This window comes from Anser cygnoides, unplaced genomic scaffold, assembly GCF_040182565.1.
Source record: "Anser cygnoides isolate HZ-2024a breed goose unplaced genomic scaffold, Taihu_goose_T2T_genome scaffold_62_1, whole genome shotgun sequence".
NCBI lineage: Eukaryota > Metazoa > Chordata > Aves > Anseriformes > Anatidae > Anser > Anser cygnoides.
In genome coordinates, this window is record NW_027103079.1 from 169,471 (window position 1) to 230,418 (window position 60,948).

At 55.9% G+C, this 60,948-nt stretch overlaps 1 long non-coding RNA gene across 1 annotated transcript; it reads left to right on the forward strand.

Moving 5' to 3' along the window:
• The first annotated feature begins 14,570 nt into the window (after nt 1–14,570).
• Nucleotides 14,571–51,341, forward strand: LOC136789564 (uncharacterized). Its single transcript, XR_010828252.1, has 2 exons — nt 14,571–18,004; nt 48,908–51,341. It is a non-coding gene; the product is annotated as an uncharacterized lncRNA (long non-coding RNA).
• Nucleotides 51,342–60,948: the final 9,607 nt, after the last annotated feature.

Genomic DNA, 60,948 nt, shown 5'->3' on the forward strand with positions numbered 1-60,948 from the left:
GTGCAATCTCTGTACTCACTGTATTGCATCCCCAGTGGTGCCAGTGCACTCTCTGGACTAACTGCAGTGCATCCCCTGTGGTGCCAGTGCACTCTCTGGACTCAATATACTGCATCACCAGTGGTGCCAGTGCACTCTCTGGACTCACTGCACTGCATCCCCAATGCTGCCAGTGCATTCACTAGACTCACTGGACTTCATCTCCAGTGGTGCCAGTGCACTCTCTGGACTCACTGAACTGCATCCCCAGTGGTGCCAGTGCACTCACTGGATTCACTGCACTGCATCCCTAGTGGTGCCAGTGCACTCTGTGGACTCACTGCAGTGCATCCCCAGTGGTTCCAGTGCACTCTGTGGACTCACTGCACTGCATCCCCAGTGGTGCCAGTGCACTCTCTGCACTCACTGCACTGCATCCCCAGTGGTGCCAGTGCAGTCTCTGGAGTAAATGCAGTGCATCCCCAGTGGTGCCAGTGCACTCTCTGGACTCACTGCACTGCATCCCCAGTGGTGCCAGTGCACTCACTGGATTCACTGCACTGCATCCCCAGTGGTGCCAGTGCACTCTGTGGACTCACTGTACTACATCCCCAGTGGTGACATTGCACTCTCTGGACTCACTGCAGGGCATCCTCTGTGGTTCCAGTTCACTCACTGGACTCACTGCACTGCATCCCCAGTGGTGCCAGTGCACTCTCTGGACTCACTAAACTGCATCACCAGTAGTGCCAGTGCACTCTCTGTACTCACTGCACTGCATCCCCAGTGGTGCCAGTGCACTCTCTGGACTCACTGCACTGCATCCCCAGTGGTGCCAGAGCACTCACTGGACTCACTGCACTGCATCCCCAGTGGTGCCAGTGCACTCTCTGGACTCACTGAACTGCATCCCCAGTGGTGCCAGTGCACTCTCTGGACTCACTGTACTGCATCCCCAGTGTTGCCAGTGCACTCTCTGGACTCACTGCAGTGCATCCCCAGTGTTGCCAGTGCACTCTCTGGACTCACTGCACTGCATCCCCAGTGTTGCCAGTGCACTCTCTGGACTCACTGCACTGCTCCAGCCGCGGCAGTCGCTCCAGCCGCGGTAGCCCTCCAGCCTCGGCAGCCGCGGCAGCCGCGGCAGCCGCTCCAGCCGCGGCAGCTCTCCGTCCGCGGCATACGCGGCAGACTCTCCGACCGCGGCAGCCGCTACAGCCGCTCCAGCCGCGGCAGACGCGGTAGCCGCTCCAAACGCGGCAGGCGCTCCAACCGCGGCAACCACTCTTGCCGTGGCAGCAGCTCCACTCGGTAGCGGCTGGAGCGGCTGCCGCGGCTGGAGCGGCTGGAGCGGCTGCCACGGCTAGAGCGCCTGCCGCGTTTGGAGCGGCTGCCGCGGCTGGAGCGGCTGGAGCGGCTGGAGCGGCTGCCGCGGCTGGAGCGGCTGCCGCGGCTGGTGGGGCTAACGCGGCTGGAGAGGCTGACGCGGTTGGAGCGTCTAGAGCGTCTGCCGCGGCTGGAGGGGCGACCGCGGCTGGAGCGGTTGACGCGGCTGGAGCGGATGCCGAGGCTGGAGCGGCACTCTCTGGACTCACTGCACTGCATCACCAGTGGTGCCAGTGCACTCTCTGGACTCACTGCAGTGCATCCCCAGTGGTGCCAGTGCACTCTCTGGACTCACTGCAGTGCATCCCCAGTGGTGCCAGTGCACTCTCTGGACTCACTGCACTGCATCCCCAGTGGTGCTAGTGCACTCTCTGGACTCACTGCAGTGCATCCCCAGTGGTTCCAGTGCACTCTCTGGACTCACTGCACTGCATCACCAGTGGTGCCAGTGCACTCTCTGGACTCACTGCAGTGCATCCTCAGTTGTGCCAGTGCACTCTCTGGACTCACTGCACTGCATCCCCAGTGGTGCCAGTGCACTCTCTGGACTCACTGTACTGCATCCCCAGTGGTGCCAGTGCACTCTCTGGACTCACCGCACTGCACCCTGAGTGGTGCCAGTGCACTCTCTGGACTCACTGCACCGCATCCCCAGTGGTGTCAGTGCACTCTCTGAAGTCACTGCGCTGCATCCCCAGTGGTGCCAGTGCACTCCCTGGACTCACTGCACTGCTCCAGCCGCGGCAGCCGCTCCAGCCGCGGTATCCCTCCGGCGGTGGCAGCCGCTCCACTCGGTAGCGGCTGGAGCGGCTGCCGCGGCTGGAGCGGCTGCCGCGGCTGGAGCGGCTGCCGCGGCTGGAGCGGCTGGAGCGGCTGCCGCGGATGGAGCGGCTGCCGCGGCTGGAGCGGCTGGCGCGCCTGGAGGGGCTGGAGCGGCTGCCGCGGCTGGAGCGGCTGGAGCGGCTGCCGCGGCTGGAGCGTCTGCCGCGGCTGGAGGGGCTACCGCGGATGCAGCGGTTGACTGGGCTGGAGCGGATGCCGAGGCTGGAGCGGCACTCTCTGGACTCACTGCACTGCATCACCAGTGGTGCTAGTGCACTCTCTGGACTCACTGCACTGCATCCCCAGTGGTGCTAGTGCACTCTCTGGACTCACTGCAGGGCATCCCCAGTGGTGCTAGTGCACTCTGGACTCACTGCAGTGCATCCCCAGTGGTGCCAATGCACTCTCTGGACTCACTGCACCGCATTCCCACTGGTGTCAGTGCACTCTCTGGACTCACTGCGCTGCATCCCCAGTGCTGCCTGTGCACTGTCTGGACTCACTGCACTGCATCCCCTGTGGTGCCAGTGCACTCTCTGGAGTAACTGCAGTGCATCCCCAGTGGTGCGAAATTACTCTATGCACTCCAGGCACCGCATCCCCAGTGGTGCCAGTGCACTCTCTGGACTCAGTGCACCGCATCGCCAGTGGGGCCAGTGCACTCTCTGGACTAACTGCAGTGCATCCCCAATGGTGCCAGTGCACTCTCTGGAGTCACTGCAGTGCATCCACAGTGGTGCCAAAGCACTCTCTGGACTCCTGGCACCACATCCCCAGTGGTGCCAGTGCACTCTCTGGACTCGCGGCACTGCATCCGCAGTGTTGTCAGTACACTCTCTGCAGTCACTGTAGTGCATTCCCAGTGTGGCCGGGGCACTCTCTGGACTCACGGCACTGCATCCCCAGTGGTGCCAGTGCACTCTCTGGACTCACTGCACTGCATCACCAGTGGTGCCAGTGCACTCTCTGGACTCACTGCACTTAATCCCCAAGGTGCCAGTGCACTCTCTGGACTCACTGCACTGCTCCAGCCGCGGCAGCCGCTCCAGCCCCTCCAGGCGCGCCAGCCGCTCCAGCCGCGGCAGCCGCTCCATCCGCGGCAGCCGCTCCAGCCGCTCCAGCCGCGGCAGCCGCTCCAGCCGCGGCAGCCGCTCCAGCCGCGGCAGCCGCTCCAGCCGCTACCGAGTGGAGCGGCTGCCACGGCTGGAGGGTACCGCGGCTGGAGCGGTGCAGTGAGTCCAGGGAGTGCAAAGGCACCAGTGGGGATGGAGTGCAGTGAGTCCAAAGACTTCACTGTCACCACTGGGAATGCAGTGCGGTGAGTCCAGAGAGTGCACTGGCACCACTGGGGATGCGGCGCAGTGAGTCCAGAGAGTGCACTGGCACCACTCAGGGTGCAGTGCGGTGAGTCCAGAGAGTGCACTGGCACCACTGGGGATGCAGTACAGTGAGTCCAGAGAGTGCACTGGCACCACTGGGGATGCAGTGCAGTGAGTCCAGAGAGTGCACTGGCACCACTGGGGATGCGGTGCAGTGAGTCCAGAGAGTGCACTGGCACCACTGGGGATGCACTACACTGAGTCCAGGGATAGCACTGGCACCACTGGGGATGCAGTGCAGTGAGTCCAGAGAGTGCACTGGCACCACTGGGGATGCCCTGCAGTGAGTCCAGAGAGTGCACTGGCACCACTGGGGATGCAGTGCAGTGAGTCCAGACAGTGCACTGGCACCACTGGGGATGCCCTACAGTGAGTCCAGAGAGTGCACTGGCACCACTGGGGATGCACTACACTGAGTCCAGGGATAGCACTGGCACCACTGGGGATGCACTGCAGTGAGTCCAGAGAGTGCACTGGCACCATTGGGGATGCCCTGCAGTGAGTCCAGAGAGTGCACTGGCCCCACTGGGGATGCAGTGCAGTGAGTCCAGAGAGTGCACTGGCACCACTGGGGATGCACTGCAGTGAGTCCAGAGAGTGCACTGGCACCACTGGGGATGCACTTCAGTGAGTCCAGAGAGTGCACTGGCACCACTGGGGATGCAGTGCAGTGAGTCCAGAGAGTGCACTGGCTCCACTGGGGATGCAGTGCAGTGAGTCCAGAGAGTGCACTGGCACCACTGGGGGTGCACTGCAGTGAGTCCAGAGAGTGCACTGGCACCACTGGGGATGTGTCCAGTCAGTCCAGAGAGTGCACTGGCACCACTGGGGATGCGGTGCAGTGAGTCCAGAGAGTGCACTGGCACCACTCAGGGTGCAGTGCGGTGAGTCCAGAGAATGTAATGGCACCAATGGGGATGCAGTGCAGTGAGTCCAGAGAGTGCACTGGCACCACTGGGGATGCAGTGCAGTGAGTCCAGAGATTGCACTGGCACCACTGGGGATGCAGTGCAGTGAGTCCAAAGACTTCACTGTCACCACTGGGAATGCAGAGCAGTGAGTCCAGAGAGTGCACTGGCACCACTGGGGATGCAGTGAAGTGAGTCCAGAGAGTGCACTGGCACCACTGAGGATGCACTTCAGTGAGTCCAGAGAGTGCACTGGCACCACTGGGGATGCACTGCAGTGAGTCCAGAGAGTGCACTAGCACCACTGGGGATGCAGTGCAGTGAATCCAGTGAGTGCACTGGCACCACTGGTGATGCAGTGCAGTGAGTCCAGAGAGTGCTCTGGCACCACTGGAGATGCAGTACAGTGAGTCCAGTGAATGCACTGGAACCACTGGGGATGCAGTGCACTGAGTCCAGAGAGTGCACTGGCACCACTGGTGATGCAGTACAGTGAGTCCAGTGAGTGTACTGGCACCACTGGGGATGCAGTGCAGTGAGTCCACAGAGTGCACTGGCACCACTGGGGATGCAGTACAGTGAGTCCAGTGAGTGCACTGGCACCACTGGGGATGTAGTGCAGTGACTCGAGAGAGTGCACTGGCACCACTGGGGATGCAGTGCCGCGAGTCCAGAGAGTGCACTGGCACCACAGGGGATGCGGTGCCGGAGGTCCAGAGAGTGCATTGGCACCACTGGGGATGCACTGCAGTGACTCCAGAGAGTGCACTGGCACCAATGGGGATGCACTGCAGTGAGCCCAGAGAGTGCACTGGCACCACTGGGGATGCGGTGCCGGGAGTCCAGAGAGTGCTTTGGCACCACTGGGGATGCACTGCAGTTACTCCAGAGAGTGCACAGGCACCACTGGGGATGCAGTGCAGTGAGTCCAGAGAGTGCACTGCCACCACTGGAGATGACACGCAGTGATTCCAGAGAGTGCAATGGCACCACTGGGGATGCGGTGCAGTGAGTCCAGAGAGTGCACTGGCACCACTCAGGGTGCAGTGCGGTGAGTCCAGAGAATGCACTGGCACCAATGGGGATGCAGTGCAGTGAGTCCAGAGATTGCACTGGCACCACTTGGGATGCAGTGCACTGAGTCCAGAGAGTGCACTGGCACCACCTGTGATGCAGTACAGTGAGTCCAGAGAGTGCACTGGCACCAGTGGGGATGCAGTACAGTGAGTCCAGAGAGTGCACTGGCACCACTGGGGATGCAGTGCAGTGAGTCCACAGAGTGCACTGGCACCACTGGGGATGCAGTACAGTGAGTCCAGAGAGTGCACTGGCACCACTGGGGATGCGGTGCCGGGAGTCCAGAGAGTACTTTGGCACCACTGGGGATGCACTGCAGTTACTCCAGAGAGTGCACTGGAACCACTGGGGATGCAGTGCAGTGAGTCCAGAGAGTGCACTGGCACCACTGGGGATGCACTGCAGTGAGTCCAGAGAGTGCTCTGGCACCACTGGGGATGCAGTGCAGTGAGTCCAGAGAGTGCACTGGCACCACTGGGGATGCAGTGCAGTTACTCCAGAGAGTGCACTGGCAACACTGGGGATGCGGTGCAGTGAGTCCAGAGAATGCACTGGCACCACTGGGGATGCAGTGCAGTCAGTCCAGTGAGTGTACTGGCACCACTGGGGATGCAGTGCAGTGAGTCCAGAGAGTGCACTGGCACCACTGGGGATGCAGTGCAGTGAGTCCAGAGAGTGCACCAGCACCACTGGGGATGCACTGCAGTGAGTCCACAGAGTGCACTAGCACCACTGGGGATGCAAGTGCAGTGAGTCCAGAGAGTGCACTGTCAGCACTGGGGATGCAGTGCAGTGAGTCCAGAGAGTGCACTGGCACCACTGGGGATGCAGTGCAGTGAGTCCAGAGAGTGCTCTGGCACCACTGGGGATGCAGTGCAGTGAGTCCAGAGAGTGCACTGGCACCACTGGGGATGCAGTGCAGTGATTCCAGAGAGTGCACTGGCAACACTGGGGATGCACTGCAGTGAGTCAAGAGAGTGCACTGGCACCACTGGGGATGCAGTGCAGTGAGTCCAGAGTGTGCACTGGCACCACTGCGAATGCAGTGCAGTGAGTTCAGAGATTGCACTGGCACCACGGGGGATGCACTTCAGTTAGTCCAGAGAGTGCACAGGCACCACTGGGGATGCACTGCAGTGAGTCCAGAGAGTGCACTGGCACCACTGGGGATGCATTGCACTGAGTCCAGAGATTGCACTGGCACCACTGGGGATGCAGTGCAGTGAGTCCAGAGAGTGCACTGGCACCAGAGGGAATGCACTGCAGTGAGTCTAGTGAGTGCACTGGCACCACTGGGGATGCAGTGCAGTGAGTCCAGAGAGTGCACTGGCACCACTGGGGATGCGGTGCCGGGAGTCCAGAGAGTACTTTGGCACCACTGGGGATGCACTGCAGTTACTCCAGAGAGTGCACTGGAACCACTGGGGATGCAGTGCAGTGAGTCCAGAGAGTGCACTGGCACCAGAGGGAATGCACTGCAGTGAGTCTAGTGAGTGCACTGGCACCACTGGGGATGCAGTACAGTGAGTCCAGAGAGTGCACTGGCACCACTGGGGATGCGGTGCCGGGAGTCCAGAGAGTACTTTGGCACCACTGGGGATGCACTGCAGTTACTCCAGAGAGTGCACTGGAACCACTGGGGATGCAGTGCAGTGAGTCCAGAGAGTGCACTGGCACCACTGGGGATGCACTGCAGTGAGTCCAGAGAGTGCTCTGGCACCACTGGGGATGCAGTGCAGTGAGTCCAGAGAGTGCACTGGCACCACTGGGGATGCAGTGCAGTTACTCCAGAGAGTGCACTGGCAACACTGGGGATGCGGTGCAGTGAGTCCAGAGAATGCACTGGCACCACTGGGGATGCAGTGCAGTCAGTCCAGTGAGTGTACTGGCACCACTGGGGATGCAGTGCAGTGAGTCCAGAGAGTGCACTGGCACCACTGGGGATGCAGTGCAGTGAGTCCAGAGAGTGCACCAGCACCACTGGGGATGCACTGCAGTGAGTCCACAGAGTGCACTAGCACCACTGGGGATGCAAGTGCAGTGAGTCCAGAGAGTGCACTGGCACCACTGGGGATGCAGTGCAGTGAGTCCAGAGAGTGCACTGGCACCACTGGGGATGCAGTGCAGTGAGTCCAGAGAGTGCTCTGGCACCACTGGGGATGCAGTGCAGTGAGTCCAGAGAGTGCACTGGCACCACTGGGGATGCAGTGCAGTGATTCCAGAGAGTGCACTGGCAACACTGGGGATGCACTGCAGTGAGTCAAGAGAGTGCACTGGCACCACTGGGGATGCAGTGCAGTGAGTCCAGAGTGTGCACTGGCACCACTGCGAATGCAGTGCAGTGAGTTCAGAGATTGCACTGGCACCACGGGGGATGCACTTCAGTTAGTCCAGAGAGTGCACAGGCACCACTGGGGATGCACTGCAGTGAGTCCAGAGAGTGCACTGGCACCACTGGGGATGCAGTGCAGTGAGTCCAGAGAGTGCTCTGGCACTTCTGGGAATGCAGTGCAGTGAGTCCAGAAAGTGCACTGGCACCACGGGGGATGCACTTCAGTGAGTCCAGAGAGTGCACTGGCACCACTGGTGATGCACTGCAGTGAGTCCAGAGAGTGCACTGGCACCACTGGGGATGCAGTGCAGTGAGTCCAGAGAGTGCACTGGCACCACTGGGGATGCACTGCAGTGAGTCCAGAGAGTGCACTGGCACCAGAGGGAATGCACTGCAGTGAGTCCAGTGAGTGCACTGGCACCACTGGGTATGCAGTGCAGTGAGTGCAGAGAGAGCACTGGCACCACTGGGGATGCAGTGCAGTGAGTCCAGATAGTGCAGTGGCACCACTGGGATGCAGTGCAGTGAGTCCAGAGAGTGCACAGGCAGCACTGGGGATGCACTGCAGTGAGTCCAGAGAGTGCACTGGCACCACTGGGGATGCACTGCAGTGAGTCCAGAGAGTGCACTGGCACCACTGGTGATGCAGTGAAGTGAGTGCAGAGAGTGCACTGGCACTACTGGGGATGCACTGCAGTGAGTCCAGAGAGTGCACTGGCACCACTGGGGATGCAGTGCAGTGAGTCCAGAGAGTGCACTGGCACCACTGGGGATGCAGTGCAGTGAGTCCAGTGAGTGTACTGGCACCACTGGGGATGCACTGCAGTGAGTCCAGAGAGTGCACTGGCAACAGAGGGATTGCACTGCAGTGAGTCCAGAGAGTGCACTGGCACCACTGGGGATGCACTGCAGTGAGTCCAGAGAGTGCACTGGCACCACTGGGGATGCAGTGCAGTGACTCCAGAGTGTGCACTGGCACTTCTGGGAATGCAGTGCAGTGAGTCCAGAAAGTGCACTGGCACCACGGGGGATGCACTTCAGTGAGTCCAGAGAGTGCACTGGCACCACTGGTGATGCACTGCAGTGAGTCCAGAGAGTGCACTGGCACCACTGGGGATGCAGTGCAGTGAGTCCAGAGAGTGCACTGGCACCACTGGGGATGCACTGCAGTGAGTCCAGAGAGTGCACTGGCACCAGAGGGAATGCACTGCAGTGAGTCCAGTGAGTGCACTGGCACCACTGGGTATGCAGTGCAGTGAGTGCAGAGAGAGCACTGGCACCACTGGGGATGCAGTGCAGTGAGTCCAGATAGTGCAGTGGCACCACTGGGATGCAGTGCAGTGAGTCCAGAGAGTGCACAGGCAGCACTGGGGATGCACTGCAGTGAGTCCAGAGAGTGCACTGGCACCACTGGGGATGCACTGCAGTGAGTCCAGAGAGTGCACTGGCACCACTGGTGATGCAGTGAAGTGAGTGCAGAGAGTGCACTGGCACTACTGGGGATGCACTGCAGTGAGTCCAGAGAGTGCACTGGCACCACTGGGGATGCAGTGCAGTGAGTCCAGAGAGTGCACTGGCACCACTGGGGATGCCCTGCAGTGAGTCCAGAGAGTGCACTGGCACCACTGGGGATGCACTACAGTGAGTCCAGGGATAGCACTGGCACCACTGGGGATGCAGTGCAGTGAGTCCAGAGAGTGCACTGGCACCACTGGGGATGCCCTGCAGTGAGTCCAGAGAGTGCACTGGCACCACTGGGGATGCAGTGCAGTGAGTCCAGAGAGTGCACTGGCACCACTGTGGATGCAGTGCAGTGAGTGCAGAGAGTGCACTGGCACCACTGAGAATGCACTTCAGTGAGTCCAGAGAGTGAACTGGCACCACTGGGGATGCAGTACAGTGAGTCCAGAGAGTGCACTGGCACCACTGGAGATGCAGTACAGTGAGTCCAGTGAATGCACTGGAACCACTGGGGATGCAGTGCTGTGACTCCGGAGAGCGCACTGGCACCACTGGGGATGCAGTGCAGTCAGTCCAGTGAGTACACTGGCACCACTGGGGATGCAGTGCAGTGAGTCCAGAGAGTGCACTGGCACCACTGGGGATGCCCTGCAGTGAGTCCAGAGAGTGCACTGGCACCACTGGGGATGTGTCCAGTGAGTCCAGTGAGTGCACTGGCACCACTGGGGATGCAGTGCAGTCAGTCCAGTGAGTGCACTGGCACCACTGGGGGTGCAGTACAGTGAGTCCAGAGAGTGCACTGGCACCACTGGGGATGCAGTGCAGGGAGTGCAGAGTGTGCACTGGCACCCCTGGGAATGCAGTGCAGTAAGTCCAGAGATTGCACTGGCACCACTGGGGATGCACTTCAGTGAGTCCAGAGAGTGCACTGGCACCACAGGTGATGCACAGCAGTGAGTCCAGAGAGTGCACTGGCACCACTGGGGATGCAGTGCAGTGAGTCCAGAGAGTGCACTGGCACCACTGGGGATGCACTGCAGTGAGTCCAGAGAGTGCACTGGCACCAGAGGGAATGCACTGCAGTGAGTCCAGTGAGTGCACTGGCACCACTGGGGATGCCCTGCAGTGAGTCCAGAGAGTGCACTGGCACCACTGGGGATGCACTACAGTGAGTCCAGGGATAGCACTGGCACCACTGGGGATGCAGTGCAGTGAGTCCAGAGAGTGCACTGGCACCACTGGGGATGCAGTGCAGTGAGTCCAGAGAGTGCACAGGCAGCACTGGGGATGCAGTGCAGTGAGTCCAGAGAGTGCACTGGCACCACTGGGGATGCAGTACAGTGAGTCCAGTGAATACACTGGCACCACTGGGGATGCAGTGAAGTGAGTGCAGAGAGTGCACTGGCACCACTGGGGATACACTGCAGTTACTCCAGAGAGTGCACTGGCACCACTGGGGATGCAGTGCAGTGAGTCCAGAGAGTGCACTGGCACCACTGGGGATGCAGTGCAGTGACTCCAGAGAGTGCACTGGCACCACTGGGGATGCACTACAGTGAGTGCAGGGATAGCACTGGCACCACTGGTGATGCAGTGCAGTGAGTCCAGAGAGTGCACTGGCACCACTGGGGATGCCCTGTAGTCAGTCCAGAGAGTGCACTGGCACCACGGGGGATGCAGTGCAGTGAGTCCAGAGAGTGCACTGGCACCACTGGGGATGCACTGCAGTGAGTCCAGAGAGTGCACTGGCACCACTGGGGATGCACTTCAGTGAGTCCAGAGAGTGCACTGGCACCACTGGGGATGCACTGCAGTGAGTCCAGAGAGTGCACTGGCACCACTGGTGATGCAGTACAGTGAGTCCAGTGAGTGCACTGGCACCACTGGGGATGCAGTGCAGTGAGTCCAGAGAGTGCACTGGCACCACTCAGGGTGCAGTGCGGTGAGTCCAGAGAATGCACTGGCACCACTGGGGATGCAGTGCAGTGAGTCCAGAGAGTGCACTGGCACCACTGATGATGCAGTACAGTGAGTCCAGTGAGTGCACTGGCACCACTGGGGATGCAGTGCAGTGAGTCCAGAGAGTGCTCTGGCACCACTGGGGATGCAGTGCACTGAGTCCAGAGAGTGCACTGGCGCCACTGGGGATGCCCTGCAGTGAGTCCAGAGAGTGCACTGGCACCACTGGGAATGCAGTGCAGTGAGTCCAGAGAGTGCACTGGCACCACTGGGGATGCACTGCAGTGAGTCCAGAGAGTGCACTGGCACCACTGGAGATGCACTGCAGTGAGTCCAGAGAGTGCACGGGCTCCACTGGGGATGCAGTGCAGTGAGTACAGAGAGTGCACTGGCACCACTGGGGATGCACTGCAGTGAGCCCAGAGAGTGCACTGGCACCACTGGAGATGCAGTACAGTGAGTCCAGTGAATGCACTGGCAGCACTGGGGATGCAGTGCAGTGAGTCCAGAGAGTGCACTGGCACCACTGGTGATGCAGTATAGTGAGTCCAGAGAGTGCACTGGCACCACTGGGGATGCAGTGCAGTGAGTCCAGAGAGTGCACTGGCACCACTGGGGATGCACTGCAGTGAGTCCAGAGAGTGCACTGGCACCTCTGATGATGCAGTACAGTAAGTCCAGTGAGTGCACTGGCACCACTGGGGATGCAGTACAGTGAGTCCAGAGAGTGCACTGGCACCACTGGGGATGCACTGCAGTGAGTCCAGAGAGTGCACTGGCACCACTGGGGATGCAGTGCAGTGAGTCCAGAGGGTGCACTGGCACCACTGGGGATGCAGTGCAGTGAGTCCAGAGAGTGCACTGGCAGCACTGGGGATGCAGTGCAGTGAGTCCAGAGAGTGCACTGGCAGCACTGGGGATGCAGTGCAGTGAGTCCAGAGAGTGCACTGGCACCACTGGGGATGCAGTGCAGTGAGTCCAGAGAGCGCACTGGCACCACTGGGGATGCACTGCAGTGAGTCCACAGAGTGCACTGGCAGCACTGGTTATGCAGTGCAGTGAGTACAGAGAGTGCACTGGCACCACTGGGGATGCACTTCAGTGACTCCAGAGAGTGCACTGGCACCACTGGGGATGCAGTGCAGTGAGTCCAAAGACTTCACTGGCACCACTGGGGATGCGGTGTCGGGAGTCCAGTGAGTGCTTTGGCACCACTGGGGATGCACTGCAGTTACTCCAGAGAGTGCACTGGCAACACTGGTGATGCACTGCAGTGAGTCCAGAGAGTGCACTGGCACCACTGGGGATGCACTGCAGTGAGTCCAGAGAGTGCACTGGCACCACTGGGGATGCAGTGCAGTGAGTCCAGAGAGTGCACTGGCACCACTGGTGATGCACTGCAGTTACTCCAGAGAGTGCACTGTCACCACTCAGGGTGCAGTGTGGTGAGTCCAGAGAATGCACTGGCACCAATGGGGATGCAGTGCAGTGAGTCCAGAGAGTGCACTTGCACCACTGGGGATGCAGTGCAGTCAGCCCAGTGAGTGTACTGGCACCACTGGGGATGCACTGCAGTGAGTCCAGAGAGTGCACTGGCACCACTGCGAATGCCCTTCAGTGAGTCCAGAGAGTGCACTGGCACCACTGGGGATGCAGTGCAGTGAGTCCACAGAGTGCACTAGCACCACTGTGGATGCAGTGCAGTGAGTCCAGTGAATGCACTGGAACCACTGGGGATGCAGTGCAGTGAGTCCAGAGAGTGCACTGGCACCACTGGGGATGCACTGCAGTGAGTCCAGAGAGTGCACTGGCACCACTGGGGATGCACTGCAGTTAGTCCAGAGAGTGCACTGGCACCACCTGTGATGCAGTACAGTGAGTCCAGTGAGTGCACTGGCACCACTGGGGATGCAGTGCTCTGACTCCGGAGAGCGCACTGGCTCCACTGGGGATGCAGTGCAGTCAGTCCAGTGAGTGCACTGGCACCACTGGGGATGCCCTGCAGTGAGTCCAGGGATTGCACTGGCACCACTGGGGATGCAGTGCAGTGAGTCAAGAGAGTGCACTGGCACCACTGAGAATGCACTTCAGTGTGTCCAGAGAGTGCACTGGCACCACTGGGGATGCAGCGCAGTGACTCCAGAGAGTGCACTAGCACCACTGGGGATGCAGTGCAGTGAATCCAGTGAGTGCACTGGCACCGCTGGGGATGCAGTGCAGTGAGTCCAGAGAGTGCACTGGCACCACTGGGGATGCACTGCAGTGAGCCCAGAGAGTGCACTGGCACCACTGGAGATGCAGTACTGTGAGTCCAGTGAATGCACTGGAACCACTGAGGATGCAGTGCAGTGAGTCCAGGGAGTGCACTGGCACCACTGCGAATGCCCTTCAGTGAGTCCAGAGAGTGCACTGGCACCACTGGGGATGCAGTGCAGTGAGTCCACAGAGTGCACTAGCACCACTGTGGATGCAGTGCAGTGAGTCCAGTGAATGCACTGGAACCACTGGGGATGCAGTGCAGTGAGTCCAGAGAGTGCACTGGCACCACTGGGGATGCACTGCAGTGAGTCCAGAGAGTGCACTGGCACCACTGGGGATGCACTGCAGTTAGTCCAGAGAGTGCACTGGCACCACCTGTGATGCAGTACAGTGAGTCCAGTGAGTGCACTGGCACCACTGGGGATGCAGTGCTCTGACTCCGGAGAGCGCACTGGCTCCACTGGGGATGCAGTGCAGTCAGTCCAGTGAGTGCACTGGCACCACTGGGGATGCCCTGCAGTGAGTCCAGGGATTGCACTGGCACCACTGGGGATGCAGTGCAGTGAGTCAAGAGAGTGCACTGGCACCACTGAGAATGCACTTCAGTGTGTCCAGAGAGTGCACTGGCACCACTGGGGATGCAGCGCAGTGACTCCAGAGAGTGCACTAGCACCACTGGGGATGCAGTGCAGTGAATCCAGTGAGTGCACTGGCACCGCTGGGGATGCAGTGCAGTGAGTCCAGAGAGTGCACTGGCACCACTGGGGATGCACTGCAGTGAGCCCAGAGAGTGCACTGGCACCACTGGAGATGCAGTACTGTGAGTCCAGTGAATGCACTGGAACCACTGAGGATGCAGTGCAGTGAGTCCAGGGAGTGCACTGGCACCACTGGGGATGCAGTGCAGTGAGTCCAGAGAGTGCACTGGCACCACTGGGGATGCAGTGCAGTGAGTCCAGAGAGTGCACTGGCACCACTGGGGATGCACTTCAGTGAGTCCAGAGACTTCCTAACCCAAGCAGCTGCTTCCGCCCTGGTCCTATTCTCTAGCATAACCAATGCCTGAGTCACCGGCCAATGAGACATCACACTAATAAACCACCCAACCTCCTGTCTACTACTGACAGCAGCAATCGCTATTAAACTGGGCCTAGTGCCATTTCACTTCTGATTCCCAGAAGTACTACAAGGATCGCCACTAATAACAGCCCTGCTACTCTCGACCCTCATAAAATTCCCCCCACTAACCCTGCTCCTACTAACATCCAAATCCCTCGACCCAGCTCTACTCACCGCCATGGCCCTAGCCTCAACAGCACTAGGAGGCTGAATAGGACTGAACCAAACACAAACACGCAAAATCCTAGCCTTCTCGTCCATCTCCCACTTAGGCTGAATCGCCATCATCCTAGTTTACAGCCCCAAATTGGCCTTACTTACCTTCTACCTATACACAATCATAACATCAGCCGTATTCCTAGCCCTTAACAAAATCAAAGCCCTTAACCTATCCATGATCACAACCTCATGAACAAAAACCCCAGTGCTAAACGCCACCCTAATACTAGTACTTTTATCCCTAGCAGGCCTCCCCCCATTAACAGGCTTTATACCAAAGTGACTTATCATCCAAGAACTAACTAAACAGGAAATAACACCAGCAGCCATGGCAATTGCCATGCTATCACTGCTCAGCCTCTTCTTCTACCTACGCCTCGCATACCACTCAACAATTACCCTTCCCCCCAACTCCTCTAACCACATAAAACAATGATACACTAGCAAAGCCCCAAGCACACCTACTGCGGTCCTTGCCTCACTATCAATCCTCTTACTTCCCCTGTCCCCAATAATACATGCCATTGTCTAGAAACTTAGGATAACACCCCAAACCGAAGGCCTTCAAAGCCTTAAATAAGAGTTAAACCCTCTTAGTTTCTGCACATTAAGACTTACAGAATATTAACCTGTATCTTCTGAATGCAAGTCAGACGCTTTAATTAAGCTAAAGCCTCCCTAGACAGATGGGCTTCGATCCCACAAAACTCTAGTTAACAGCTAAATGCCTAAACCAATTGGCTTCTGCCTACAAAGACCCTGACGCACCCTAGTGCGCATCGATGAGCTTGCAACTCAACATGAATTTCACTACAGAGCCGATAAGAAGAGGAATTAAACCTCTGTAAAAAGGACTACAGCCTAACGCTTCAACACTCAGCCATCTTACCCGTCACCTTCATCAACCGATGACTATTTTCCACTAACCATAAGGATATTGGCACCCTGTACCTCATCTTCGGGGCATGAGCAGGAATAGTCGGCACCGCACTCAGCCTATTAATCCGCGCAGAACTAGGACAACCAGGGACTCTCCTAGGCGACGACCAAATTTACAATGTAATCGTTACCGCTCACGCCTTTGTAATAATCTTCTTTATAGTCATACCCATCATGATCGGAGGATTCGGCAACTGATTAGTCCCCCTCATAATCGGTGCCCCCGACATAGCATTCCCGCGAATAAACAACATAAGCTTTTGACTCCTCCCCCCATCATTCCTCCTACTACTAGCCTCATCCACTGTAGAAGCTGGCGCCGGCACAGGCTGAACTGTCTACCCTCCCCTAGCAGGTAACCTTGCCCGCGCCGGAGCTTCAGTAGACCTGGCTATCTTCTCACTCCACTTAGCCGGTATCTCCTCCATCCTTGGGGCCATCAACTTTATCACCACAGCCATCAACATAAAACCCCCCGCACTCTCACAATACCAAACCCCACTATTTGTCTGATCCGTACTAATTACCGCCATCCTACTCCTTCTATCACTCCCCGTACTCGCCGCCGGTATTACAATATTACTAACTGATCGAAACCTAAACACCACATTCTTCGACCCCGCTGGAGGAGGAGACCCAATCCTGTACCAACACCTATTCTGATTCTTCGGACACCCAGAAGTCTATATTCTGATCCTACCGGGGTTCGGAATCATCTCACACGTAGTCACGTACTACTCAGGCAAAAAGGAGCCCTTCGGCTACATGGGAATAGTCTGAGCCATACTATCCATCGGCTTCCTAGGATTCATCGTCTGAGCTCACCACATGTTTACAGTAGGAATAGACGTTGATACCCGAGCCTACTTTACATCAGCCACTATAATCATTGCCATCCCTACCGGAATCAAAGTATTTAGCTGACTAGCCACCCTGCACGGAGGAACAATCAAATGAGACCCCCCAATACTATGAGCTCTAGGATTTATCTTCCTATTTACCATCGGAGGATTAACAGGAATCGTTCTTGCAAACTCTTCCCTAGACATCGCCCTGCACGACACGTACTACGTAGTTGCCCACTTCCACTACGTCCTATCCATAGGCGCCGTCTTTGCCATTCTAGCAGGATTTACTCACTGATTCCCACTACTCACTGGGTTTACCCTACACCAAACATGAGCAAAAGCCCACTTCGGGGTAATATTTACAGGAGTAAACCTAACGTTCTTCCCCCAGCACTTCCTAGGCCTAGCAGGAATACCCCGACGATACTCGGACTATCCCGACGCCTACACACTATGAAACACCATTTCCTCCATCGGCTCCCTAATCTCAATAGTAGCCGTAATCATACTAATATTCATCATCTGAGAAGCCTTTTCGGCCAAACGAAAAGTCCTACAACCAGAACTAACTACCACAAACGTTGAATGAATCCACGGCTGCCCTCCCCCATACCATACTTTCGAGGAACCGGCCTTCGTCCAAGTACAAGAAAGGAAGGAATCGAACCCTCACATGCTGGTTTCAAGCCAACTGCATTAACCGCTCATGCTTCTTTCTTATGAGACGTTAGTAAACCAATTACATAGCCTTGTCAAGACTAAATCACAGGTAAAAATCCTGTACATCTCATGTGGCCAACCACTCCCAACTAGGATTCCAAGACGCCTCATCACCCATCATAGAAGAACTCGTTGAATTCCACGACCACGCCCTAATCGTTGCCCTAGCTATCTGCAGCCTAGTTCTCTACCTTTTAGCCCACATACTAACAGAAAAACTCTCGTCCAATGCTGTAGACGCCCAAGAAGTAGAGCTGATCTGGACAATCCTACCTGCTATCGTCCTGGTACTCCTCGCCCTCCCATCCCTACAAATCCTCTACATAATGGACGAAATCGATGAACCAGACCTCACCCTAAAAGCCATCGGCCACCAATGATACTGAAGCTACGAATACACAGACTTCAAAGACCTATCATTCGACTCCTACATAGTGCCCACCCCAGACTTACCCAACGGCCACTTCCGACTGCTAGAAGTTGACCACCGCGTAGTTATCCCAATAGAATCCCCCATCCGCGTAATCATTACTGCAGGAGACGTACTCCACTCCTGAGCAGTCCCAACGCTCGGAGTTAAAACAGACGCAATCCCAGGCCGACTAAACCAAACTTCATTCATTACCACCCGGCCTGGGATTTTTTACGGACAATGCTCAGAAATTTGCGGGGCTAATCACAGCTACATACCCATTGTAGTAGAATCAACCCCACTCCCACATTTCGAGGCCTGATCGTCCCTTCTATCATCATCCTAATCATTAAGAAGCTATGCAACAGCACTAGCCTTTTAAGCTAGCCAAAGAGGGACTTCCCCCTCCTTAATGATATGCCACAGCTTAACCCCGCACCATGATTTTCAATCATAATTATAACCTGATTAACCCTAGCACTCCTCATCCAACCAAAACTACTAGCCTTCACCACAACCAACCCCCCATCAAATAAGACCTCCCTCACTACCAAACCCACACCATGATCCTGACCATGAACCTAAGCTTCTTTGACCAATTTTCCAGCCCCAATCTATTCGGCATCCCCTTAATCCTACTATCCCTACTCTTCCCAGCCCTACTATTCCCGTCCCCAAACAACCGATGAATCAACAACCGCCTTTCTACTATCCAAACATGACTCCTTCACCTAATCACAAAACAACTAATAGTCCCACTCAACAAAAATGGCCACAAATGAGCCATAATATTTACATCCCTAATAATCATACTTCTTACAATCAACCTTCTAGGCCTCCTTCCATATACATTCACCCCAACCACCCAACTATCTATGAACATAGCCCTAGCCTTCCCACTATGGCTCGCCACACTACTAACAGGCCTACGAAACCAACCATCAGCCTCTTTAGCCCACCTATTACCCGAAGGTACCCCTACACCCCTAATCCCCGCACTAATCCTGATCGAAACAACCAGCCTACTAATCCGCCCCCTAGCCCTCGGAGTCCGCCTTACAGCCAACCTTACAGCAGGACACTTACTCATCCAACTCATCTCTACAGCCTCCATTGCATTAATACCCACCCTTCCTGCAGTATCCATCCTAACAATAATCATCCTACTACTCCTAACCATCCTAGAAGTAGCAGTAGCCATAATCCAGGCCTACGTCTTCGTGCTCCTTCTAAGCCTATACTTACAAGAAAACATCTAATGGCACACCAAGCACACTCATACCACATAGTTGACCCAAGCCCTTGACCAATCTTCGGGGCAGCCGCCGCCCTACTCACAACCTCAGGATTAATCATGTGATTCCACTACAACTCATCCATACTACTAACCCTAGGCCTCATCTCAATACTCCTAGTAATACTCCAATGATGACGAGACATTGTACGAGAAAGCACCTTCCAAGGCCATCACACTCCCACAGTCCAAAAAGGCCTACGATACGGCATAATCCTTTTCATCACATCCGAAGCATTCTTCTTCTTAGGGTTCTTCTGAGCGTTCTTCCACTCGAGCCTGGCCCCAACCCCAGAACTAGGAGGCCAATGACCCCCAACAGGAATTAAACCACTCAACCCGATAGAAGTCCCCCTACTAAACACAGCCATCCTACTAGCCTCAGGCGTTACCGTAACGTGAGCCCATCACAGCATCACAGAAGGAAACCGAAAACACGCCATCCACGCCCTAACCCTAACGATCCTCCTGGGATTCTACTTCACAGCCCTACAAGCAATAGAATACCACGAAGCCCCATTCTCAATCGCCGATAGCGTCTACGGATCTACCTTCTTCGTTGCCACTGGATTCCACGGACTCCACGTAATCATCGGATCCTCCTTCCTGACCGTCTGCCTCTTCCGACTGATCAAGTTCCACTTTACATCAGACCACCACTTCGGATTCGAGGCAGCAGCCTGATACTGACACTTCGTAGACGTCATCTGACTATTCCTCTACATAACCATCTACTGATGAGGATCTTGCTCTTCTAGTATATTAATTACAATTGACTTCCAATCTCTAGAATCTGGTATAAACCCAGAGGAGAGCAATGAACGCACTCATGTTCATATTCGCCCTATCATCAATCCTAAGCGCCGCCCTAACCGCATTAAACTTCTGACTCGCCCAAATAAACCCCGACTCAGAGAAACTCTCACCGTACGAATGTGGGTTCGACCCACTTGGATCTGCTCGATTACCATTCTCAGTCCGATTCTTCCTCAGTAGCCATCCTGTTCGTCCTATTCGACCTAGAAATCGCCCTCCTACTCCCCCTGCCATGAGCCGTCCAACTCCAATCCCCCCTAATGACCCTCACCTGAACTGTAGTGATCCTCCTTCTCCTAACACTCGGACTGGCCTACGAGTGAATTCAAGGGGGCCTAGAATGAGCAGAATAACAGAAAGTTAGTCTAACCAAAAAGATAGCTGGTTTCGACCCAGCAGATTACAGCCAACCCTGTAACTTTCTTATGTCGCCCCTACATTTAAGCTTCTACTCAGCCTTCATTTTCAGCGGACTAGGACTAGCCTTCCACCGAACCCACCTAGTATCCGCCCTACTATGCCTTGAAAGCATAATATTATCGATATTCGTAGGCCTATCAATATGATCCATCGAAAACCAAGTCTCCTCATTCACCATGGTACCAATTCTCATGCTAACCTTCTCAGCGTGTGAGGCGGGCACAGGCCTGGCCATCCTAGTAGCCTCCACCCGCACACATGGCTCCGACCATCTACACAACCTAAACCTCCTGCAATGCTAAAAATCATCCTACCCACAATCATACTTCTTCCAACAGCCCTGCTGTCTCCACCAAAATTTCTATGGACTAACACCACCTTATACAGCCTCCTAATCGCTGCCCTAAGCCTACAGTGATTAATCCCAACCTACTACCCCTACAAATTTTTATCCAACTGAACAGGAATTGACCAAATCTCATCCCCCCTCCTAGTACTATCCTGCTGACTACTCCCACTCATAATCATAGCAAGCCAAAACCACCTGCAACAAGAACCCCTACAACGCAAACGAATCTTTATCTCAACCTTAGTCGCAGTCCAGCCATTCATCCTACTAGCCTTTTCCACCACAGAACTAGCACTATTTTACATCTCATTTGAAGCAACCCTCATTCCCACCCTAATCTTAATCACCCGATGGGGGAACCAACCAGAACGCCTAAGCGCTGGCATCTACCTGCTATTCTACACGCTAGTAAGCTCTCTACCCCTGCTAATCACAATCATACACCTATACGTGAAAATTGGCACCCTGCACCTGCCAACCCTACAACTAACCCACCCAACCCTATCCACCTCATGGACAGGAATACTATCAGGTCTAGCACTGCTCATAGCATTCATAGTAAAAGCCCCACTATACGGCCTACACCTCTGACTGCCAAAAGCCCACGTAGAAGCACCCATCGCAGGCTCAATACTCCTCGCCGCCCTACTACTAAAGCTAGGAGGATACGGAATTATACGAGTCACTCTATTTATGGGCCCACTGTCCAACCTCCTGCACTACCCCTTCCTAACCCTGGCCCTATGAGGCGCCCTAATGACTAGCTCAATCTGCCTACGACAGACAGACCTAAAATCACTAATCGCTTATTCATCCGTTAGCCACATAGGCCTAGTTATCGCCGCAGGAATAATCCAAACCCACTGATCATTCTCAGGGGCAATGATCCTAATAATTTCCCATGGACTAACTTCCTCCATACTATTCTGCCTAGCCAACACAAACTATGAACGTACGCACAGCCGAATTCTACTACTCACACGAGGCCTACAACCTCTCCTACCACTCATAGCTACCTGATGATTGCTGGCCAATCTAACAAACATAGCCTTACCCCCAACAACAAACCTCATAGCAGAGCTAACCATTATAATCACCTTATTCAACTGATCTGCCTTCACGATCATCCTAACAGGAATCGCAACCCTACTAACCGCCTCCTACACCTTATTCATACTACTAATGACCCAACGAGGCTCAATCCCCTCCCACATCACATCTATGCAAAACTCAACCACGCGAGAACACCTGCTCATAACACTCCACATTATCCCAATATTCCTCCTAATCCTCAAACCCGAACTGATCTCCGGAATCCCCTCATGCAAGTATAGTTTAAACCAAACATTAGACTGTGATTCTAAGAATAGAAGTTCAAACCTTCTTACCTGCCGAGGGGAGGGTTTAACCAACAAGAGCTGCTAACTCTTACATCTGAGCCTAAAACCTCAGCCCCCTTACTTTTAAAGGATAACAGCAATCCACTGGTCTTAGGAACCACCCATCTTGGTGCAAATCCAAGTAAAAGTAGTGAACCCCACACTACTAATCAACTCCCTCACACTACTCACGCTGACAATCCTCCTAACCCCAATCATCCTGCCATTTCTATTTAAAAACTTTAAAAACACCCCACAAGCCACCACCCGCGCTGTTAAAACCGCATTCCTAATTAGCCTAGCCCCTACAACCGCATTCATCTACTCGGGAGTAGAATCTGTCACCTGCCACTGGGAGTGAAAATTCATTATAAACTTTAAAATCCCCCTGAGCCTAAAAATAGACCAATACTCAATAACATTTCTTCCAATCGCCCTATTTGTAACATGATCAATCCTACAATTCGCCATATGATACATGGCCTCAGAGCCATACGTAACAAAATTTTTCACCTACCTACTGACATTCCTAGTCGCCATACTCCTCCTAACAACCGCAAACAACATATTCCTCCTATTCGTAGGCTGGGAAGGAGTAGGAATCATGTCCTTCCTTCTCATCAGCTGATGACAAGGCCGAGCAGATGCCAACACCGCCGCCCTACAAGCCGTAATCTACAACCGAATCGGAGACATCGGACTGATCCTGAGCATAGCATGACTAGCTTCAACATTCAACACCTGAGAGATCCAACAAGCCGTACACCCCCACCAAACCCCAATCCTCCCCCTCATAGGATTAATCCTCGCAGCCGCAGGAAAATCCGCCCAATTTGGACTGCACCCATGACTGCCCGCAGCAATAGAAGGCCCCACCCCAGTATCAGCCCTACTGCACTCCAGTACCATAGTAGTAGCCGGAATCTTCCTGCTCATCCGCATGCACCCCCTGCTAGCCACCAACCAGACAGCCCTAACTGCCTGCCTATGCCTAGGTGCTCTATCAACCCTATTCGCTGCCACATGCGCCCTAACCCAAAATGACATCAAAAAAATCATTGCTTTCTCAGCATCCAGCCAACTAGGACTAATAATAGTCACTATCGGACTAAACCTCCCACAACTAGCCTTCCTACACATCTCAACCCATGCCTTCTTTAAAGCCATACTATTCCTATGCTCAGGGTCTATCATCCACAACCTAAACGGAGAACAAGATATCCGAAAGATAGGAGGCCTACAGAAAATACTCCCAGTCACTACTTCCTGCCTAACCATCGGAAACCTGGCGCTGATAGGAACCCCATTCCTAGCCGGATTCTACTCAAAAGACCTCATCATCGAAAGCTTAAACACATCATACCTAAATACTTGAGCCCTTATAGCCACAGCATTCACCGCAACCTACAGCATCCGCATAACCATCCTAGTCCAAGCTGGACAAACCCGAATCCCCCCAATAGTATCAATAAACGAAAACAACCCACTAATCACCGCCCCCCCTAACCCGACTCGCCCTAGGCAGCATTACAGCAGGAATAATCATTACCTCTTTCATCACACCAACCAAAACCCCCCCAATAACCATACCCCTTATCACCAAAACCGCTGCCATCCTCATAACAATCCTAGGAATCATCCTAGCCCTAGAACTATCGAACATAACACACACCCTCACTCACCCCAAACCAACCCCCCTCATAAACTTCTCCTCTGCATTAGGGTACTTCAACCCCCTAGTACACCGATTCTTCTCCAAAAACCTACTAGAAAAGGGACAAAACATTGCCCTACACTTGATCGACCTCTCCTGACTCAAAAAAATAGGGCCAGAGGGCCTTGCTGAACTACAAGTAGCCGCAAGCAAAGCCGCAACCTCAATACACACAGGGCTAATTAAGGCCTACCTAGGATCCTTCGCCCTCTCCATCCTGGTAATAATCCTAATAACACACAGACTCACTAATGGCCCCTAACATCCGCAAATCCCATCCCCTACTAAAAATAATCAACAACTCCCTAATCGACCTACCCGCCCCCTCCAACATCTCTGCCTGATGAAACTTCGGCTCCCTTCTAGCCATCTGCTTAGCCACACAAATCCTAACAGGCCTGCTACTAGCCATACACTACACCGCAGACACTTCACTCGCCTTCTCCTCAGTAGCTCACACATGCCGAGACGTCCAGTACGGATGGCTCATCCGCAACCTCCACGCCAACGGTGCTTCGCTCTTCTTTATCTGCATCTACTTACACATCGGACGAGGCCTCTACTACGGCTCCTACCTATAAAAAGAAACCTGAAACACAGGAGTAATCCTCCTACTCACCCTAATAGCAACTGCCTTCGTAGGGTATGTCCTACCATGAGGACAAATGTCATTCTGAGGGGCCACCGTAATCACCAACCTATTCTCAGCCATCCCGTACATTGGGCAAACTCTAGTAGAATGAGCCTGAGGAGGATTCTCAGTAGACAATCCAACCTTAACCCGATTCTTCGCCATCCACTTCCTACTGCCCTTCCTAATTGCAGGAATCACCCTAGTCCACCTAACCTTCCTACACGAATCAGGCTCAAATAACCCACTAGGAATCGTATCAGACTGCGACAAAATCCCATTCCACCCATACTTCTCCATTAAAGACAGCTTAGGGCTTACCCTAATAATCACCCCTCTAATACCACTAGCCCTATTTTCACCGAACCTCCTGGTTCTTGGAATCCTAGTTGGGAGTGGTTGGCCACATGAGATGTACAGGATTTTTACCTGTGATTTAGTTTGACAAGGCTAAGTAATTGGTTTACTAACGTCTCATAAGAAAGAAGCATGAGCGGTTAATGCAGTTGGCTTGAAACCCATCCCCAGTGGTGCCAGTGCACTCTCTGAACTCACTGAAGTGCATCCCCAGTGGTGCCAGTGCACTCTCTGCACTCACTGCACTGCATCCCCAGTGGTGCCAGGGCGCTCTCTGGAGTCACAGCACTGCATCCCCAGTGGAGCCAGTGCACTCTCTGGACTCACTGTACTGCATCCCCAGTGGTGACAGTGCACTCTCTGGACTCACTGCAGGGCATCCCCAGTGGTGCCACTGCACTCTCTGTACTCACTGCAGTTCATCCCCAGTGGTGCCAGTGCAGTCTCTGGAGTAACTGCAGTGCATCCCCAGTGGTGCCAAAGCACTCTCTGGACTCACTGCACCGCATCCCCAGTGGTGCCAGTGCACTCTCTGGACTCACTGCACTGCATCCCCAGTGGTGCCAAAGCACTCTCTGGACTCACTGTACTGCATCCCCAGTGGTGCCAGTGCACTCTCTGGACTCACTGCACTGCATCCCCAGTGCTGCCAGTGCACTCTCTGGAGTCACTGCAGTGCATCCCCAGTGGTGCCAGTGCACTCTCTGCACTCTATGAAGTGCATTCTCAGTGGTGCCAGTGCACTCTCTGGACTCACTGCAGTGCATCCCCAGTGGTGCCAGTGCACTCTCTGGACTCACTGCACTGCATCCCCAGTGGTGCCAGTGCACTCTATGGACTCACTGCAGGGCATCCCCAGTGGTGCCAGTGCACTCTCTGGACTCACTGGAGTGCATCACCTGTGGTGCCAGTGCACTCTCTGGACTCACTGCACTGCAAACCCAGTGCTGCCAGTGCACTCTCTGGACTCACTGCACTGCATCACCAGTGGTGCCAGTGCACTCTCTGGACTCACTGCAGGGCATCCCCAGTGGTGCCAGTGCACTCTCTGGACTCACTGCAGGGCATCCCCAGTGGTGCCAGTGCACTCATTGGACTCACTGTACTGCATCCCCAGTGGTGCCAGTGCACTCTCTGGACTCACTGCACTGCATCCCCAGTGGTGCCAGTGCACTCTCTGGACTCACTGCACTTGCATCCCCAGTGGTGCCAGTGCACTCTCTGGACTCACTGCAGGGCATCCCCAGTGGTGCCAGTGCACTGTCTGGACTCACTGCAGGGCATCCCCAGTGGTGCCAGTGCACTCTCTGGACTCACTGTACTGCACCCCCAGTGGTGCTAGTGCACTCACTGGACTCACTGCACTGCATCCGCAGTGGTGCCAGTGCACTCTCTGGACTCACTGCAGTGCATCCCCAGTGGTGCCAGTGCACTCTCTGGACTCACTGCACTGCATCCCCAGTGGTGCTAGTGTACTCACTGGACTGACTGCACTGCATCCCCAGTGGTGCCAGTGCGATCTCCGGAGTCACAGCACTGCATCCCCAGTTGTGCCAGTGCACTCACTGGACACACTGTACTGCATCACAGGTTGTGCCAGTGCACTCTCTGGACTCACTGCACTGCATCCCCAGTGGTGCCAGTGCACTCTCTGGACTCACTGCACTGCATCCCCAGTGGTGCCAGTGCACTCTCTGGACTCACTGCACTGTATCCCCAGTGGTTCCAGTGCACTCTCTGGACTCACTGCACTGCATCCCCAGTGGTGCCAGTGCACTCTCTGGACTCACTGCAGTGCATCCCCAGTCGTGCCAGTGCACTCTCTGGACTCACTGTACTGCATCCCCAGTGGTGCCAGTGCACTCACTGGACTCACTGGACACATCCCCATTGGTGCCAGTGCACTCTCTGGACTCACTGCACTGCATCCCCAGTGGTGCCAGTGCCCTCTCTGGACTCACTGCAGGGCATCCCCATGGGTGCCAGAGCACTCTCTGGACTCACTGCACTGCATCCCCAGTGGAGCCAGTGAAGTCTCTGGACTCACTGCACTGCATCCCCAGTGTTGCCAGTGCACTCTCTGGACTCACTGCACTGCATCCCCAGTGGTGCCAGTGCACTCTCTGGACTCACTGTACTGCATCCCCAGTGGTGCCAGTGCACTCTGTGGACTCACTGTACTGCATCCCCAGTGGTGCCAGTGCAATCTCTGGACTCACTGCAGTGCATCCCCCGTGGTGCCAGTGCACTCTCTGGACTCACTGCACTGCATCCCCAGTGGTGCCAGTGCACTCTCTGGACTCACTGTACTGCATCCCCAGTAGTGCCAGTGCACTCTCTGGACTCACTGCAGTGCATCCCCAGTGGTGCCATTGAGCTCTCTCGACTCACTGCCCTGCATCCCCAGTGGTGCCAGTGTACTAACAGGATTCACTACACTGCATCCCTGGTGGTGCTAGTGCACTCTCTGGACTCACTGCACTGCATCCCCAGTGGTGCCAGTGCACTCTCTGGACTCACTGTACTGCATCACCAGTGGTGACAGTGCACTCTCTGGACTCACTGCAGTGCATCCCCAGTGGTGCCAGTGCACTCTCTGGACTCACTGAAGTGCATCCCCAGTGGCGCCAGTGCACTCTCTGGACTCACTGCACTGCATCCCCAGTGGTGCCAGTGCACTCTCTGGACTCACTGCACTGCATCCCCAGTGGTGCCAGTGCAATTTCTGTACTCACTGTATTGCATCCCCAGTGGTGCCAGTGCACTCTCTGGACTAACTGCAGTGCATCCCCTGTGGTGCCAGTGCACTCTCTGGACTCAATATACTGCATCACCAGTGGTGCCAGTGCACTCTCTGGACTCACTGCACTGCATCCCCAATGCTGCCAGTGCATTCACTAGACTCACTGGACTTCATCTCCAGTGGTGCCAGTGCACTCTCTGGACTCACTGAACTGCATCCCCAGTGGTGCCAGTGCACTCACTGGATTCACTGCACTGCATCCCTAGTGGTGCCAGTGCACTCTGTGGACTCACTGCAGTGCATCCCCAGTGGTTCCAGTGCACTCTGTGGACTCACTGCACTGCATCCCCAGTGGTGCCAGTGCACTCTCTGCACTCACTGCACTGCATCCCCAGTGGTGCCAGTGCAGTCTCTGGAGTAAATGCAGTGCATCCCGAGTGGTGCCAGTGCACTCTCTGGACTCACTGCACTGCATCCCCAGTGGTGCCAGTGCACTCACTGGATTCACTGCACTGCATCCCCAGTGGTGCCAGTGCACTCTGTGGACTCACTGTACTACATCCCCAGTGGTGACATTGCACTCTCTGGACTCACTGCAGGGCATCCTCTGTGGTTCCAGTTCACTCACTGGACTCACTGCACTGCATCCCCAGTGGTGCCAGTGCACTCTCTGGACTCACTAAACTGCATCACCAGTAGTGCCAGTGCACTCTCTGCACTCACTGCACTGCATCCCCAGTGGTGCCAGTGCACTCTCTGGACTCACTGCACTGCATCCCCAGTGGTGCCAGAGCACTCACTGGACTCACTGCACTGCATCCCCAGTGGTGCCAGTGCACTCTCTGGACTCACTGAACTGCATCCCCAGTGGTGCCAGTGCACTCTCTGGACTCACTGTACTGCATCCCCAGTGTTGCCAGTGCACTCTCTGGACTCACTGCAGTGCATCCCCAGTGTTGCCAGTGCACTCTCTGGACTCACTGCACTGCATCCCCAGTGTTGCCAGTGCACTCTCTGGACTCACTGCACTGCTCCAGCCGCGGCAGTCGCTCCAGCCGCGGTAGCCCTCCAGCCTCGGCAGCCGCGGCAGCCGCGGCAGCCGCTCCAGCCGCGGCAGCTCTCCGTCCGCGGCATACGCGGCAGACTCTCCGACCGCGGCAGCCGCTACAGCCGCTCCAGCCGCGGCAGACGCGGTAGCCGCTCCAAACGCGGCAGGCGCTCCAACCGCGGCAACCACTCTTGCCGTGGCAGCAGCTCCACTCGGTAGCGGCTGGAGCGGCTGCCGCGGCTGGAGCGGCTGGAGCGGCTGCCACGGCTAGAGCGCCTGCCGCGTTTGGAGCGGCTGCCGCGGCTGGAGCGGCTGGAGCGGCTGGAGCGGCTGCCGCGGCTGGAGCGGCTGCCGCGGCTGGTGGGGCTAACGCGGCTGGAGAGGCTGACGCGGTTGGAGCGTCTAGAGCGTCTGCCGCGGCTGGAGGGGCGACCGCGGCTGGAGCGGTTGACGCGGCTGGAGCGGATGCCGAGGCTGGAGCGGCACTCTCTGGACTCACTGCACTGCATCACCAGTGGTGCCAGTGCACTCTCTGGACTCACTGCAGTGCATCCCCAGTGGTGCCAGTGCACTCTCTGGACTCACTGCAGTGCATCCCCAGTGGTGCCAGTGCACTCTCTGGACTCACTGCACTGCATCCCCAGTGGTGCTAGTGCACTCTCTGGACTCACTGCAGTGCATCCCCAGTGGTTCCAGTGCACTCTCTGGACTCACTGCACTGCATCACCAGTGGTGCCAGTGCACTCTCTGGACTCACTGCAGTGCATCCTCAGTGGTGCCAGTGCACTCTCTGGACTCACTGCACTGCATCCCCAGTGGTGCCAGTGCACTCTCTGGACTCACTGTACTGCATCCCCAGTGGTGCCAGTGCACTCTCTGGACTCACCGCACTGCACCCTGAGTGGTGCCAGTGCACTCTCTGGACTCACTGCACCGCATCCCCAGTGGTGTCAGTGCACTCTCTGAAGTCACTGCGCTGCATCCCCAGTGGTGCCAGTGCACTCCCTGGACTCACTGCACTGCTCCAGCCGCGGCAGCCGCTCCAGCCGCGGTATCCCTCCGGCGGTGGCAGCCGCTCCACTCGGTAGCGGCTGGAGCGGCTGCCGCGGCTGGAGCGGCTGCCGCGGCTGGAGCGGCTGCCGCGGCTGGAGCGGCTGGAGCGGCTGCCGCGGATGGAGCGGCTGCCGCGGCTGGAGCGGCTGGCGCGCCTGGAGGGGCTGGAGCGGCTGCCGCGGCTGGAGCGGCTGGAGCGGCTGCCGCGGCTGGAGCGTCTGCCGCGGCTGGAGGGGCTACCGCGGATGCAGCGGTTGACTGGGCTGGAGCGGATGCCGAGGCTGGAGCGGCACTCTCTGGACTCACTGCACTGCATCACCAGTGGTGCTAGTGCACTCTCTGGACTCACTGCACTGCATCCCCAGTGGTGCTAGTGCACTCTCTGGACTCACTGCAGGGCATCCCCAGTGGTGCTAGTGCACTCTGGACTCACTGCAGTGCATCCCCAGTGGTGCCAATGCACTCTCTGGACTCACTGCACCGCATTCCCACTGGTGTCAGTGCACTCTCTGGACTCACTGCGCTGCATCCCCAGTGCTGCCTGTGCACTGTCTGGACTCACTGCACTGCATCCCCTGTGGTGCCAGTGCACTCTCTGGAGTAACTGCAGTGCATCCCCAGTGGTGCGAAATTACTCTATGCACTCCAGGCACCGCATCCCCAGTGGTGCCAGTGCACTCTCTGGACTCAGTGCACCGCATCGCCAGTGGGGCCAGTGCACTCTCTGGACTAACTGCAGTGCATCCCCAATGGTGCCAGTGCACTCTCTGGAGTCACTGCAGTGCATCCACAGTGGTGCCAAAGCACTCTCTGGACTCCTGGCACCACATCCCCAGTGGTGCCAGTGCACTCTCTGGACTCGCGGCACTGCATCCGCAGTGTTGTCAGTACACTCTCTGCAGTCACTGTAGTGCATTCCCAGTGTGGCCGGGGCACTCTCTGGACTCACGGCACTGCATCCCCAGTGGTGCCAGTGCACTCTCTGGACTCACTGCACTGCATCACCAGTGGTGCCAGTGCACTCTCTGGACTCACTGCACTTAATCCCCAAGGTGCCAGTGCACTCTCTGGACTCACTGCACTGCTCCAGCCGCGGCAGCCTCTCCAGCCACACCAGCCGCGGCATCCGCTCCAGACTCGGCATCCGCTCCAGCCGCGTTAACCGCTCCAGCCGCGGTAGCCCCTCCAGCCGCGCCAGCCGCTCCAGCCGCGGCAGCCGCTCCAGCCGCTCCAGCCGCGGCAGCCGCTCCAACCGCGGCAGCCGCTCCAGCCGCAGCAGCCGCTCCAGCCGCTCCAGCCGCGGCAGCCGCTCCAGCCGCTACCGAGTGGAGCGGCTGCCACGGCTGGAGGGTACCGCGGCTGGAGCGGTGCAGTGAGTCCAGGGAGTGCAAAGGCACCAGTGGGGATGGAGTGCAGTGAGTCCAAAGACTTCACTGTCACCACTGGGAATGCAGTGCGGTGAGTCCAGAGAGTGCACTGGCACCACTGGGGATGCGGCGCAGTGAGTCCAGAGAGTGCACTGGCACCACTCAGGGTGCAGTGCGGTGAGTCCAGAGAGTGCACTGGCACCACTGGGGATGCAGTACAGTGAGTCCAGAGAGTGCACTGGCACCACTGGGGATGCAGTGCAGTGAGTCCAGAGAGTGCACTGGCACCACTGGGGATGCGGTGCAGTGAGTCCAGAGAGTGCACTGGCACCACTGGGGATGCACTACACTGAGTCCAGGGATAGCACTGGCACCACTGGGGATGCAGTGCAGTGAGTCCAGAGAGTGCACTGGCACCACTGGGGATGCCCTGCAGTGAGTCCAGAGAGTGCACTGGCACCACTGGGGATGCAGTGCAGTGAGTCCAGACAGTGCACTGGCACCACTGGGGATGCCCTACAGTGAGTCCAGAGAGTGCACTGGCACCACTGGGGATGCACTACACTGAGTCCAGGGATAGCACTGGCACCACTGGGGATGCACTGCAGTGAGTCCAGAGAGTGCACTGGCACCATTGGGGATGCCCTGCAGTGAGTCCAGAGAGTGCACTGGCCCCACTGGGGATGCAGTGCAGTGAGTCCAGAGAGTGCACTGGCACCACTGGGGATGCACTGCAGTGAGTCCAGAGAGTGCACTGGCACCACTGGGGATGCACTTCAGTGAGTCCAGAGAGTGCACTGGCACCACTGGGGATGCAGTGCAGTGAGTCCAGAGAGTGCACTGGCTCCACTGGGGATGCAGTGCAGTGAGTCCAGAGAGTGCACTGGCACCACTGGGGATGTGTCCAGTCAGTCCAGAGAGTGCACTGGCACCACTGGGGATGCGGTGCAGTGAGTCCAGAGAGTGCACTGGCACCACTCAGGGTGCAGTGCGGTGAGTCCAGAGAATGTAATGGCACCAATGGGGATGCAGTGCAGTGAGTCCAGAGAGTGCACTGGCACCACTGGGGATGCAGTGCAGTGAGTCCAAAGACTTCACTGTCACCACTGGGAATGCAGAGCAGTGAGTCCAGAGAGTGCACTGGCACCACTGGGGATGCAGTGAAGTGAGTCCAGAGAGTGCACTGGCACCACTGAGGATGCACTTCAGTGAGTCCAGAGAGTGCACTGGCACCACTGGGGATGCACTGCAGTGAGTCCAGAGAGTGCACTAGCACCACTGGGGATGCAGTGCAGTGAATCCAGTGAGTGCACTGGCACCACTGGTGATGCAGTGCAGTGAGTCCAGAGAGTGCTCTGGCACCACTGGAGATGCAGTACAGTGAGTCCAGTGAATGCACTGGAACCACTGGGGATGCAGTGCACTGAGTCCAGAGAGTGCACTGGCACCACTGGTGATGCAGTACAGTGAGTCCAGTGAGTGTACTGGCACCACTGGGGATGCAGTGCAGTGAGTCCACAGAGTGCACTGGCACCACTGGGGATGCAGTACAGTGAGTCCAGTGAGTGCACTGGCACCACTGGGGATGTAGTGCAGTGACTCGAGAGAGTGCACTGGCACCACTGGGGATGCAGTGCCGCGAGTCCAGAGAGTGCACTGGCACCACAGGGGATGCGGTGCCGGAGGTCCAGAGAGTGCATTGGCACCACTGGGGATGCACTGCAGTGACTCCAGAGAGTGCACTGGCACCAATGGGGATGCACTGCAGTGAGCCCAGAGAGTGCACTGGCACCACTGGGGATGCGGTGCCGGGAGTCCAGAGAGTGCTTTGGCACCACTGGGGATGCACTGCAGTTACTCCAGAGAGTGCACAGGCACCACTGGGGATGCAGTGCAGTGAGTCCAGAGAGTGCACTGCCACCACTGGAGATGACACGCAGTGATTCCAGAGAGTGCAATGGCACCACTGGGGATGCGGTGCAGTGAGTCCAGAGAGTGCACTGGCACCACTCAGGGTGCAGTGCGGTGAGTCCAGAGAATGCACTGGCACCAATGGGGATGCAGTGCAGTGAGTCCAGAGATTGCACTGGCACCACTTGGGATGCAGTGCACTGAGTCCAGAGAGTGCACTGGCACCACCTGTGATGCAGTACAGTGAGTCCAGTGAGTGCACTGGCACCACTGGGGATGCAGTACAGTGACTCCAGAGAGTGCACAGGCAACACTGGGGATGCACTGCAGTGAGTCCAGAGAGTGCACTGGCACCACTGGGGATGCACTGCAGTGAGTCCAGAGAGTGCACTGGCACCACTGGGGATGCAGTGCAGTGAGTCCAGAGAGTGCACTGGCACCACTTGGGATGCAGTGCACCGAGTCCAGAGAGTGCACTGGCACCAGTGGGGATGCAGTACAGTGAGTCCAGAGAGTGCACTGGCACCACTGGGGATGCAGTGCAGTGAGTCCACAGAGTGCACTGGCACCACTGGGGATGCAGTACAGTGAGTCCAGAGAGTGCACTGGCACCACTGGGGATGCGGTGCCGGGAGTCCAGAGAGTACTTTGGCACCACTGGGGATGCACTGCAGTTACTCCAGAGAGTGCACTGGAACCACTGGGGATGCAGTGCAGTGAGTCCAGAGAGTGCACTGGCACCACTGGGGATGCACTGCAGTGAGTCCAGAGAGTGCTCTGGCACCACTGGGGATGCAGTGCAGTGAGTCCAGAGAGTGCACTGGCACCACTGGGGATGCAGTGCAGTTACTCCAGAGAGTGCACTGGCAACACTGGGGATGCGGTGCAGTGAGTCCAGAGAATGCACTGGCACCACTGGGGATGCAGTGCAGTCAGTCCAGTGAGTGTACTGGCACCACTGGGGATGCAGTGCAGTGAGTCCAGAGAGTGCACTGGCACCACTGGGGATGCAGTGCAGTGAGTCCAGAGAGTGCACTGGCACCACTGGGGATGCACTGCAGTGAGTCCACAGAGTGCACTAGCACCACTGGGGATGCAAGTGCAGTGAGTCCAGAGAGTGCACTGGCACCACTGGGGATGCAGTGCAGTGAGTCCAGTGAGTGCACTGGCACCACTGGGGATGCAGTGCAGTGAGTCCAGAGAGTGCTCTGGCACCACTGGGGATGCAGTGCAGTGAGTCCAGAGAGTGCACTGGCACCACTGGGGATGCAGTGCAGTGAGTCCAGAGAGTGCACTGGCAACACTGGGGATGCACTGCAGTGAGTCAAGAGAGTGCACTGGCACCACTGGGGATGCAGTGCAGTGAGTCCAGAGTGTGCACTGGCACCACTGCGAATGCAGTGCAGTGAGTTCAGAGATTGCACTGGCACCACGGGGGATGCACTTCAGTTAGTCCAGAGAGTGCACAGGCACCACTGGGGATGCACTGCAGTGAGTCCAGAGAGTGCACTGGCACCACTGGGGATGCATTGCACTGAGTCCAGAGATTGCACTGGCACCACTGGGGATGCAGTGCAGTGAGTCCAGAGAGTGCACTGGCACCAGAGGGAATGCACTGCAGTGAGTCTAGTGAGTGCACTGGCACCACTGGGGATGCAGTGCAGTGAGTGCAGAGAGTGCACTGGCACCAATGGGGCTGCAGTGCAGTGAGTCCAGAGAGTGCATTGGCACCACTGGGGATGCAGTGCAGTGAGTCCAGAGAGTGCTCTGGCACCACCGGGGATGCAGTGCAGTGAGTCCAGAGTGTGCACTGGCACCACTGGGAATGCAGTGCAGTGAGTCCAGAGAGTGCACTGGCACCACTGGGGATGCAGTGCAGTGAGTCCAGAGTGTCCACTGGCACCACTGGGAATGCAGTGCAGTGAGTCCAGAGTTTGCACTGGCACCACGGGGGATGCAATTCAGTGAGTCCAGAGAGTGCACTGGCACCACTGGTGATGCACTGCAGTGAGTCCAGAGAGTGCACTGGCACCAGAGGGAATGCACTGCAGTGAGTCCAGTGAGTGCACAGGCAGCACTGGGGATGCAGTGCAGTGAGTCCAGAGAGTGCACTGGCACCAGAGGGAATGCACTGCAGTGAGTCCAGTGAGTGCACAGGCAGCACTGGGGATGCAGTGCAGTTAGTCCACAGAGTGCACTGGCAATACTGGGGATGTAGTGCAGTGAGTCCAGAGAGTGCACTGGCACCACTGGGGCTGCAGTGCAGTGAGTGCAGAGAGTGCAATGGCACCACTGGGGATGCAGTGCAGTGAGTCCAGAGAGTGCACTGGCACCACTGGGGATGCAGTGCACTGAGTCCAGAGAGTGCACTGGCACCACTGGGTATGCAGTGCAGTGAGTCCAGAGAGTGCACTGGCACCACTGGGGATGCAGTGCAGTGAGTCCAGAGAGTGCACTGGCACCACTGGGGATGCACTGCAGTGAGTCCAGAGTGTGCACTGGCACCACTGGGGATGCAGTGCAGTGAGTCCAGAGATTGCACTGGCACCACTGGGGATGCACTTCAGTGAGTCCAGAGAGTGCACTGGCACCACAGGTGATGCACAGCAGTGAGTCCAGAGAGTGCACTGGCACCACTGGGGATGCAGTGCAGTGAGTCCAGAGAGTGCACTGGCACCAGAGGGAATGCACTGCAGTGAGTCCAGTGAGTGCACTGGCACCACTGGGGATGCCCTGCAGTGAGTCCAGTGCAATGGCACCACTGGGGATGCACTACAGTGAGTCCAGGGATAGCACTGGCACCACTGGGGATGCAGTGCAGTGACTAAGAGAGTGCACTGGCACCACTGGGGATGCCCTGCAGTGAGTCCAGAGAGTGCACTGGCACCACTGGGGATGCAGTACAGTGAGTCCAGAGAGTGCACTGGCACCACTGAGAATGCACTTCTGTGAGTCCAGAGAGTGCACTGGCACCACTGGGGATGCACTGCAGTGAGTCCAGAGAGTGCACTGGCACCAGAGGGAATGCACTGCAGTGAGTCCAGTGAGTGCACTGGCACCACTGGGGATGCCCTGCAGTGAGTCCAGAGAGTGCACTGGCACCACTGGGGATGCACTACAGTGAGTCCAGGGATAGCGCTGGCACCACTGGGGATGCAGTGCAGTGAGTCCAGAGAGTGCACTGGCACCACTGGGGATGTCCTGCAGTGAGTCGAGAGAGTGCACTGGCATCACTGGGGATGCAGTGCAGTGAGTCCAGTGAGTGCACTGGCACCACTGGGGATGCACTGCAGTGAGTCCAGAGAGTGCACTGGCACCACTGGGGATGCAGTGCAGTGAGTCCAGAGAGTGCACTGGCACCACTGGGGATGCACTGCAGTGAGTCCAGAGAGTGCACTAGCACCACTGGGGATGCAGTGCAGTGAATCCAGTGAGTGCACCGGCACCACTGGTGATGCAGTGCAGTGAGTCCAGAGAGTGCACTGGCACCACTGGAGATGCAGTACAGTGAGTCCAGTGAATTCACTGGAACCACTGGGGATGCAGTGCAATGAGTCCAGAGAGTGCACTGGCACCACTGGGGATGCACTGCAGTGAGTCCAGTGAGTGCACTGGCACCACTGGGGATGCAGTGCAGTGAGTCCAGAGAGTGCACTGGCACCACTGGGGATGCAGTGCAGTGAGTCCAGAGAGTGCACTGGCACCACTGATGATGCAGTACAGTGAGTCCAGTGAGTGCACTGGCACCACTGGGGATGTAGTGCAGTGACTCGAGAGAGTGTACTGGCACCACTGGGGATGTAGTGCAGTGACTCGAGAGAGTGCACTGGCACCAATGGGGATGCAGTGCCGTGAGTCCAGAGAGTGCACTGGCACCACTGGGGATGCGGTGCCGGAGGTCCAGAGAGTGCATTGGCACCACTGGGGATGCACTGCAGTGACTCCAGAGAGTGCACTGGCACCACTGGGGATGCACTGCAGTGAGCCCAGAGAGTGCCCTGGCACCACTGGGGATGCGGTGCCGGGAGTCCAGAGAGTGCTTTGGCACCACTGGGGATGCACTGCATTTACTCCAGAGAGTGCACAGGCAACACTGGGGATGCACTGCAGTGAGTCCAGAGAGTGCACTGCCACCACTGGAGATGCAGCGCAGTGACTCCAGAGAGTGCACTGGCACCACTGGGGATGCAGTGCAGTGAGTCCAGAGAGTGCACTGGCACCACTGGGGATGCAGTACAGTGAGTCCAGAGAGTGCACTGGCACCACTGGGGATGCACTGCAGTGAGTCCAGAGAGTGCTCTGGAACCACTGGGGATGCAGTGCAGTGAGTCCAGAGAGTGCACTGGCACCACTGGGGATGCAGTGCAGTGAGTCCAGAGAGTGCACTGGCACCACTGGTGATGCATTGCAGTTACTCCAGAGAGTGCACTGGCACCACTGGGGATGCGGTGCAGTGAGTCCAGAGAGTGCACTGGCACCACTGAGGGTGCAGTGCGGTGAGTCCAGAGAATGCACTGGCACCAATGGGAATGCAGTGCAGTGAGTCCAGAGAGTGCACTGGCACCACTGGGGATGCAGTGCAGTCAGTCCAGTGAGTGTACTGGCACCACTGGAGATGCACTGCAGTGAGTCCAGAGAGTGCACTGGCACCACTGAGAATGCCCTTCAGTGAGTCCAGAGAGTGCACTGGCACCACTGGGGATGCACTGCAGTGAGTCCACAGAGTGCACTAGCACCACTGGGGATGCAGTGCAGTGAGTCCAGAGAGTGCACTGGCACCACTGGGGTTGCACTTCAGTGAGTCCAGAGAGTGCACGGGCTCCACTGGGGATGCAGTACAGTGAGTCCAGAGAGTGCACTGGCACCACTGGGGATGCACTGCAGTGAGTCCAGAGAGTGCACTGGCACCACTGGGGATGCAGTGCAGTGAGTCCAGAGAGTGCTCTGGCACCACTGGGGATGCAGTGCAGTGAGTCCAGAGAGTGCACTGGCAACAGAGGGATTGCACTGCAGTGAGTCCAGAGAGTGCACTGGCAACACTGGGGATGCACTGCAGTGAGTCCAGAGAGTGCACTGGCACCACTGGGGATGCAGTGCAGTGACTCCAGAGTGTGCACTGGCACTTCTGGGAATGCAGTGCAGTGAGTCCAGAAAGTGCACTGGCACCACGGGGGATGCACTTCAGTGAGTCCAGAGAGTGCACTGGCACCACTGGTGATGCACTGCAGTGAGTCCAGAGAGTGCACTGGCACCACTGGGGATGCAGTGCAGTGAGTCCAGAGAGTGCACTGGCACCACTGGGGATGCACTGCAGTGAGTCCAGAGAGTGCACTGGCACCAGAGGGAATGCACTGCAGTGAGTCCAGTGAGTGCACTGGCACCACTGGGTATGCAGTGCAGTGAGTGCAGAGAGAGCACTGGCACCACTGGGGATGCAGTGCAGTGAGTCCAGATAGTGCAGTGGCACCACTGGGATGCAGTGCAGTGAGTCCAGAGAGTGCACAGGCAGCACTGGGGATGCACTGCAGTGAGTCCAGAGAGTGCACTGGCACCACTGGGGATGCACTGCAGTGAGTCCAGAGAGTGCACTGGCACCACTGGTGATGCAGTGAAGTGAGTGCAGAGAGTGCACTGGCACTACTGGGGATGCACTGCAGTGAGTCCAGAGAGTGCACTGGCACCACTGGGGATGCAGTGCAGTGAGTCCAGAGAGTGCACTGGCACCACTGGGGATGCACTGCAGTGACTCCAGAGAGTGCACTGGCACCACTGGGGATGCACTGCAGTGAGCCCAGAGAGTGCCCTGGCACCACTATGGATGCGGTGCCGGGAGTCCAGAGAGTGCTTTGGCACCACTGGGGATGCACTGCATTTACTCCAGAGAGTGCACAGGCAACACTGGGGATGCACTGCAGTGAGTCCAGAGAGTGCACTGCCACCACTGGAGATGCAGCGCAGTGACTCCAGAGAGTGCACTGGCACCACTGGGGATGCAGTGCAGTGAGTCCAGAGAGTGCACTGGCACCACTGGGGATGCAGTACAGTGAGTCCAGAGAGTGCACTGGCACCACTGGGGATGCACTGCAGTGAGTCCAGAGAGTGCTCTGGAACCACTGGGGATGCAGTGCAGTGAGTCCAGAGAGTGCACTGGCACCACTGGGGATGCAGTGCAGTGAGTCCAGAGAGTGCACTGGCACCACTGGTGATGCATTGCAGTTACTCCAGAGAGTGCACTGGCACCACTGGGGATGCGGTGCAGTGAGTCCAGAGAGTGCACTGGCACCACTCAGGGTGCAGTGCGGTGAGTCCAGAGAATGCACTGGCACCAATGGGAATGCAGTGCAGTGAGTCCAGAGAGTGCACTGGCACCACTGGGGATGCAGTGCAGTCAGTCCAGTGAGTGTACTGGCACCACTGGAGATGCACTGCAGTGAGTCCAGAGAGTGCACTGGCACCACTGAGAATGCCCTTCAGTGAGTCCAGAGAGTGCACTGGCACCACTGGGGATGCACTGCAGTGAGTCCACAGAGTGCACTAGCACCACTGGGGATGCAGTGCAGTGAGTCCAGAGAGTGCACTGGCACCACTGGGGTTGCACTTCAGTGAGTCCAGAGAGTGCACGGGCTCCACTGGGGATGCAGTACAGTGAGTCCAGAGAGTGCACTGGCACCACTGGGGATGCACTGCAGTGAGTCCAGAGAGTGCACTGGCACCACTGGGGATGCAGTGCAGTGAGTCCAGAGAGTGCTGTGGCACCACTGGGGATGCAGTGCAGTGAGTCCAGAGAGTGCACTGGCAACAGAGGGATTGCACTGCAGTGAGTCCAGAGAGTGCACTGGCAACACTGGGGATGCACTGCAGTGAGTCCAGAGAGTGCACTGGCACCACTGGGGATGCAGTGCAGTGACTCCAGAGTGTGCACTGGCACTTCTGGGAATGCAGTGCAGTGAGTCCAGAAAGTGCACTGGCACCACGGGGGATGCACTTCAGTGAGTCCAGAGAGTGCACTGGCACCACTGGTGATGCACTGCAGTGAGTCCAGAGAGTGCACTGGCACCACTGGGGATGCAGTGCAGTGAGTCCAGAGAGTGCACTGGCACCACTGGGGATGCACTGCAGTGAGTCCAGAGAGTGCACTGGCACCAGAGGGAATGCACTGCAGTGAGTCCAGTGAGTGCACTGGCACCACTGGGTATGCAGTGCAGTGAGTGCAGAGAGAGCACTGGCACCACTGGGGATGCAGTGCAGTGAGTCCAGATAGTGCAGTGGCACCACTGGGATGCAGTGCAGTGAGTCCAGAGAGTGCACAGGCAGCACTGGGGATGCACTGCAGTGAGTCCAGAGAGTGCACTGGCACCACTGGGGATGCACTGCAGTGAGTCCAGAGAGTGCACTGGCACCACTGGTGATGCAGTGAAGTGAGTGCAGAGAGTGCACTGGCACTACTGGGGATGCACTGCAGTGAGTCCAGAGAGTGCACTGGCACCACTGGGGATGCAGTGCAGTGAGTCCAGAGAGTGCACTGGCACCACTGGGGATGCCCTGCAGTGAGTCCAGAGAGTGCACTGGCACCACTGGGGATGCACTACAGTGAGTCCAGGGATAGCACTGGCACCACTGGGGATGCAGTGCAGTGAGTCCAGAGAGTGCACTGGCACCACTGGGGATGCCCTGCAGTGAGTCCAGAGAGTGCACTGGCACCACTGGGGATGCAGTGCAGTGAGTCCAGAGAGTGCACTGGCACCACTGTGGATGCAGTGCAGTGAGTGCAGAGAGTGCACTGGCACCACTGAGAATGCACTTCAGTGAGTCCAGAGAGTGAACTGGCACCACTGGGGATGCAGTACAGTGAGTCCAGAGAGTGCACTAGCACCACTGTGGATGCAGTACAGTGAATCCAGTGAGTGCACTGGCACCACTGGTGATGCAGTGCAGTGAGTCCAGAGAGTGCACTGGCACCACTGGAGATGCAGTACAGTGAGTCCAGTGAATGCACTGGAACCACTGGGGATGCAGTGCTGTGACTCCGGAGAGCGCACTGGCACCACTGGGGATGCAGTGCAGTCAGTCCAGTGAGTACACTGGCACCACTGGGGATGCAGTGCAGTGAGTCCAGAGAGTGCACTGGCACCACTGGGGATGCCCTGCAGTGAGTCCAGAGAGTGCACTGGCACCACTGGGGATGTGTCCAGTGAGTCCAGTGAGTGCACTGGCACCACTGGGGATGCAGTGCAGTCAGTCCAGTGAGTGCACTGGCACCACTGGGGGTGCAGTACAGTGAGTCCAGAGAGTGCACTGGCACCACTGGGGATGCAGTGCAGGGAGTGCAGAGTGTGCACTGGCACCCCTGGGAATGCAGTGCAGTAAGTCCAGAGATTGCACTGGCACCACTGGGGATGCACTTCAGTGAGTCCAGAGAGTGCACTGGCACCACAGGTGATGCACAGCAGTGAGTCCAGAGAGTGCACTGGCACCACTGGGGATGCAGTGCAGTGAGTCCAGAGAGTGAACTGGCACCACTGGGGATGCACTGCAGTGAGTCCAGAGAGTGCACTGGCACCAGAGGGAATGCACTGCAGTGAGTCCAGTGAGTGCACTGGCACCACTGGGGATGCCCTGCAGTGAGTCCAGAGAGTGCACTGGCACCACTGGGGATGCACTACAGTGAGTCCAGGGATAGCACTGGCACCACTGGGGATGCAGTGCAGTGAGTCCAGAGAGTGCACTGGCACCACTGGGGATGCAGTGCAGTGAGTCCAGAGAGTGCACAGGCAGCACTGGGGATGCAGTGCAGTGAGTCCAGAGAGTGCACTGGCACCACTGGGGATGCAGTACAGTGAGTCCAGTGAATACACTGGCACCACTGGGGATGCAGTGAAGTGAGTGCAGAGAGTGCACTGGCACCACTGGGGATGCACTGCAGTTACTCCAGAGAGTGCACTGGCACCACTGGGGATGCAGTGCAGTGAGTCCAGAGAGTGCACTGGCACCACTGGGGATGCAGTGCAGTGACTCCAGAGAGTGCACTGGCACCACTGGGGATGCACTACAGTGAGTGCAGGGATAGCACTGGCACCACTGGTGATGCAGTGCAGTGAGTCCAGAGAGTGCACTGGCACCACTGGGGATGCCCTGTAGTCAGTCCAGAGAGTGCACTGGCACCATGGGGGATGCAGTGCAGTGAGTCCAGAGAGTGCACTGGCACCACTGGGGATGCACTGCAGTGAGTCCAGAGAGTGCACTGGCACCACTGGGGATGCACTTCAGTGAGTCCAGAGAGTGCACTGGCACCACTGGGGATGCACTGCAGTGAGTCCAGAGAGTGCACTGGCACCACTGGTGATGCAGTACAGTGAGTCCAGTGAGTGCACTGGCACCACTGGGGATGCAGTGCAGTGAGTCCAGAGAGTGCACTGGCACCACTCAGGGTGCAGTGCGGTGAGTCCAGAGAATGCACTGGCACCACTGGGGATGCAGTGCAGTGAGTCCAGAGAGTGCACTGGCACCACTGATGATGCAGTACAGTGAGTCCAGTGAGTGCACTGGCACCACTGGGGATGCAGTGCAGTGAGTCCAGAGAGTGCACTGGCACCACTGGGGATGCAGTGCACTGAGTCCAGAGAGTGCACTGGCACCACTGGGGATGCCCTGCAGTGAGTCCAGAGAGTGCACTGGCACCACTGGGAATGCAGTGCAGTGAGTCCAGAGAGTGCACTGGCACCACTGGGGATGCACTGCAGTGAGTCCAGAGAGTGCACTGGCACCACTGGAGATGCACTGCAGTGAGTCCAGAGAGTGCACGGGCTCCACTGGGGATGCAGTGCAGTGAGTACAGAGAGTGCACTGGCACCACTGGGGATGCACTGCAGTGAGCCCAGAGAGTGCACTGGCACCACTGGAGATGCAGTACAGTGAGTCCAGTGAATGCACTGGCAGCACTGGGGATGCAGTGCAGTGAGTCCAGAGAGTGCACTGGCACCACTGGTGATGCAGTATAGTGAGTCCAGAGAGTGCACTGGCACCACTGGGGATGCAGTGCAGTGAGTCCAGAGAGTGCACTGGCACCACTGGGGATGCACTGCAGTGAGTCCAGAGAGTGCACTGGCACCTCTGATGATGCAGTACAGTAAGTCCAGTGAGTGCACTGGCACCACTGGGGATGCAGTACAGTGAGTCCACAGAGTGCACTGGCACCACTGGGGATGCAGTGCAGTGAGTCCAGAGAGTGCACTGGCACCACTGGGGATGCAGTGCAGTGAGTCCAGAGGGTGCACTGGCACCACTGGGGATGCAGTGCAGTGAGTCCAGAGAGTGCACTGGCAGCACTGGGGATGCAGTGCAGTGAGTCCAGAGAGTGCACTGGCAGCACTGGGGATGCAGTGCAGTGAGTCCAGAGAGTGCACTGGCACCACTGGGGATGCAGTGCAGTGAGTCCAGAGAGCGCACTGGCACCACTGGGGATGCACTGCAGTGAGTCCACAGAGTGCACTGGCAGCACTGGTTATGCAGTGCAGTGAGTACAGAGAGTGCACTGGCACCACTGGGGATGCACTTCAGTGACTCCAGAGAGTGCACTGGCACCACTGGGGATGCAGTGCAGTGAGTCCAAAGACTTCACTGGCACCACTGGGGATGCGGTGTCGGGAGTCCAGTGAGTGCTTTGGCACCACTGGGGATGCACTGCAGTTACTCCAGAGAGTGCACTGGCAACACTGGTGATGCACTGCAGTGAGTCCAGAGAGTGCACTGGCACCACTGGGGATGCACTGCAGTGAGTCCAGAGAGTGCACTGGCACCACTGGGGATGCAGTGCAGTGAGTCCAGAGAGTGCACTGGCACCACTGGTGATGCACTGCAGTTACTCCAGAGAGTGCACTGTCACCACTCAGGGTGCAGTGTGGTGAGTCCAGAGAATGCACTGGCACCAATGGGGATGCAGTGCAGTGAGTCCAGAGAGTGCACTTGCACCACTGGGGATGCAGTGCAGTCAGCCCAGTGAGTGTACTGGCACCACTGGGGATGCACTGCAGTGAGTCCAGAGAGTGCACTGGCACCACTGCGAATGCCCTTCAGTGAGTCCAGAGAGTGCACTGGCACCACTGGGGATGCAGTGCAGTGAGTCCACAGAGTGCACTAGCACCACTGTGGATGCAGTGCAGTGAGTCCAGTGAATGCACTGGAACCACTGGGGATGCAGTGCAGTGAGTCCAGAGAGTGCACTGGCACCACTGGGGATGCACTGCAGTGAGTCCAGAGAGTGCACTGGCACCACTGGGGATGCACTGCAGTTAGTCCAGAGAGTGCACTGGCACCACCTGTGATGCAGTACAGTGAGTCCAGTGAGTGCACTGGCACCACTGGGGATGCAGTGCTCTGACTCCGGAGAGCGCACTGGCTCCACTGGGGATGCAGTGCAGTCAGTCCAGTGAGTGCACTGGCACCACTGGGGATGCCCTGCAGTGAGTCCAGGGATTGCACTGGCACCACTGGGGATGCAGTGCAGTGAGTCAAGAGAGTGCACTGGCACCACTGAGAATGCACTTCAGTGTGTCCAGAGAGTGCACTGGCACCACTGGGGATGCAGCGCAGTGACTCCAGAGAGTGCACTAGCACCACTGGGGATGCAGTGCAGTGAATCCAGTGAGTGCACTGGCACCGCTGGGGATGCAGTGCAGTGAGTCCAGAGAGTGCACTGGCACCACTGGGGATGCACTGCAGTGAGCCCAGAGAGTGCACTGGCACCACTGGAGATGCAGTACTGTGAGTCCAGTGAATGCACTGGAACCACTGAGGATGCAGTGCAGTGAGTCCAGGGAGTGCACTGGCACCACTGCGAATGCCCTTCAGTGAGTCCAGAGAGTGCACTGGCACCACTGGGGATGCGGTGCAGTGAGTCCACAGAGTGCACTAGCACCACTGTGGATGCAGTGCAGTGAGTCCAGTGAATGCACTGGAACCACTGGGGATGCAGTGCAGTGAGTCCAGAGAGTGCACTGGCACCACTGGGGATGCACTGCAGTGAGTCCAGAGAGTGCACTGGCACCACTGGGGATGCACTGCAGTTAGTCCAGAGAGTGCACTGGCACCACCTGTGATGCAGTACAGTGAGTCCAGTGAGTGCACTGGCACCACTGGGGATGCAGTGCTCTGACTCCGGAGAGCGCACTGGCTCCACTGGGGATGCAGTGCAGTCAGTCCAGTGAGTGCACTGGCACCACTGGGGATGCCCTGCAGTGAGTCCAGGGATTGCACTGGCACCACTGGGGATGCAGTGCAGTGAGTCAAGAGAGTGCACTGGCACCACTGAGAATGCACTTCAGTGTGTCCAGAGAGTGCACTGGCACCACTGGGGATGCAGCGCAGTGACTCCAGAGAGTGCACTAGCACCACTGGGGATGCAGTGCAGTGAATCCAGTGAGTGCACTGGCACCGCTGGGGATGCAGTGCAGTGAGTCCAGAGAGTGCACTGGCACCACTGGGGATGCACTGCAGTGAGCCCAGAGAGTGCACTGGCACCACTGGAGATGCAGTACTGTGAGTCCAGTGAATGCACTGGAACCACTGAGGATGCAGTGCAGTGAGTCCAGGGAGTGCACTGGCACCACTGGGGATGCAGTGCAGTGAGTCCAGAGAGTGCACTGGCACCACTGGGGATGCAGTGCAGTGAGTCCAGAGAGTGCACTGGCACCACTGGGGATGCACTTCAGTGAGTCCAGAGACTTCCTAACCCAAGCAGCTGCTTCCGCCCTGGTCCTATTCTCTAGCATAACCAATGCCTGAGTCACCGGCCAATGAGACATCACACTAATAAACCACCCAACCTCCTGTCTACTACTGACAGCAGCAATCGCTATTAAACTGGGCCTAGTGCCATTTCACTTCTGATTCCCAGAAGTACTACAAGGATCGCCACTAATAACAGCCCTGCTACTCTCGACCCTCATAAAATTCCCCCCACTAACCCTGCTCCTACTAACATCCAAATCCCTCGACCCAGCTCTACTCACCGCCATGGCCCTAGCCTCAACAGCACTAGGAGGCTGAATAGGACTGAACCAAACACAAACACGCAAAATCCTAGCCTTCTCGTCCATCTCCCACTTAGGCTGAATCGCCATCATCCTAGTTTACAGCCCCAAATTGGCCTTACTTACCTTCTACCTATACACAATCATAACATCAGCCGTATTCCTAGCCCTTAACAAAATCAAAGCCCTTAACCTATCCATGATCACAACCTCATGAACAAAAACCCCAGTGCTAAACGCCACCCTAATACTAGTACTTTTATCCCTAGCAGGCCTCCCCCCATTAACAGGCTTTATACCAAAGTGACTTATCATCCAAGAACTAACTAAACAGGAAATAACACCAGCAGCCATGGCAATTGCCATGCTATCACTGCTCAGCCTCTTCTTCTACCTACGCCTCGCATACCACTCAACAATTACCCTTCCCCCCAACTCCTCTAACCACATAAAACAATGATACACTAGCAAAGCCCCAAGCACACCTACTGCGGTCCTTGCCTCACTATCAATCCTCTTACTTCCCCTGTCCCCAATAATACATGCCATTGTCTAGAAACTTAGGATAACACCCCAAACCGAAGGCCTTCAAAGCCTTAAATAAGAGTTAAACCCTCTTAGTTTCTGCACATTAAGACTTACAGAATATTAACCTGTATCTTCTGAATGCAAGTCAGACGCTTTAATTAAGCTAAAGCCTCCCTAGACAGATGGGCTTCGATCCCACAAAACTCTAGTTAACAGCTAAATGCCTAAACCAATTGGCTTCTGCCTACAAAGACCCTGACGCACCCTAGTGCGCATCGATGAGCTTGCAACTCAACATGAATTTCACTACAGAGCCGATAAGAAGAGGAATTAAACCTCTGTAAAAAGGACTACAGCCTAACGCTTCAACACTCAGCCATCTTACCCGTCACCTTCATCAACCGATGACTATTTTCCACTAACCATAAGGATATTGGCACCCTGTACCTCATCTTCGGGGCATGAGCAGGAATAGTCGGCACCGCACTCAGCCTATTAATCCGCGCAGAACTAGGACAACCAGGGACTCTCCTAGGCGACGACCAAATTTACAATGTAATCGTTACCGCTCACGCCTTTGTAATAATCTTCTTTATAGTCATACCCATCATGATCGGAGGATTCGGCAACTGATTAGTCCCCCTCATAATCGGTGCCCCCGACATAGCATTCCCGCGAATAAACAACATAAGCTTTTGACTCCTCCCCCCATCATTCCTCCTACTACTAGCCTCATCCACTGTAGAAGCTGGCGCCGGCACAGGCTGAACTGTCTACCCTCCCCTAGCAGGTAACCTTGCCCGCGCCGGAGCTTCAGTAGACCTGGCTATCTTCTCACTCCACTTAGCCGGTATCTCCTCCATCCTTGGGGCCATCAACTTTATCACCACAGCCATCAACATAAAACCCCCCGCACTCTCACAATACCAAACCCCACTATTTGTCTGATCCGTACTAATTACCGCCATCCTACTCCTTCTATCACTCCCCGTACTCGCCGCCGGTATTACAATATTACTAACTGATCGAAACCTAAACACCACATTCTTCGACCCCGCTGGAGGAGGAGACCCAATCCTGTACCAACACCTATTCTGATTCTTCGGACACCCAGAAGTCTATATTCTGATCCTACCGGGGTTCGGAATCATCTCACACGTAGTCACGTACTACTCAGGCAAAAAGGAGCCCTTCGGCTACATGGGAATAGTCTGAGCCATACTATCCATCGGCTTCCTAGGATTCATCGTCTGAGCTCACCACATGTTTACAGTAGGAATAGACGTTGATACCCGAGCCTACTTTACATCAGCCACTATAATCATTGCCATCCCTACCGGAATCAAAGTATTTAGCTGACTAGCCACCCTGCACGGAGGAACAATCAAATGAGACCCCCCAATACTATGAGCTCTAGGATTTATCTTCCTATTTACCATCGGAGGATTAACAGGAATCGTTCTTGCAAACTCTTCCCTAGACATCGCCCTGCACGACACGTACTACGTAGTTGCCCACTTCCACTACGTCCTATCCATAGGCGCCGTCTTTGCCATTCTAGCAGGATTTACTCACTGATTCCCACTACTCACTGGGTTTACCCTACACCAAACATGAGCAAAAGCCCACTTCGGGGTAATATTTACAGGAGTAAACCTAACGTTCTTCCCCCAGCACTTCCTAGGCCTAGCAGGAATACCCCGACGATACTCGGACTATCCCGACGCCTACACACTATGAAACACCATTTCCTCCATCGGCTCCCTAATCTCAATAGTAGCCGTAATCATACTAATATTCATCATCTGAGAAGCCTTTTCGGCCAAACGAAAAGTCCTACAACCAGAACTAACTACCACAAACGTTGAATGAATCCACGGCTGCCCTCCCCCATACCATACTTTCGAGGAACCGGCCTTCGTCCAAGTACAAGAAAGGAAGGAATCGAACCCTCACATGCTGGTTTCAAGCCAACTGCATTAACCGCTCATGCTTCTTTCTTATGAGACGTTAGTAAACCAATTACATAGCCTTGTCAAGACTAAATCACAGGTAAAAATCCTGTACATCTCATGTGGCCAACCACTCCCAACTAGGATTCCAAGACGCCTCATCACCCATCATAGAAGAACTCGTTGAATTCCACGACCACGCCCTAATCGTTGCCCTAGCTATCTGCAGCCTAGTTCTCTACCTTTTAGCCCACATACTAACAGAAAAACTCTCGTCCAATGCTGTAGACGCCCAAGAAGTAGAGCTGATCTGGACAATCCTACCTGCTATCGTCCTGGTACTCCTCGCCCTCCCATCCCTACAAATCCTCTACATAATGGACGAAATCGATGAACCAGACCTCACCCTAAAAGCCATCGGCCACCAATGATACTGAAGCTACGAATACACAGACTTCAAAGACCTATCATTCGACTCCTACATAGTGCCCACCCCAGACTTACCCAACGGCCACTTCCGACTGCTAGAAGTTGACCACCGCGTAGTTATCCCAATAGAATCCCCCATCCGCGTAATCATTACTGCAGGAGACGTACTCCACTCCTGAGCAGTCCCAACGCTCGGAGTTAAAACAGACGCAATCCCAGGCCGACTAAACCAAACTTCATTCATTACCACCCGGCCTGGGATTTTTTACGGACAATGCTCAGAAATTTGCGGGGCTAATCACAGCTACATACCCATTGTAGTAGAATCAACCCCACTCCCACATTTCGAGGCCTGATCGTCCCTTCTATCATCATCCTAATCATTAAGAAGCTATGCAACAGCACTAGCCTTTTAAGCTAGCCAAAGAGGGACTTCCCCCTCCTTAATGATATGCCACAGCTTAACCCCGCACCATGATTTTCAATCATAATTATAACCTGATTAACCCTAGCACTCCTCATCCAACCAAAACTACTAGCCTTCACCACAACCAACCCCCCATCAAATAAGACCTCCCTCACTACCAAACCCACACCATGATCCTGACCATGAACCTAAGCTTCTTTGACCAATTTTCCAGCCCCAATCTATTCGGCATCCCCTTAATCCTACTATCCCTACTCTTCCCAGCCCTACTATTCCCGTCCCCAAACAACCGATGAATCAACAACCGCCTTTCTACTATCCAAACATGACTCCTTCACCTAATCACAAAACAACTAATAGTCCCACTCAACAAAAATGGCCACAAATGAGCCATAATATTTACATCCCTAATAATCATACTTCTTACAATCAACCTTCTAGGCCTCCTTCCATATACATTCACCCCAACCACCCAACTATCTATGAACATAGCCCTAGCCTTCCCACTATGGCTCGCCACACTACTAACAGGCCTACGAAACCAACCATCAGCCTCTTTAGCCCACCTATTACCCGAAGGTACCCCTACACCCCTAATCCCCGCACTAATCCTGATCGAAACAACCAGCCTACTAATCCGCCCCCTAGCCCTCGGAGTCCGCCTTACAGCCAACCTTACAGCAGGACACTTACTCATCCAACTCATCTCTACAGCCTCCATTGCATTAATACCCACCCTTCCTGCAGTATCCATCCTAACAATAATCATCCTACTACTCCTAACCATCCTAGAAGTAGCAGTAGCCATAATCCAGGCCTACGTCTTCGTGCTCCTTCTAAGCCTATACTTACAAGAAAACATCTAATGGCACACCAAGCACACTCATACCACATAGTTGACCCAAGCCCTTGACCAATCTTCGGGGCAGCCGCCGCCCTACTCACAACCTCAGGATTAATCATGTGATTCCACTACAACTCATCCATACTACTAACCCTAGGCCTCATCTCAATACTCCTAGTAATACTCCAATGATGACGAGACATTGTACGAGAAAGCACCTTCCAAGGCCATCACACTCCCACAGTCCAAAAAGGCCTACGATACGGCATAATCCTTTTCATCACATCCGAAGCATTCTTCTTCTTAGGGTTCTTCTGAGCGTTCTTCCACTCGAGCCTGGCCCCAACCCCAGAACTAGGAGGCCAATGACCCCCAACAGGAATTAAACCACTCAACCCGATAGAAGTCCCCCTACTAAACACAGCCATCCTACTAGCCTCAGGCGTTACCGTAACGTGAGCCCATCACAGCATCACAGAAGGAAACCGAAAACACGCCATCCACGCCCTAACCCTAACGATCCTCCTGGGATTCTACTTCACAGCCCTACAAGCAATAGAATACCACGAAGCCCCATTCTCAATCGCCGATAGCGTCTACGGATCTACCTTCTTCGTTGCCACTGGATTCCACGGACTCCACGTAATCATCGGATCCTCCTTCCTGACCGTCTGCCTCTTCCGACTGATCAAGTTCCACTTTACATCAGACCACCACTTCGGATTCGAGGCAGCAGCCTGATACTGACACTTCGTAGACGTCATCTGACTATTCCTCTACATAACCATCTACTGATGAGGATCTTGCTCTTCTAGTATATTAATTACAATTGACTTCCAATCTCTAGAATCTGGTATAAACCCAGAGGAGAGCAATGAACGCACTCATGTTCATATTCGCCCTATCATCAATCCTAAGCGCCGCCCTAACCGCATTAAACTTCTGACTCGCCCAAATAAACCCCGACTCAGAGAAACTCTCACCGTACGAATGTGGGTTCGACCCACTTGGATCTGCTCGATTACCATTCTCAGTCCGATTCTTCCTCAGTAGCCATCCTGTTCGTCCTATTCGACCTAGAAATCGCCCTCCTACTCCCCCTGCCATGAGCCGTCCAACTCCAATCCCCCCTAATGACCCTCACCTGAACTGTAGTGATCCTCCTTCTCCTAACACTCGGACTGGCCTACGAGTGAATTCAAGGGGGCCTAGAATGAGCAGAATAACAGAAAGTTAGTCTAACCAAAAAGATAGCTGGTTTCGACCCAGCAGATTACAGCCAACCCTGTAACTTTCTTATGTCGCCCCTACATTTAAGCTTCTACTCAGCCTTCATTTTCAGCGGACTAGGACTAGCCTTCCACCGAACCCACCTAGTATCCGCCCTACTATGCCTTGAAAGCATAATATTATCGATATTCGTAGGCCTATCAATATGATCCATCGAAAACCAAGTCTCCTCATTCACCATGGTACCAATTCTCATGCTAACCTTCTCAGCGTGTGAGGCGGGCACAGGCCTGGCCATCCTAGTAGCCTCCACCCGCACACATGGCTCCGACCATCTACACAACCTAAACCTCCTGCAATGCTAAAAATCATCCTACCCACAATCATACTTCTTCCAACAGCCCTGCTGTCTCCACCAAAATTTCTATGGACTAACACCACCTTATACAGCCTCCTAATCGCTGCCCTAAGCCTACAGTGATTAATCCCAACCTACTACCCCTACAAATTTTTATCCAACTGAACAGGAATTGACCAAATCTCATCCCCCCTCCTAGTACTATCCTGCTGACTACTCCCACTCATAATCATAGCAAGCCAAAACCACCTGCAACAAGAACCCCTACAACGCAAACGAATCTTTATCTCAACCTTAGTCGCAGTCCAGCCATTCATCCTACTAGCCTTTTCCACCACAGAACTAGCACTATTTTACATCTCATTTGAAGCAACCCTCATTCCCACCCTAATCTTAATCACCCGATGGGGGAACCAACCAGAACGCCTAAGCGCTGGCATCTACCTGCTATTCTACACGCTAGTAAGCTCTCTACCCCTGCTAATCACAATCATACACCTATACGTGAAAATTGGCACCCTGCACCTGCCAACCCTACAACTAACCCACCCAACCCTATCCACCTCATGGACAGGAATACTATCAGGTCTAGCACTGCTCATAGCATTCATAGTAAAAGCCCCACTATACGGCCTACACCTCTGACTGCCAAAAGCCCACGTAGAAGCACCCATCGCAGGCTCAATACTCCTCGCCGCCCTACTACTAAAGCTAGGAGGATACGGAATTATACGAGTCACTCTATTTATGGGCCCACTGTCCAACCTCCTGCACTACCCCTTCCTAACCCTGGCCCTATGAGGCGCCCTAATGACTAGCTCAATCTGCCTACGACAGACAGACCTAAAATCACTAATCGCTTATTCATCCGTTAGCCACATAGGCCTAGTTATCGCCGCAGGAATAATCCAAACCCACTGATCATTCTCAGGGGCAATGATCCTAATAATTTCCCATGGACTAACTTCCTCCATACTATTCTGCCTAGCCAACACAAACTATGAACGTACGCACAGCCGAATTCTACTACTCACACGAGGCCTACAACCTCTCCTACCACTCATAGCTACCTGATGATTGCTGGCCAATCTAACAAACATAGCCTTACCCCCAACAACAAACCTCATAGCAGAGCTAACCATTATAATCACCTTATTCAACTGATCTGCCTTCACGATCATCCTAACAGGAATCGCAACCCTACTAACCGCCTCCTACACCTTATTCATACTACTAATGACCCAACGAGGCTCAATCCCCTCCCACATCACATCTATGCAAAACTCAACCACGCGAGAACACCTGCTCATAACACTCCACATTATCCCAATATTCCTCCTAATCCTCAAACCCGAACTGATCTCCGGAATCCCCTCATGCAAGTATAGTTTAAACCAAACATTAGACTGTGATTCTAAGAATAGAAGTTCAAACCTTCTTACCTGCCGAGGGGAGGGTTTAACCAACAAGAGCTGCTAACTCTTACATCTGAGCCTAAAACCTCAGCCCCCTTACTTTTAAAGGATAACAGCAATCCACTGGTCTTAGGAACCACCCATCTTGGTGCAAATCCAAGTAAAAGTAGTGAACCCCACACTACTAATCAACTCCCTCACACTACTCACGCTGACAATCCTCCTAACCCCAATCATCCTGCCATTTCTATTTAAAAACTTTAAAAACACCCCACAAGCCACCACCCGCGCTGTTAAAACCGCATTCCTAATTAGCCTAGCCCCTACAACCGCATTCATCTACTCGGGAGTAGAATCTGTCACCTGCCACTGGGAGTGAAAATTCATTATAAACTTTAAAATCCCCCTGAGCCTAAAAATAGACCAATACTCAATAACATTTCTTCCAATCGCCCTATTTGTAACATGATCAATCCTACAATTCGCCATATGATACATGGCCTCAGAGCCATACGTAACAAAATTTTTCACCTACCTACTGACATTCCTAGTCGCCATACTCCTCCTAACAACCGCAAACAACATATTCCTCCTATTCGTAGGCTGGGAAGGAGTAGGAATCATGTCCTTCCTTCTCATCAGCTGATGACAAGGCCGAGCAGATGCCAACACCGCCGCCCTACAAGCCGTAATCTACAACCGAATCGGAGACATCGGACTGATCCTGAGCATAGCATGACTAGCTTCAACATTCAACACCTGAGAGATCCAACAAGCCGTACACCCCCACCAAACCCCAATCCTCCCCCTCATAGGATTAATCCTCGCAGCCGCAGGAAAATCCGCCCAATTTGGACTGCACCCATGACTGCCCGCAGCAATAGAAGGCCCCACCCCAGTATCAGCCCTACTGCACTCCAGTACCATAGTAGTAGCCGGAATCTTCCTGCTCATCCGCATGCACCCCCTGCTAGCCACCAACCAGACAGCCCTAACTGCCTGCCTATGCCTAGGTGCTCTATCAACCCTATTCGCTGCCACATGCGCCCTAACCCAAAATGACATCAAAAAAATCATTGCTTTCTCAGCATCCAGCCAACTAGGACTAATAATAGTCACTATCGGACTAAACCTCCCACAACTAGCCTTCCTACACATCTCAACCCATGCCTTCTTTAAAGCCATACTATTCCTATGCTCAGGGTCTATCATCCACAACCTAAACGGAGAACAAGATATCCGAAAGATAGGAGGCCTACAGAAAATACTCCCAGTCACTACTTCCTGCCTAACCATCGGAAACCTGGCGCTGATAGGAACCCCATTCCTAGCCGGATTCTACTCAAAAGACCTCATCATCGAAAGCTTAAACACATCATACCTAAATACTTGAGCCCTTATAGCCACAGCATTCACCGCAACCTACAGCATCCGCATAACCATCCTAGTCCAAGCTGGACAAACCCGAATCCCCCCAATAGTATCAATAAACGAAAACAACCCACTAATCACCGCCCCCCCTAACCCGACTCGCCCTAGGCAGCATTACAGCAGGAATAATCATTACCTCTTTCATCACACCAACCAAAACCCCCCCAATAACCATACCCCTTATCACCAAAACCGCTGCCATCCTCATAACAATCCTAGGAATCATCCTAGCCCTAGAACTATCGAACATAACACACACCCTCACTCACCCCAAACCAACCCCCCTCATAAACTTCTCCTCTGCATTAGGGTACTTCAACCCCCTAGTACACCGATTCTTCTCCAAAAACCTACTAGAAAAGGGACAAAACATTGCCCTACACTTGATCGACCTCTCCTGACTCAAAAAAATAGGGCCAGAGGGCCTTGCTGAACTACAAGTAGCCGCAAGCAAAGCCGCAACCTCAATACACACAGGGCTAATTAAGGCCTACCTAGGATCCTTCGCCCTCTCCATCCTGGTAATAATCCTAATAACACACAGACTCACTAATGGCCCCTAACATCCGCAAATCCCATCCCCTACTAAAAATAATCAACAACTCCCTAATCGACCTACCCGCCCCCTCCAACATCTCTGCCTGATGAAACTTCGGCTCCCTTCTAGCCATCTGCTTAGCCACACAAATCCTAACAGGCCTGCTACTAGCCATACACTACACCGCAGACACTTCACTCGCCTTCTCCTCAGTAGCTCACACATGCCGAGACGTCCAGTACGGATGGCTCATCCGCAACCTCCACGCCAACGGTGCTTCGCTCTTCTTTATCTGCATCTACTTACACATCGGACGAGGCCTCTACTACGGCTCCTACCTATAAAAAGAAACCTGAAACACAGGAGTAATCCTCCTACTCACCCTAATAGCAACTGCCTTCGTAGGGTATGTCCTACCATGAGGACAAATGTCATTCTGAGGGGCCACCGTAATCACCAACCTATTCTCAGCCATCCCGTACATTGGGCAAACTCTAGTAGAATGAGCCTGAGGAGGATTCTCAGTAGACAATCCAACCTTAACCCGATTCTTCGCCATCCACTTCCTACTGCCCTTCCTAATTGCAGGAATCACCCTAGTCCACCTAACCTTCCTACACGAATCAGGCTCAAATAACCCACTAGGAATCGTATCAGACTGCGACAAAATCCCATTCCACCCATACTTCTCCATTAAAGACAGCTTAGGGCTTACCCTAATAATCACCCCTCTAATACCACTAGCCCTATTTTCACCGAACCTCCTGGTTCTTGGAATTATAGTTGGGAGTGGTTGGCCACATGAGATGTACAGGATTTTTACCTGTGATTTAGTTTGACAAGGCTAAGTAATTGGTTTACTAACGTCTCATAAGAAAGAAGCATGAGCGGTTAATGCAGTTGGCTTGAAACCCATCCCCAGTGGTGCCAGTGCACTCTCTGAACTCACTGAAGTGCATCCCCAGTGGTGCCAGTGCACTCTCTGCACTCACTGCACTGCATCCCCAGTGGTGCCAGGGCGCTCTCTGGAGTCACAGCACTGCATCCCCAGTGGAGCCAGTGCACTCTCTGGACTCACTGTACTGCATCCCCAGTGGTGACAGTGCACTCTCTGGACTCACTGCAGGGCATCCCCAGTGGTGCCACTGCACTCTCTGTACTCACTGCAGTTCATCCCCAGTGGTGCCAGTGCAGTCTCTGGAGTAACTGCAGTGCATCCCCAGTGGTGCCAAAGCACTCTCTGGACTCACTGCACCGCATCCCCAGTGGTGCCAGTGCACTCTCTGGACTCACTGCACTGCATCCCCAGTGGTGCCAAAGCACTCTCTGGACTCACTGTACTGCATCCCCAGTGGTGCCAGTGCACTCTCTGGACTCACTGCACTGCATCCCCAGTGCTGCCAGTGCACTCTCTGGAGTCACTGCAGTGCATCCCCAGTGGTGCCAGTGCACTCTCTGCACTCTATGAAGTGCATTCTCAGTGGTGCCAGTGCACTCTCTGGACTCACTGCAGTGCATCCCCAGTGGTGCCAGTGCACTCTCTGGACTCACTGCACTGCATCCCCAGTGGTGCCAGTGCACTCTATGGACTCACTGCAGGGCATCCCCAGTGGTGCCAGTGCACTCTCTGGACTCACTGGAGTGCATCACCTGTGGTGCCAGTGCACTCTCTGGACTCACTGCACTGCAAACCCAGTGCTGCCAGTGCACTCTCTGGACTCACTGCACTGCATCACCAGTGGTGCCAGTGCACTCTCTGGACTCACTGCAGGGCATCCCCAGTGGTGCCAGTGCACTCTCTGGACTCACTGCAGGGCATCCCCAGTGGTGCCAGTGCACTCATTGGACTCACTGTACTGCATCCCCAGTGGTGCCAGTGCACTCTCTGGACTCACTGCACTGCATCCCCAGTGGTGCCAGTGCACTCTCTGGACTCACTGCACTTGCATCCCCAGTGGTGCCAGTGCACTCTCTGGACTCACTGCAGGGCATCCCCAGTGGTGCCAGTGCACTGTCTGGACTCACTGCAGGGCATCCCCAGTGGTGCCAGTGCACTCTCTGGACTCACTGTACTGCACCCCCAGTGGTGCTAGTGCACTCACTGGACTCACTGCACTGCATCCGCAGTGGTGCCAGTGCACTCTCTGGACTCACTGCAGTGCATCCCCAGTGGTGCCAGTGCACTCTCTGGACTCACTGCACTGCATCCCCAGTGGTGCTAGTGTACTCACTGGACTGACTGCACTGCATCCCCAGTGGTGCCAGTGCGATCTCCGGAGTCACAGCACTGCATCCCCAGTTGTGCCAGTGCACTCACTGGACACACTGTACTGCATCACAGGTTGTGCCAGTGCACTCTCTGGACTCACTGCACTGCATCCCCAGTGGTGCCAGTGCACTCTCTGGACTCACTGCACTGCATCCCCAGTGGTGCCAGTGCACTCTCTGGACTCACTGCACTGTATCCCCAGTGGTTCCAGTGCACTCTCTGGACTCACTGCACTGCATCCCCAGTGGTGCCAGTGCACTCTCTGGACTCACTGCAGTGCATCCCCAGTCGTGCCAGTGCACTCTCTGGACTCACTGTACTGCATCCCCAGTGGTGCCAGTGCACTCACTGGACTCACTGGACACATCCCCATTGGTGCCAGTGCACTCTCTGGACTCACTGCACTGCATCCCCAGTGGTGCCAGTGCCCTCTCTGGACTCACTGCAGGGCATCCCCATGGGTGCCAGAGCACTCTCTGGACTCACTGCACTGCATCCCCAGTGGAGCCAGTGAAGTCTCTGGACTCACTGCACTGCATCCCCAGTGTTGCCAGTGCACTCTCTGGACTCACTGCACTGCATCCCCAGTGGTGCCAGTGCACTCTCTGGACTCACTGTACTGCATCCCCAGTGGTGCCAGTGCACTCTGTGGACTCACTGTACTGCATCCCCAGTGGTGCCAGTGCAATCTCTGGACTCACTGCAGTGCATCCCCCGTGGTGCCAGTGCACTCTCTGGACTCACTGCACTGCATCCCCAGTGGTGCCAGTGCACTCTCTGGACTCACTGTACTGCATCCCCAGTAGTGCCAGTGCACTCTCTGGACTCACTGCAGTGCATCCCCAGTGGTGCCATTGAGCTCTCTCGACTCACTGCCCTGCATCCCCAGTGGTGCCAGTGTACTAACAGGATTCACTACACTGCATCCCTGGTGGTGCTAGTGCACTCTCTGGACTCACTGCACTGCATCCCCAGTGGTGCCAGTGCACTCTCTGGACTCACTGTACTGCATCACCAGTGGTGACAGTGCACTCTCTGGACTCACTGCAGTGCATCCCCAGTGGTGCCAGTGCACTCTCTGGACTCACTGAAGTGCATCCCCAGTGGCGCCAGTGCACTCTCTGGACTCACTGCACTGCATCCCCAGTGGTGCCAGTGCACTCTCTGGACTCACTGCACTGCATCCCCAGTGGTGCCAGTGCAATTTCTGTACTCACTGTATTGCATCCCCAGTGGTGCCAGTGCACTCTCTGGACTAACTGCAGTGCATCCCCTGTGGTGCCAGTGCACTCTCTGGACTCAATATACTGCATCACCAGTGGTGCCAGTGCACTCTCTGGACTCACTGCACTGCATCCCCAATGCTGCCAGTGCATTCACTAGACTCACTGGACTTCATCTCCAGTGGTGCCAGTGCACTCTCTGGACTCACTGAACTGCATCCCCAGTGGTGCCAGTGCACTCACTGGATTCACTGCACTGCATCCCTAGTGGTGCCAGTGCACTCTGTGGACTCACTGCAGTGCATCCCCAGTGGTTCCAGTGCACTCTGTGGACTCACTGCACTGCATCCCCAGTGGTGCCAGTGCACTCTCTGCACTCACTGCACTGCATCCCCAGTGGTGCCAGTGCAGTCTCTGGAGTAAATGCAGTGCATCCCGAGTGGTGCCAGTGCACTCTCTGGACTCACTGCACTGCATCCCCAGTGGTGCCAGTGCACTCACTGGATTCACTGCACTGCATCCCCAGTGGTGCCAGTGCACTCTGTGGACTCACTGTACTACATCCCCAGTGGTGACATTGCACTCTCTGGACTCACTGCAGGGCATCCTCTGTGGTTCCAGTTCACTCACTGGACTCACTGCACTGCATCCCCAGTGGTGCCAGTGCACTCTCTGGACTCACTAAACTGCATCACCAGTAGTGCCAGTGCACTCTCTGCACTCACTGCACTGCATCCCCAGTGGTGCCAGTGCACTCTCTGGACTCACTGCACTGCATCCCCAGTGGTGCCAGAGCACTCACTGGACTCACTGCACTGCATCCCCAGTGGTGCCAGTGCACTCTCTGGACTCACTGAACTGCATCCCCAGTGGTGCCAGTGCACTCTCTGGACTCACTGTACTGCATCCCCAGTGTTGCCAGTGCACTCTCTGGACTCACTGCAGTGCATCCCCAGTGTTGCCAGTGCACTCTCTGGACTCACTGCACTGCATCCCCAGTGTTGCCAGTGCACTCTCTGGACTCACTGCACTGCTCCAGCCGCGGCAGTCGCTCCAGCCGCGGTAGCCCTCCAGCCTCGGCAGCCGCGGCAGCCGCGGCAGCCGCTCCAGCCGCGGCAGCTCTCCGTCCGCGGCATACGCGGCAGACTCTCCGACCGCGGCAGCCGCTACAGCCGCTCCAGCCGCGGCAGACGCGGTAGCCGCTCCAAACGCGGCAGGCGCTCCAACCGCGGCAACCACTCTTGCCGTGGCAGCAGCTCCACTCGGTAGCGGCTGGAGCGGCTGCCGCGGCTGGAGCGGCTGGAGCGGCTGCCACGGCTAGAGCGCCTGCCGCGTTTGGAGCGGCTGCCGCGGCTGGAGCGGCTGGAGCGGCTGGAGCGGCTGCCGCGGCTGGAGCGGCTGCCGCGGCTGGTGGGGCTAACGCGGCTGGAGAGGCTGACGCGGTTGGAGCGTCTAGAGCGTCTGCCGCGGCTGGAGGGGCGACCGCGGCTGGAGCGGTTGACGCGGCTGGAGCGGATGCCGAGGCTGGAGCGGCACTCTCTGGACTCACTGCACTGCATCACCAGTGGTGCCAGTGCACTCTCTGGACTCACTGCAGTGCATCCCCAGTGGTGCCAGTGCACTCTCTGGACTCACTGCAGTGCATCCCCAGTGGTGCCAGTGCACTCTCTGGACTCACTGCACTGCATCCCCAGTGGTGCTAGTGCACTCTCTGGACTCACTGCAGTGCATCCCCAGTGGTTCCAGTGCACTCTCTGGACTCACTGCACTGCATCACCAGTGGTGCCAGTGCACTCTCTGGACTCACTGCAGTGCATCCTCAGTGGTGCCAGTGCACTCTCTGGACTCACTGCACTGCATCCCCAGTGGTGCCAGTGCACTCTCTGGACTCACTGTACTGCATCCCCAGTGGTGCCAGTGCACTCTCTGGACTCACCGCACTGCACCCTGAGTGGTGCCAGTGCACTCTCTGGACTCACTGCACCGCATCCCCAGTGGTGTCAGTGCACTCTCTGAAGTCACTGCGCTGCATCCCCAGTGGTGCCAGTGCACTCCCTGGACTCACTGCACTGCTCCAGCCGCGGCAGCCGCTCCAGCCGCGGTATCCCTCCGGCGGTGGCAGCCGCTCCACTCGGTAGCGGCTGGAGCGGCTGCCGCGGCTGGAGCGGCTGCCGCGGCTGGAGCGGCTGCCGCGGCTGGAGCGGCTGGAGCGGCTGCCGCGGATGGAGCGGCTGCCGCGGCTGGAGCGGCTGGCGCGCCTGGAGGGGCTGGAGCGGCTGCCGCGGCTGGAGCGGCTGGAGCGGCTGCCGCGGCTGGAGCGTCTGCCGCGGCTGGAGGGGCTACCGCGGATGCAGCGGTTGACTGGGCTGGAGCGG